General features: G+C 35.4%; 2 protein-coding genes across 51 annotated transcripts; both read left to right on the plus strand.

Annotated features, from left to right (window-relative positions):
- The first annotated feature begins 539 nt into the window (after nucleotides 1–539).
- LOC110817302 (centrosomal protein) lies at nucleotides 540–8,068 on the plus strand. The gene is made up of 2 exons (XM_022045775.2): nucleotides 540–859; nucleotides 7,692–8,068. The coding sequence occupies exons 1-2, from the start codon at nucleotides 659–661 to the stop codon at nucleotides 7,863–7,865; spliced, it is 375 nt and encodes a 124-aa protein (XP_021901467.1). The 5' UTR covers nucleotides 540–658; the 3' UTR covers nucleotides 7,866–8,068.
- A 1,592-nt stretch (nucleotides 8,069–9,660) lies between these two features.
- LOC110817296 (uncharacterized) lies at nucleotides 9,661–50,026 on the plus strand. 50 transcript variants are annotated; one of them, XR_002540166.2, is made up of 9 exons: nucleotides 9,668–10,551; nucleotides 10,880–10,926; nucleotides 13,539–13,601; nucleotides 13,695–13,760; nucleotides 15,944–16,006; nucleotides 17,673–17,735; nucleotides 18,080–18,237; nucleotides 19,896–19,954; nucleotides 49,771–50,026. XR_002540166.2 is itself a non-coding variant. In XM_088213534.1 (8 exons), exons 4-8 carry the CDS (start codon nucleotides 13,583–13,585, stop codon nucleotides 18,187–18,189), a joined length of 321 nt encoding a protein of 106 aa, XP_088069660.1. In that variant the 5' UTR covers nucleotides 9,662–10,551; nucleotides 10,657–10,926; nucleotides 12,861–12,921; nucleotides 13,539–13,582; the 3' UTR covers nucleotides 18,190–21,457. The 50 variants fall into 50 exon arrangements, 25 of the variants coding, with proteins under 25 accessions (XP_088069661.1, XP_088069660.1, XP_088069654.1 ...); XR_015817077.1 differs by lacking the exon at nucleotides 49,771–50,026 and adding an exon at nucleotides 20,049–21,457; XR_002540160.2 differs by lacking the exon at nucleotides 49,771–50,026 and adding an exon at nucleotides 20,411–21,457.
- Nucleotides 50,027–63,461: the final 13,435 nt, after the last annotated feature.

Consider the following 63,461-nt stretch of genomic DNA (forward strand, 5'->3'; position numbering starts at 1 on the left):
ATATACAAATTTTTTGTAATATAAAATGGTTTATTTTCTTGATTTTTTTATATCAACTCTACATTTTGATTTATTTTTTTTAATATTCTAATTTATTTTCTGTTTAATGTCTTAATTTATTTGCTCTTTAATGTTCATATTTACTTTTTATTTAATACCTTAATTTATTTTACTCTTTAATAATATAAAAAATAAAATTAATATGATTATATAGATAATAAATAATAATTATCTATTTAATATTTAAATAGAAAAATAAAATATGAATGTGATAATATTATTATGTGATTAATTCTTAATTGAGTATGAGCTCTCTGAACTTATAGTATATAAACTCTTAATTATATATTTCCTACACCTCATTTACATAAATTTTTTTTACTACAAGTTAAGATGTAATATTTTTTATATTGTTATTAAATTTTTTCCTTCATTTACGTAAAATAAAATTTATATTATTTATGTATAATTATAAAAATTTTATTGTTTACTTAGGTCAGATTATGAACCTACTTTTTCTTTAATTTAATGATCCAAGGCATAGACTTAGTTAAATGAGTTTGATCGATAATAACGCATAGAAGAAACCTGCAGAAGGCTTTATTTTTATTTTTGGAAAAGTGTTCGAAGAGTTGAGAGTGTAAAAGGGGCAGAAAAGATGTCAATACTGTGGGAGAAGAGCGAGACATGGAGGTGGATTGTGAGGAAGACTCGAGATTCCAAGCCCTTCTTTCTCACCTTTGCCACCCTATGTGGCGTCGTACCTGGAATCATTGGCTACGGCGTCATGCAGATCACCAATTCTCGAAACTCCGATCTCGAGTCCCAACTCCGCCAGACTACCAGACCAGAATCCCTTGTACGTTGTTCCTACTCTCGTCTCTATTTCTCTTTCTACTGCGTCTGTTTGTTCTTTTCTGTTTGATTTGCGCAAGTGCAGGAAACTAAGTGTTTACTCCCCTGTTTGATTCTCTAGAATATGTTTTAAAAAGTAAAGTAGAACGGAAGGTAATATGGAAATACCTTCTTTTCATTCTTAAAGGTACTTGCTGATCAATTTACCGAGGGTTTCATCTTTTTTTCCTATGAAATAAAAATTGAATTATATTTATGGTGTTGCATACATCTTGTTTTAAAGTTTCTTGTTTTGTGTTTGTCTCATATTTTCCAGCAATTAGCGTTTGTTCCTGAGCAAATCCAAATTATTGTCAGTTTGTAAGAAGACAGAAGATTGTGCGGAATTTATCACTTAATAGGAGTTGAATATGTGGTTAGTGTTAATCTCAAGTCTATCAAAACTGTGTGTTGGTTTATCAGTGAAAAAGAATTCATTACTTGGTACAGGCAGAGTTCAAACAAGAGTAATACCTATTCTCAATCCTGTTTTAACTATACCTATTCTCTACCCTGTTCTTGGATCTGGCTAGATTGAATAAAGTAGGGAATTGAAACCTGGGAATGGAGTCCCACCACCAAAAGCATCCTAAAACCAAATCTTGTTGCCTGTGCCAACTTTGAAGAAGACACGGTAATGTAGAACCAAGAAAGCAGAAGTTTAATGGGTAAGTTTATTAATCTATGACAAATAGAAAGATTTAATCAACTCAATTTCCTTTTATTACTATAGGTTCTTCCGTATCAGTATGTTTTCCTGTTTGGTTGATTTGTTAAGGCTATCTACAAACTCACCAACCCCACAAAACAAAGGAATCTAATACCTCCAACGATATAGTAGTGGGCTTGAGTTGGCATAATAACATTTGTTAAATTACAGCAGGTAAGCATTTTTTTTTTCTTTTTTTTTGAGTTTAAGTAGGTTTAGATTTAATGGTTGGATAAAACTTGTTAGTAATCGGATCAAAGGCTTTCAAGATAGCCTCTGAGGAAGGAGGTAGGTGTTATTGCTTGAGTATTGCTCAAAGAGGAAGACAATGTGACTTAGAACAAATTAGGGTCATTTGCCTGCATAAGAGTTTTGGGTCATGAAAATCTAGGCATTGCCCCTAAGTTTCTTAATATCACACCTAAGAATTTATTTTCTCTTTAAATAAAAAGATATCTTATTAAAAACGAAGAAAAAAGAATGGTAGATAGAAAGGAGGATTAGATATCCTCACTTAGAGAAAAAGAATAGAAAAATAGAGAAAAAGAAAAAAAAAGGCCAACTAGTGTTGGGAAAGAATAGCTAACAAATCTCTATGTAAAAGAAGACAAAGATAAATGTTTCAAGTGCCCATGTGCCTTAGTCTAAATGGAGGCAAAGAAAGACTATCCCCAAAGATCATAAATTGTGAAGAGTAAGCCCTAAAAATTATTGTGCTTCTCTGAATCCAAATCATCAATAACCCAACAAAGAATGAAAAAAAACAAAGAGCTTTTGCATCTTTCTTCAAATTCGAACACAAAAGAAAACCCTCAATTGTTTTTTTTTTCAACTAACAAGAATAAAAAGTATAAATAGCACCTTATTTAAAAAAAAAGTTATAAACAGCACCAAGGAGATGTAATCGATATACAAAATTATTTATTTTTCTGTTAATTTATCTATAATATACCCAAAATCCTCCTTGTGTTGCCCAAGATAAACGGAACCAAAATAGTGAAACCATTTATCTCTAATCTTTAACCAGTCACTAACCACCCCATCAAAACCCCTTTTATTTATTTTATTCCAAATAACCCAAAAAACAGTCAAAGGAATCATATTAGTAAGTCTTTTGTTTTACAAATACTCTCTCATGCCTCAATCTCATCTTTAACCGATCCCGACATCACCCAACTAACTCCCAAAAGGCCATAAACCATAGTCCAGATAGAATATGCTGCAGGGCACGGTAATAGAAGATGTTTGTAAGGCTCCACCTCCTGCATGCACATATAACACCCATTCACCATCACTCTGCCTCTTTTCATAAGGTTGTTAATCGTCAGAATGCGTTCTCTGCATGCCTCCCAAGCAAAAAAGACAACTTTTGGCGGAGCCTGGGCCTTCCAAATCCGTCTGGCAGGGAAACAACCGAATCTACTATCACCTTCTCCCATCAAAAGCTCATAATAGGAATTGACCGAGAACATCCTGTTCTTCCTATGTTTCCAAACAAGCTGATCCCTCTCTATAATCATATTCACCTCAGAAAGCAAGTGGAGAAGCTCAGCATACTTGGCAGCCTCCCAGTCGTTGAGATTCCTAATCACCTCAATACACCAACCCCGAACAGCACTTCCATCTTCATACGCCTTCTCTGCAGAAATACCTTTCTCCACAGAAATTGTAAAAACCCTCAGTTGTGCTAGGAAGCCCAAGAAAAACAATGTATTAAACAACCAACATTGAATTCTCCAGGTTATCACAATGTAGAAATAGATGGTTATGAATCTTTCAACTCTAAAAATGTCACACAAATCCCAGAGGCTAAAGCATGATTAGGTTGTCGAGCTTGGAGCAAATTATAACTATTCAGCCTATCGAAAACCATATTTCAGACAAAAACCTTAACTTTACTGGGAGAAGAACACTTTAAAACATATATTAAAAATGTCACTATGAGAAATTGGATTATGAGTCAAGAATTTACAGTAAGATTTTTAGGAATAAAGGCCTGAGGGTTGCAGAGAGCAGATTTCACGATAGGATTATTGGAATGGAACAACGTTATCAAGTAGCTGAGTTAGAGAAGTTTTATTATCAGCTTCCCAATCATTTAGATTTCTCAAAAGAAGACATATTTCAAGAGAGAGAACTGTTAAAATATTATTGAAACAAGAAATGTTGGCATGGTGAGTTTGGGACAAATCTAAAGTTGAGGGAAATGGGCTGCTAAAGGAATATTTTCAAACCAAGGATTGTCCTAGATAGGAACCAAGAGCCATCATCCACCTTCATTTTGAGCAAGGGTAAGATTTAAGAAAGAATCACTGTTTTAAGACAACTTAAGGAGCCATAATGGCTGGAAATAGCCATCATCCACCTTCACTTTCCTCGTTGCTGTTAAATGCCAAAAAATGTGAAATACTATCTTCAAGCAGAGTCTCTTACTTCTTAAAATCAACAAGAACAATGTCATTTTCAATCTCAATATCATCATTGCTTATAACTAAATTAAGAGATTCATCGCTAGAAAACTCAACTTGATCAGTAAGAATAATAACCTCGTTCCCATTCTCTTCTACTATCTCAAATACCTTATTTCTGTACGTACCTTCAGTACCATTAGTTAATTCTTGATCATTAAGTTGTAGTACTTCCATAAGATTTTGCTTATTTACCAATTCATTCACTTTTGCATCCTTTACTTGTTCTTCATGTTCTATGGACGTTTCAGATATGAGAGGTTCTTGTGCAATTGAAGATTCAAGATTCTCTACATTTTTCATTTTTATTTTTTACATATTAATCTTATCATTTAAATCTGGGATAACTATTTTTATATCTTTAAAACTTTATAAGAATAAAATGTGTCAAATTGCTCTTATTACTTATTATCTCTTATAGGGGGGACACTTGCTTTCACTATTTTAGATATCGAAAAATGATATTGAAGTTCTATTCTATAATATCTATCATATGAAAAATATTCTTGAAAAGAATCTCGAGTCCAACTAGCATCTTCACAAAATTCATGAGTTAGAAAAACTTGCAACCTTGAATTTCGAACTAATTTTAATTTTCTCCGCATATCCATATTAATCAAAAAGTTCATAAAGATCATCTTGAGTCGTCCTTTATAACTGAACTACATACGCGATAGAACGTAATTACAAATATATGATCAAATATATTCATGTTTTAAATCCATCTTGAATTTCTCTCTAACTCCAAGCAAATTTTTGTCTAAAGAACTTGCGGAAAGTGAATATAGGACAGGAATTCAACCAAACTAAGCTCAAAAATTAGAAGAGCACACCTAAGATCCTTTAGAGCTGGTATAAGAATATCAAGAACTAGGTTGGAGGTGACTAGACAAGGACAGACTGGGCAGAAGTGGGGTTGTATTTTGTGAAGTTAGAATGAGTAAACTAGGGGCAGCCTGATGAGTCGAGTTTAGGCTCTGATGCAAACTGATATAGGAAAAAAAGAGGTTAAAGATCAAATTTAGAGAAAATTTCTAAAGAATCAAACTTGGAGATCTCGAATCTCAATAATTAAATAAATATCTCAATATTTTTTTTTTAAAAAGAAATATCTCAATATTTGAATAGTTGTCATGAATAGCATAAATAGGAAAAAATTTGTCGAGAAGTATAGGCACCAAATATAAGAAATATCTCAATATTTAAGTACTGAGCTAAATACCTTATTATAAGCACCAAATACATAAAAATAAGAAATCTAGGAATCCTAGTAAATAGGAATATAAATTAAATATAAAGAATTAGAGAAATAGGAAATCTAGGAAACTTTAGCATAATGGATTGAGTTTGGGCTTTGAGACAAATTGATGTTAGGACAAAAGAGCTTGAAGAGAAAACTTGGAAAAAATTTATTAAGAATCAAATTTGGGAATTTCAAATCTCAATAGTTAAATCAATATCTCAATTTGAATAACTGGCATGAATAGTCTATTTTATAACTAAGCTATGAATCTTATTTATAGGAACTAAATACATCAAAATAAGGAAATTTAGAAAACCTAGTAAATAAAAAAATAAGGTAAATAGAAAGAATTAGGCAAATATGAAATCTAGAAAGTAGGAAAATGAATCTTTCTATTTTCTTTTATTATAGAATTCTCCAAAAATTGAAAAATGACTTTAAATCTTCATATTCCTTTTAGTTAACTTCGAAAAATATTTATGTTCCTTTATTGATTCTATCTCATATCTCCTGTTATTAAACTATGTCCACTTTAAGAGCTTCATATTTTGCATCAATGAGCTAAACCCAAAACGACTCTAAAAGAGTAATTTTCTGTTATTAAAAAGAGTTTCTTTTTAGAAATTTACATATCTCGGATCTCTATATTCTTTTCTAAAATGTCAAAATTTCCATTCCTCCCCCCCCCCCCCCCCCCAAAAAAAATCCTATACCATCATTATCTTCTACATCTGAAAGTGCTGCAAAACCAAGCAGAAAATGGCTAGCAATTCAAGCAGCAAGATGCTAGTTAAAGCAAGTCAGGAACAATTATGCATAAAAAGAATCCTAATCATAGAGAAATGAAGATCCTACAGTCTTTGTTTAATGTCCATGCCAGTCTTGATATGTACTTTACTGGAGCCGAATTGGGAAAAATATTGAATTTTAAATAATTATGTGGTAATATAGAATAGGGAATTAATTTTGAGAATAATAAAGATATGGGGGAGGAATCTGGAAATAAGAGAATAGCAAGGATGAAAATAGAATCTAGAGAAAGTTTGAGAGAGAGGGGAAAGAGAAACAGAAAAATTCTTATGGATCGAAGAGCATGAAAAATTCTTGGACCTAGCTATTTCTGTCCTCCATTAAGATTGGGAGATTATTACTTTTGGCCCATAATTTCTTAGATGTACCATATCTGTTTTAATTTTTTTGCTCCCTATAGATTGTAACATGTGGAGGGTATCTTTCTTTTGATTGTACTCCTCTCCTCTTATCTTACTAAATCATCTTTTATTCCAAAAAAAAAAAGGAAAGGCAGATTTTCAGAATTTTCAGAAGAAACAGAAATTTGGAGATTTGAGAATTTTTTATAATAATATTTAAAAAATGAATGTTTAATTTGTGAACAGTTCTTTTTGCAACATGTGTGAACTATATTATAGACATTGTCTTAAAAGTACAAGATGGTATTTGGTACAATTGCTAAATAGTGCGGTTATTGTAACTTTATTATTGTTATTATTATTATTATTATTATTACTGATACAGTGTAAAAATGTTTGGAATTTAAGTTAGAGTTTCATATTTAAGAACATAAAAGGATAGTTTGTTTTTCTTTTTGTTTTTGCTTTTTTTCTTTCTTTTAAGAACATTGCTGGCTTGAAGAATACTCTTTATGTCTGCATGGTAATTAAGAATCGTTTTAGTCACAACATAAGATATCTTTTCAAGTTTTCCTGAATAATCTTTTGTTATTTCTCACACTAATATTTTATGCTTTCTTTTCCATGGCAGGACTAATTTACATCTCAAGAACTTAAGAAATACTTGCATTTAGTTCAACTATAATTCGATTTCTAGTCAATTCTTCGTTCTAATTCTCTTATTAGTCTTAGTATGTATGATTAGAATAATTTGTTGAGTTTTTTACAACTGCCTTATGTTTAATTCCTTATGATGGACACTCAGTTCCTATATTTTCGGGTGGGTGTTGAATTCCCGTAACTAAGGAATTTAGGGTGGGATGACAGTACCTCAAATTTAGCATTGTTAAAACCAATATTAGAATCATAAGTAGAATTGCCTTATATTACAGCATGATTCTGTCAAATTAGCCATGATGAAAGAACCCAAGCATCATTATCCTAAGCAACATCATTTATATTCGTGTTTTGCATTGAGTAGCCCTCATGCACTGTTAGCACAGACACGGATACACATTTTTTTTTTCATGATTTTGCCATTAGTCTTGGCTTCCATGTTTTTAATATCTTGTCTGGGATTTCTGTGCCAAGTGCTTTTTTCCTAATTTAGTGGCTTCACGTATTGCTTTAGCAATTTTTTTTCCCTCCAATTTTAAGACATCTTAGTAGATGGTTTTATGAATCAGATGATGGGGAGAGTTAACCGAGAAAGATTGGGAGAGTATCTTGGGGAGCTGCAGAGAAAGGAGGACACAAATGATCGGTATGTTGCTGCACTGCGAGGAGAGACATTAACTAGGAAACCTTATCAAAGAATTCAACCAGTTTCGAGACCAAACAGCACTGAACCTGGCAACTGATTTATTGAGATGCCACGAAAGAGGTTCATTGAGTGTATTTCAAGGTGAGTGTATTTTCAGTTGTGCGATGTGTTTCCGATGCTGATAAGAATGTGCGAAACAAGATATGAAGTTGTCTTGAAAACAAATGTCTACAAATTGTTATTTTCAAGTTTTATATAAAGCAAGAAAAATATAGGGTGACGACATTGATTGCGCTATTATGTTTAATATGTTCAGAAGCTTAATATGTTTATTGTTGTTAGTTTAGAGTTGATAGTAAAAATCTCCTCTAAATACCTCAATCTTTTTTTAATATAATTAGTCTACAATTTTATCCAGATGTTAGATTATTCCCATTTTGACATAGTCGGTGAAAACTTTCAATTCGTAGTTGGCTAAGTGAGAATTGGAAAATGCAGCTCAAGTGCAAAAAATAATTGAAACATGAAAATTATGGTGCATTTTGAATTTATTGATTAAATAAAAATTGCACAAAAGTTTGATCAAATGGGATGTGAGGAATTATAGTGTAAACAATTTAGTTTTATGGTTCTATGAGATTTGTAGGCAGTAGAGAAATGTAAGCAAGAGCTTTGCTTTCGGTCATTGGTAGAGATAGTCCCAGACTCTTTGAGAAATCTAATCAGAGCCTCCTCACATGAAGATTTTATATGGTGAGCTTCCTGGATACTGTATCCTAGAACAAAAACAAACATAAATATAAATATGAAGGGATCAATTTTAGTTTTATGTCTCTTCTTAATTATTTAAAATTCTAAAAATTAACGGTTTAAATTTTTTTTATTTATTATTTAATTTAATCAAGTCTTTCTGATTCTTGAGAGTACAATAAATTTTAAAAAGAAGATACTTGCAACTCGTAAAGTGACTTTCACATAATCTAAAATTAAGGGCAGGGCCTAATTTCTTTATTAAAATTCATTGTCTACTTTTTAATCTAAACTCTGGTAAGAACTAAATATTTTTCTAAATTTTTGTTGTTGAAAAAATTAATTAATTAATTCAGTAATGCATTCTGTGTTACCTCCGAATCAAGCAATACCATAAATGCCAAAATATAAATAACTATTCTAAATCTCTTCAATACATTCCAAGTTCTTAAGAACAGATATTGAACTTTAATGTATTTTAAAGTTCAGTCAAAACAATTATTAAAAGTAAAGATTAAGTTATTGGTAATAATTATATAATATATTAACTCATCTTTAATTTGGAGATCCTAATTATATTTTTTGAAAACATTTAGATCAACAATAAAATTAAAATATTAAATCAGATAAAAATATTCATGATAATATTCATAAGTCGCTACATACATATATATATATGTAGATAATAGCTATATTGCTACTTTTCATATTAGCAGAGTAAAAAAACAATATTATTTAAAATTTTATTTGAATTAGGCGGTAAATATATTAGTAAAGGAAGAAAAATTCTTATATACATATATATATATATATATTTTATTAATTGATAATTATGAACATTGCCGGTGATTGACTGAAATGAAATTTAATTTACAAGTTGAAGAGAGTAGAAAAAAACGAAAGTAGTATTTTATTACTATTTTTCAATCATTTTCAAATCATCCTAAAACACAAAAAAAAAACAAAAATCAAATTTCTAAAAATTCTTTTGATTAATTGTAAATTTTCATAATATTTAAAGAATACAAAATTAGTATTATAATATATGTGTTCATCAGTAAGTTGATCGTGTTAACTATTATTTAAAGTTTTACTACTAAATATAATTACTGGAAATGTCTAGAAAAACATCCACCAAGACCATTTTCATTTCTTTGAATTCGGTACCGAATTTAAAATCAAGCCCGAGTTCAAAACCTTTCTTTTAAAGCCGATAAAATCTGTTACCTTACAACCCATACAAAAACACAACTCCAAACAGAAGGTCAAGGTTTCAAATTTCTTAAGGGCGCCTTTCTATGGTTTTCCGATGATCACCATAAAACCCATACCAAACACAACCCCAGACAGAAGGTCATGGTTTCAAATTTCTTAAGGGTGCCTAGCAAGTGGGGACTTCTTTAGAATTCCTTTGCGAGCAGACAAATGGAGACACTCTCGTCTGTTTTTGGCGTTGCACGGAAAGAGAAATAACTCAAGGGGAGAGCAGACGACAGGAAGGTACGCCCGAAGAGGCGAGCACGAGAGAAGCAGCAAGGGAACACGTTCACAATATGGAGTCAGAGAAAGGACCTGAGAACAGGGGAGCAGGTGTTGGAGTGCGCTGTGTACGGCGGGGTCAGAAGTCTTACGCGTGACGGCGAGGAGGCAGTGGCTATAAAGGTGAAAGCTGGGGCCGATAAGGGAAGGGGTTTCGGGGCAGATGATTAGAGGAAAATCGAGATTTACTTGGGGGGCGGGGGAGGGTGGGGGGGGGAGCTTTCATTTCATTCGATGTTGGACTTGTCGGACTTTACGATTTCTGGGTAAGGGATTCAGAGAGAACGAAGGCCGAGGATTGAGGTGGATTTCGTCCTCTCTGGTCGGAGCCAAAAACAAGAAAGGGGTTCTTTGAGGGTTTCTGTGTAAGAAGACCGCTGAAAAGAGGGCTCGTCTTCTTCTGGGTCTTCTCTGTTCTGGAGATTTAAGGTTTTGGGCTTCTTTTGGATTCTAATCCTTGAAGGGAGATTGAGCAAACGATTAGAAGAAGCTAGGTAAAAGGAAGAGACTGTAATTTATAACCAGTCTTTTAGTTCTTTATTTTATCTTCGCCGTCTTAATCGTTTGTTTGACCTTCTTTGGTTCATTTTTCCCAATAGGAATATGATAAAACATCTAAGATTTTTCTTGAGAATGGTTAGAATGCGGAAGGATGCTTGAACATAAATGTGTAGTGAACTTCTGCGCGTTGATTGCTTAAGGATGCTTGAACAGGCTTGATACTATGAGAACTTTTGCACGTCGATTGCTTGCTACTATGAGAACTTTTTCACTTATCTTATATTGCCGCTAGACCTAATTACTTTTGTTCTTCTTTTCTAGGGATTATAACCACCAAATGGTAAAGAAAGGCTACAGGAAATACGTTGGTATGTAGTGTTTGAAGCGATTTGCAGTTAGTTTGTTTTGTTGCTTTTCTATCTATCCCATTTACATTTCTTTTTTCTTTCTTTTTTTTTTCTAAGAAGAATGACATTTAAGACGTGTTTCACAACCCCCTCCTGCAGCTTCCTGTACCAGTGAGGTCTTTCATATGTTCTGGAATGCTATAAGGCTGTTGTTTTTCTATGGCTTGGCTTTTTTTTTCTTTTAAAGTTGAAATAAATAGTGAGTTGTGTGAATGTCTATTTAACGATTTCTTTTTGCACCATGAGATTCGTCTCAGATTAGTATTATATGTTTGATGAAATTATGAAATATTACTTTTCTGTATGCCAATCTATTGGGTTATGGCTCAAGACCTTTTCACATATTTAGTCTTTAAGACAGTTTGAAGAAACTTAGTTTTAGGTATTATGGCATTGCGTTCAGTTAGGGAAAGAAAATTAAGATTACTGTGTTTAATATAATTTGATCACTTCTGTTCTGCTGTCTTTGTTTCTCTCTCTCTCTCTCTCTCTCTCTACTATTTCTAGACTAGCAGCTGTTTTTTTTTTTTTTTGCATATATGTCTTATCATTAACTTAACCTTTTGTCCTCTGATTTTTTCTGGTACTTTTAATTTCAGTCGATATATATAATTCTTAATTAACTTTCTAAAATAAATTGGGTTATGGGGAAACTTTGTCTCCAGCCTTGTGCAAAAACTCTCCAGTTTTTAATTAACTTTCTATCATGACCCAAGATTACAGACTCAAACATGTATAACCATCTATCCTTAATCTTTGACATCTCCCCTTTACTCCCCTCAAAAGCCCTAGCATTCATCTCCTTTAATACCACTCAAAAGATAGTAAAATGAATAATTTTAAGATAATTTTTCTTTTTACAAATCCCCTCCCACGCCCAAAACCCCTCTCTCAATGACCACGCAATGACCCAATGGAGTCCTTGATTGTAGCCTTTTCCATATCGAGATTGTATAACACTTATTCCCTCTTTTTGTAAGTTAACTCATCAACCACTTCATTTGCTATAAAGGTCGCATTCAGGATCTGTCTACCATTGAAAAAAGCATGTTGAGTGTCCCCAATCACTTTATTAATTACTTTTGCCGTTCTTTTCACAAGGCCCTTGGTAATTAGCTTATATATGCTACCACAAGACTAATGGGTCTAGAGTCCTAGATGTCTCGAATCCCACTAAGCTTTGCAATAACTGCAAGGAAAGAAGCATTAAGAGATTGAACAAAGGATCCAATTTTATGCAACTATTGAAAGAGATCCCTTATGTCTTCCTTCATAACCGTTCAGAACTCCTGAACAAAGCCTATATTAAAGCCATTTGGACCATGAGCTTTGTCTCTCTTACACGACATAAGATTGTCATGAATTTTCTGTTCTGAGAAATTCTCTCCAACTCAAGCTTGCTAGACTCATCAAGAACTCTAAAGTCAATGCCATCTAGTCTGGGCCTCCAATTCGTCCCTTCTCAATATGACCTGCTAAAATAACCTCTTCCCTCCGTTCTCAACTCCTCATTATCCGAAATAACTTTATGATTTATCACCATCGCCGCCACAGTTATTTTTTCGACGAGGAATTGCCATACTATGGAAGAACCTGATATTTCGATCCCATATCCTTATTCATCTGTCTCTTGATTTCTGTCTCCATGAAATCTCTTCCATCTGTAGTTTAGACGCCACTTCAGCTTTTAAGGACTCTCTCTTGGCAAAGTTATTGGTTGTCAATGGTCCCTCCTTTCCCTGCCATCAATTCCCTCATTCTTGTCCATCATCATCTTCACCTTCTTTTATATCTAATTGCTTCTTCTTTGCTTAACTTCTTGATTTCAGCTCTAACAAACTTTTGTTCGATGTGCTTATATCGTGACAATAAATCAGTCTAACCTTTGCTCATAGCTTGGTGCGAGAGGACGAAACCAAACAAATCAAGGTTGGCAGACATTTCACCAAAGAGAAGGTAGACAATGATTTAGTACGTACCCAATATATGTCGACTAGTTCACAACTTCTAACTATGTTGACCAAAGGCCTAAGTAACTAGCATTCTAAAACATTATTAGCAAGATGAGTATTGATAATCTCTATTCTCCAGCATGAGGAGTATTAGGGAGAGTGTAGTATATGTAATTAGATTAAAGGGTATTAGGTTAAAATTCAGTATATGTAATTACTTGTCTATTTACTTTTTATGCTAGAAAATTCATATATATAAGACTGTGATATTTAATAAAGTGCATATTCAACTATTCTTAGCAAATAGTTCATGCATCTAAGCATGGACATCCATATATTGCAAGCAAATCATATCCTGCTGAATTATCACTTTTCTATGTGTACTGTCCTAATATTAGTTAGACAGTAAAATATTTTTAATTAATTTTAAAAGATGTTATTTCAGTGTTCTTTTTATTAACAAATGATTGATTATTGATTATGTTCTTGAAACTTTTGTCAACATAACTTGATATTGTTTCTTTGCGCTTTGATTTTCAGGGATATATCCTAGTTATGCCATATTCTTCATTCAGCAAGTGAACATAACTTGATAATTTTTCTTCTCTCTCTGATTTACAGAGCTATATTCTGGTTGTTCCATATTCTTCCTTCAGCAAGTGCCGATGATTGCTGGTTCAAGAGGTATGCAATATCTACTATGTTTTATACATTTAGGTGGTTGATTCAGATTATATAATATTCTTATTTGTCCCGTGATTTTTGCTGCCTTTTGAGTTGTCACGTACGGATGGCGCGAAGACACGACTCTAAATATGGTCCTCAATAAAATTGCCTTACACAGTTATGGTTCTAAAGTGTTCATTTCTTGGCTTTACAGTAATTTTCTTTTTATTCATTACCTCTTGCTTATTAACTTGTAAGTATTCATAATGCAAGTCCTCCTACAAATTATTTGTTCAATTTCTTTTTATTATTTATCCAAAGCAGAAGTTCAACATTTTTAGAGGTTTTAATACTTTTAATATTGTATGAAACATGTCTTAGTATGCATCAAAACTTTGCCTCTTATATGCGCGTGTTTTATATAGGAACCATTATTCCCATTTTGTTGATTCTACTTTCCTATACAGACCACAGAAAATCTTTTCTGTTTGAACTGTATTGGGAATAGTGAGAGCTTTCAAGTAGTAGAGGCTGCATTTTGATCGTTTCTTTTATGGTGACTCATTGCCAAACAAGATATGCCTTTACACTTTTGTTCCAACAGTTACATTCTCTAGTCTCTTAGTCTTGGGCGTAAAGAAAAAATGTCTTTATCTCTTAAAATAAACGTGTCTTGAAGCCTCATTTAATTACGAACTTTCTTCTCTTGGTGCAAAAATAAAAATGAGAAGGTTTCTCTTAATTTAAAGTATAAGAACCTTTGGTCATTGCACATAGAGAGTACATTGTACCTAAGTTTTTTAGTCAAAATTATAAGAGATTCGTCAAATATTAAAAATGTCTCAATCCCAAATTGGGCTTTCTCATTTTACTGGTTTGGAAACTAAAGTTTTTTGATCTTTCGGTGCAAAAACTAAAGTCTGGGAGGTTGAATGCTTAATTCATTGTTTTGATAATTAAAGTGTTTTAGTTTATTATTTTATAATAAATGTGTCTCACTATCTAAGCAAACAGTTCATAATACCAAATGGAACCCATATTAAAACCATTTTGATAAGGAGTCTTGTCTGTCTTGCACGACATAAGATTATCATGAATCTTCTCTTCTGAGAAATCTCTCTCCAACTCAAGCCTGGTAGAGTTCTTCAAGAACTATGAAATCAGTGCCATTCAGTCTGGGCCTCCAATCTGCTTCTTCCTAATATGACCTGCTAAAATATTCTCTCACTTTCGTTCTGAACCCCTCATTATCCAAAATCTCTATGATCTATTACCATTGCCTCCACACAGTTTTTTCTTCAATGATGACGTGCAATGCTATGGAAGAATTTGGTATTTCGATTCCCTTCCCTGATCCATCTATCTCTTTACTTCTGTCTCTAGAAGATCTCTTCCATCTGTAGTTCAAAAGCCACTTCAATTTTTAAGGACTCTTGCTTGGCTATGTCATTCGTCATTAGTGGTCCCTCCCTTTCCCTACCGTCAATTCCCTCAATCTTGTCCATCATCATCTTCACCTCTCGTTCATATCTAATCCCCGCTTTGGTCAACTTCTTGATTTTTGCTTTGACAAACTTTTATCCTATGCGCTTACATTGTAACAATAAATTGGTTTAAGCATTGCTCATACGTAATGCAAAAGGACAAAACTAAACAAATGGAGGTTAACAGACATATCATCATGTAGAAGCTACACAATGATTTAGTAGTTATTCCATATATGCTGAATAATTCACAACTTGTAGATATGCTGATCAAAGGCTTGAATTATCTAGCATTTTAAAACATTATTAACAAGATAAAGATTGACAGTATTTGTTCTCTAGCATGAGGAGTATTAGGGAGAGTGTATTATATGTAATTAGGTTAAAGGGTATTAGGGTAATGTACACAATATGTAATTAATTGTCTATTTACTTTTTATGATAGAAAACCTATATATATATATATATATATAAGGTGGTGGTATTTAGTTAAGTGCACATTCAACCATTCGTAATAAATAGTTTATGCATCTATATATATATATATATATATATATATATATAAGGTGGTGGTATTTAGTTAAGTGCACATTCAACCATTCGTAATAAATAGTTTACGCATCTAAACATGGACATCCATATATTGCAAGCAGATCATAACCTGTTGAATAATCATTTTTCTATATGTACTGTCTTTCTAATATTAGTAAGACAGTAAAATATTTTATATTTTTAATTAAAAAAAATATTATTTCATTAATTTTAAAAGATGTTATTTTAGTGTTCTTCTTATTAACAAATGATTGGTTATTGATTATGTTCTTGGAATTTTTGTCAACATAACTTGATTATGTTTCTTCTCTCTTTGATTTACAGGGCTATATCCTGGTTGTGCTATATTCCTTATTCAACAAGTGCTGATGATTGTTGGTTCAAGAGGTATGCAATATCTACTATGTTTTATACATTTTAGTGGTTTATTCAGATTATATTATATTCTTATTTTGTCCCATTTTTTTTTACTACCTTTTGAGTTGTCACGAAAACGCGAATCCAAATATGATCCTCAATAAAATTTCCGAACACATTTATGGTTCTAAAGTGTTCATTTGTTAGCTTTACGACAATTTTCTTTTTATTCATTATCTCTTTATCAGTAACTTCTACGCACTTATAATGTAAGTCCTCTTAAGTATTTGTTTGGTTTCCTCTTATTATTTATCTAAAGTTGAAGTTCAAGATTTTTAAAGGGTTTAATGCTTTTATTATTGTTCGAACCACATGTTAGTATGCATCAAAACTTTGCTTCGTACATGCATGTGTATTATATAGGAAGCATTATTGCCATTATGTTGATTCTACTTTCGTATATAATCCCCCAGAAAGTCTTTCCTTTCTTTAGGGCGTTGGGAAGAGCATTCAAGTAGTAGAAGCTGGATTTTGATAGTCTCTTTTTTGGTGACTCATTCCCAAACAAGATATGCCTTTACGCTTTTGTTCCAACAGTTACATTCTTTAATCTTTTAGTCTTTGGTCTACAGAAAAAATGTTTTTATCTCTAATATCCTCTTGTTTTCAGTATGAACTCGTCATTATCCGAAATCTCTATGATCTATTACCATCGCCTCCACACAGTTATTTCTTCGATGATGACTTGCCATGCTATGGAAGAACTTGGTATTTTGATCCCCTTCCCTTATCCATCTATCTCTTGACGGGTCTTCAGAAGATCTCTTCCATCTGTAGTTGAGAAGCCACTTCAACTTTCAAGGACTCTCTCTTGGCTATGTCATTGGTTGTTAGTGGTCCCTCTATTTCCCTACCAACAATTCCCTCAATCTGGTCTATCATCATCTTTACCTATCTTTCATAACTAATCCCTTCTTCTTTGCTAAACTTCTTAGATTTCAGCTTTAACAAACTTTTGTCCTATGCGGTTATATTGTGGCAATAAATCAGTCTAAGCATTGCTCATACCTAATGCAAAAGGACAGAACCAAACAAATGGAGGTTAACAGACATTTCTTCAAAGAAAAGCTAGACAACGGTTTAATAGGTATTCCATAGATGCTGACGAATTCAGAACTTATATTGACCAAAGTCCAGAATAATCTAACATTTTAAAACGTTATTAGCAACATGGGGATTGACAATATCTATTCTCCAGTATGAAGAGTATTAGGGAGTGTATTATATGTAATTAGGTTAAAGGGTATTCGGATAAAGTACACTATATGTAATTAATTGTTTACTTACTTTTTATGATAGAAAACCTATATATATATATATATATATATAAGGCAGTGGTACTTAATAAAGTGTGCATTCAACCATTCTTGACAAATAGCTCACCCATCTAAGCATGGACATCCATATATTGCATGGAGATCATATCCTGTTGCATTATTATTTTTTTATGTACTGTCTTTCTAATATTAGTTAGACAATCAAATATTTTATATTTTTATTTTAAAAAAATATTTGATTAATTTTTAAAGATGTTATTTAAGTATCCTTCTTATTAACAAATGATTGGTTATTAATTATATTTTTGGAATTTTTGTCAACATGACTTGATAATGTTTCTTCTCTTTTTGATTTACAGGGCTATATCCTGGTTATATCATATTCTTCATTCAGCAAGTGCTGATGATTGCTGGTTCAAGAGGTATTCAATATCTACTATGTTTTATACATTTTGATGATTGATTCAAATTATATCATATTCTTATTTTGTCCCATGATTTTTGCTACCTTTTGAGTTGTCACCTACAAATGACACGAAGACATGACTCCAGTTAATTTTCTTTTTATTCATAACCTCTTGCTTACCAATTTCTAAGCACTCATAATGTAAGTCCTCCTAGCTTTCTATTTGTTCGATTTCCTTTTATTTTTTTATCTAATGCTGAAATTCAACATTTTTAGAAGTTTTAATGCTTTTATTATTGTACGAAACATGTGTTAGTATGCATAAAAAATTTGCCTCTTACATGCGTGTGTATTATATAGGAATCATTATTCCCATTATGTTGATTCTACTGCAGTCCCCAGAAAGTCTTTCCTATTGGAAGTGCGTTGGAAATAGTGAGAGGTTTCAAGTAGTAGAAGCTGCATTTTGATCGTTTCTTTTGTGGTGACTCATTCCCAAACAAGATATGCCTTTACACGTTCGTTCCAACAATTACATTCTCTAGTCTCTTGGTCTTGGGCCTGAAGAAAAAATGTTTTTATCTCTTAAAATAAATGTGTCTTGAAGCCTCATTTAATTACGAGTTATCTTCTCTTGTTGCAAAAATAAAAAAGGGTAAGGTTTCTCTTAATTTAAAGTATAAGAACCTTTGATTATTGCACATAAAGAGTACATTGTACCTAAGTTTCTTAGTCCAAATTATAAGAGTTTCATCAAATATTAAAAATTTCTCAATCCAAGATAGGTCTTCCTCCGTTTATCGTTTGGAAACTAAATGTTTTTGATCTTTTGGTGCAAAAACAAATGTTGTTTGGTGCCAAAAGTGTTTTATTCTGAAAGGTTGAATGCTTAATTCATTGTTTTAATAATTAAAGTGTCTCGATTTATTATTTCATAATAAATATGTCTCACTATCTAAGCAAATTGTTCATAATCGCAAATGGAACCCATATTAAAACCATCCAGATCAGGAGTCTTGTCTCTCTTTCACGACATAAGATTGTCATGAATCTCCTATTCCAAAAAATCTCTCTCCAACTCAAGCCTGGTGGGGATCATCATGAACTATGAAATTAATGCCATTCAATCTGGGCCTCCAAATTGACTCTTCCTGATATGACCTACTAAAATATTCTCTCGTTTTCCTTCTGAACTCCTCATTATCCGAAATCTCTTTGATCTATTATGATCGCCTCCACATAGTTATTTCTTCGATGATGACGTGCCATGCTCTGAAAGAACTAGGTATTTCGATCCCCTTCCCTTATCCATCTATCTTCTCCATCTGTAGTTCAGAAGCCACTTCAACTTTCAAGGACTCTCTCCTGGCTATGTCATTGGTCTTTAGTGGTCCCTCCCTTTCCCTACCATCAATTCTCTCAATCTTGTCCATCATCATCGTCACCTCTCTTTCATATATAATCCCTCCTTTGTTCCTCCTCTTTATTTTAGCTTTAACAAACTTTTGTCCTATGTGCTTACATTGGGGCAATAATTCGGTCTAAGCATTGCTCATACGTACTGCAAAAGGACAGAGCCAAACAAATAGAGGTTAGCAGATATTTCATCAAGGAAAAGCTAGACAATGATTTAGTAGGTATTCTATATATGCTGACTAATTCACAACTTGTAGATATGTTGACTAAAAGCTTGAATAATCTAGCATTTTAAAACATTATTAGCAAGTTGACAATGTCTATTCTCTAGTGTGAGGAGTATTAGGGAGAGTATATTATATGTAATTAGGTTAAATGGTATTAGGATAAAGTAAACTATATGTAATTACTTGTCTATTTACTTTTTGTGATAGAAAACCTATACATATATAAGGCGGTGGTATTTAGTAAAGTGCACATTCAACCATTCTTAATAAATAGTTCACTCATCTAAGCATGGACATCGATTATTGCAAGCAGATCATATCATATTAAATTATCATTTTTCTCTATGTATTATCTCTCTAGTATTAGTTAGACAGTCATATATTTTATATTTCTATTCAAAAAAAATATTTAGTTAGTTTTAAAAGATATTATTTCAGTTTTATTTTTATTAACAAATGATTGGTTATTGATTATGTTGTTGAAACTTTTGTGAACATAACTTGATAATTTTTCTTCTCTCCTTGATTTACAGGGCTCCTAGTTATGTCATATTCTTCATTTAACAAGTGCTGATGATTGCTGGTTCAAGAGGTATGCAATATCTTCTATATTTTATACATTTTGGTGGTTGATTCAGATTATATCATATTCTTATTTTGTCCCATGATTTTTGCTGCTTTTTGAGTTGTCACCTATGAATGGTGCGAAGACACGACTCCAAATTTGGTCCTCAATAAAATTGTCCTACACAGTTATGGTTCTAAAGTGTTCATTTGTTGGCTTTACGGTATTTTTTTTAATTGATTACCTCTTGCTCGCTGACTTCTAAGCACTCATAATGTAAGTCCTCCTAGCTTTTTATTTGTTTGATTTCTTTTTATTATTTATCCAAAGCTGAAGTTCAACATTTTTAAAGGTTTTAATACTTTTACTATTGTATGAAACATGTGTTAGTGTGAATCAAAACTTTGCCTCTTACATGCGTGTGTTTTATATAGGAACCATTTTTCCCATTATGTTAATTCTACTTTCCTATATAATCCCCAGAAAATCTTTCTTATTTGAAGTGCGTTGGGAAGAGTAAGAGCTTTCAAGTAGTAGAGGCTGCGTTTTGATAGTTTCTTTTATGGTGACTCATTGCCAAACAAGATATGCCTTTACACTTTCGTTCCAACAGGTAGATTCTCTAGTCTCATAGTTTTGGACCTAAAGAAAAAATATTTTTATCTCTTAAAATAAAAGTGTCTTGAAGCCTCATTTAATTACGAACTTTCTTCTCTTGGTGCAAAAATAAAAATTGTAAGGTTTCTCTTAATTTGAAGTATAAGAACCTTTGGTCATTGCACACAGAGAGTACATTGTACCTAAGTTTCTAATCCAAATTATAAGAGTTTTATCAAACATTAAGAATGTCTCAATCCCAAATAAGGCTGCCTCATTTTATTATTTTGAAAAACTAAAGTTTTTTCATCTTTTGGTGCAAAAACATGAGCTGTTTGGTGTTAAAAGTGTCTTAATCTGAAAGTTTGAATGCTTAATTCATTGTTTTGTTAATTGAAGTGTCTTGATTTATTATTTCATAATAAATGTGTATCACCTCTCTTAGCAAACTCCTTCATAATTCTGATTGAAACCCATATTAAAACCATTGGATCATGAGTCTTATTTCTCTTGCACGATGGAAGACTATCATGAATCTCCTCTTCCGATGATTGCTATATCCTGATTATGCCATATTCTTCATTCAGCAAGTGCGGTTGATTGCTGGTTCAAGATGTATGCAATATCTACTATGTTTAATACATTTTGGTGGTTGATTAAAATTATATCATATTCTTTTTTTGTCCCATAATTTTTGCTGCCTTTTGAGTTGTCACCTACGGATGACACAAAAACACAATTCCAAATATGTCCTCAATAAAATTGGCGGACATAGTTATGGTTTTAAAGTATTCATTTGTTGGCTTTACGATAATTTTCTTTTTATTCATTGCCTGTTACTCACTGACTTCTAAGCACCCATAATGTAAGTCCTCCTAACTTTCTATTTGTTGTATTTCTTTTTTATTGTTTATCTAAAGCTGAAGTTCAACATTTTTAGAGATTTTAATGCTTTTATTATTGTTTGAACCATATGTTAGTATGCATCAAAATTTTGCCTCTTACATGCCTATGTATTATATAAGAACTATTATTCCCTTTATATTGATTCTACTTTCTTATACAGTCCCCCAGAAAGTCTTTCCTTTTTGAAGTGTGTTGGGAATAGTGAGAGCATTCAAGTAGTAGAAGCTTTATTTCGAATCGTTTCGTTTTTGGAACTTATTCCGAAACAAGATATGTCTTTACATTTTCGTTCCAACAATTAATTCTCTAGTCTCTTAGTCTTGGGCCTAGAGAGAAAATGTTTTTCTCTTAAAATAAATGTGTTTTGAAACCTCATTTAGTTACGACCTTTCTTCTCTTGGTGCAAAAATAAAAATGGCAAGATTTTTCTTAATTTAAAATATAAGAACCTCTGGTCACTGCACACATAGAGTACATTGTACCTAAGTTTTTTAATCCAAATTATAAGAGCACTACCAAAAATTAAAAATGTCTAAATCCCAAATAGGGCTGCCTCATTTCATCGTTTTGAAAACTAAAGTTTCTTGATCTTTTGGTGCAAAAACAAGAGTTGATGCTAACAGTTTCTGCTGTAAATTGATTTCTATAACTTGCTCAGTTCTTACTTTTTTTGGGCAACCTTGTGCTTTGCGCATTCATCAAGCGAGCAACTATCACATGGTTTTTATTTGGCTTCATCTGAGTCAATTTGGCTCACTTATGGCCCAAAAAAGCCCAAAAGGTCAAAACTGTCTTCCATGTACTTACCTCTTGGGTTTGGCCTCATTTCTCCCAAATTAGCTTCTAGGGACATTTTCCCTTTACCACACTCTTCTTCCTTAATGTATTGGCTAGTTCGTAGCCAAATTTAAGCCTTAAATTCTAAGTATTTTAGTCTCAAGACATAAATCAAGCTAAAAGGGTCAACGTAGAGTTTTTTTCGGAAACTATTACACTAAGGGTTTGGTTCCTTATATTTTTCTCTCACTTTTTCTTCTCCACAAGTCTTTCTTTTCTCATAACATTCTTTCTCCATATGTTATCTAATGTCTCTTCAAATTTCATCTCCAAATTCCATTGATCTTGGGCTTAAGAAGTGTTTCAAGCATTAAAGATCACTTCTGTTACTCAAGGGATTTTTCTTCCTCTCCTAGGGGATTTTCTCCCTCTCTTGGGGGATTTCAATCTTGATTCTTAATCTAATTACTCCTTCATGCTCATGAAGCGTCTTCTTATCTCTTACAATGTCGTTATAGTCTTGAGAAGCATTCTTGGGCCTAGAAACTCAATTACTCCTTGTGAGAAAGTTATCTTTCTAAAGGGTTTATTTTTAGCATAAAAACATCGTTTTTGCTCTGTTTGACTCAAAAATTAGTTCTTAACCTCATTACATCTTCCTTCATACATATACATGCTTAATCAACCATACCAAACATAAGCGTTCAAACTGGAAAAAATTCGGGCTATTACATGCTTTCACTATAAGGAATTTGGTCCTCCAAATTCGACTAACCATGAGGGTACTTTGCACTTCATGACGCGAGAGAGTATGAGGAGGATCGAATCTACTCCTGAAACCCACTCAACGTATGCATATTAAAATAATGACCACTTATAATAAAACCCTTCACTTTAATTGAATCTACAATCTTAAAAGAAAAGTAAAAATAAAGAATAGAGAAATAAAACATGAAAATGAAAAACGTCATAGACTTACTGATAAGTTGATGCTCGTTCTTTATGTCAACAAGACTTCTAAAAACGTCTACTTTTCGAAGAACTTTAAAAAGCTATTTTTAGCAAAAATGCTAAAAGAAAAAAAAATTCGAAACTCTCAAGAATTTTCTCAAATTTATTTTTAAAGGTGTGTTTTATATTTTAAGGGCAAATGTTTATTTATAGTTTTTCCCGGACAATGTAGATGAGTACAAAAATATTGATATAATTAATAAAATAATACTCCAAATAAAATTATATCTTAATATAAAATAATTACAAAATAAAATATTTATTTTATTTTAAATAAATTAATTTAATCATAAGGGATAGATTTATATTAAAATAAGGATAGATTTACATTAAAATAATAATTAAAATAAGTCCATCTTTATCTTATATGAAATCTATATACTCACATGTGAAAATCACATTAAAATAATAGGATAAATAATAATGATTAAAAATTATAATAAAATAATAGTCTAGGATAATTTTAAGATTAAAATATTATATAATTAATCATTAATTTGAAAATAATAATTAAATATTAATAGGATAATTACCATGTGAATTTTTTTCTAAAAATTTTGTGCTGAAAAAAAAATACATGGACCATTTAGAAAAAATCCAAAACTCATCACACCTCAACCTCATTTGTATTGGCTAAGGGAGCTTGCACTTGCGTGCGACTTGGGCTGGGCTCACGCGCGCGCAGTCTTTGGCCCTCATGGGACAGCTGCCGCGTGGGTGCCTCCTTGGCTGGGCCGACTTGATGGGTTGAATGTTCGGCTCGATTCCGTCTCTCTCGGGTGCAGGTCTGTTGGATCAGTCCCTTAGGGTGAGGATCGATCTTCAGGTCTTCCCGATGAGCCTCGGTTGGACCGCCTGCAGGGACGTGCAGCATGGGCCACCCGTTCTTCTCGGATGCGCAACTTGCTAGGTTGCGAGTTGGGCTTAGCAGGTCGGGTGGCGAGCTAGGTGGCGGGCCGGGTGACTCGGGTCGCCTGCTCGCGGGTATCTCCTATTTATGCGATGTCTCGGACATGCCACCGTCATATTTTAAGATCAATCTGAAAGCTCACAACTCATCGTCGTTGCTACTTCCTTGGGCCGATTGTCTCGGCGGCCCATAAGACTTCCCGTCTTGATGGCGTCGATGATCCATCTTACTCGATCTATGCTTGCACGAACTGGATCCTTGGACTTCATGGAATTGGGCCTTGTCGTCAAATCTTGACTCCATTTTGTTGGTCCAGGCTTCTCTTGGGCCTTGTTTCTATATTGACGTGAAATCTGATGGTTGCCTCTCGGATAAGTGGAACGCTCTCCTGGGGTCACATCACTTCCAATTGTATGACAATGAAGATATCACATCCTTTTCTTTTTTTCAAATAACTTGTTTATCTTCATAAATTAAAATCATGACTTTAATTTCTCTAAGGGTCATAAGTACTCCAAGGTTAGTTATTTTTTTCTAACTTATAAAGATAAAGTGCATTCATTAGGAATTTGTCTCCAAATCTCACCAAATTATTTCACCTTACTTAACTTCTCATAAGGGTCTATATTGTTATCCTCAAACTTAACAATGTCTAGGTGGTCTCTGAATAATACCTCAAAAATTGATCAAGTGTTCTTGGGTCCTTAACATTTAAATAATCAAGTACAAAACTCCTCATAAGGATATAGTAGACTTTATGGCTCTTAATTGCTTCTATATGACCCCAACATCCTTTTTATATTTATATTAAGCGCCAAAAATCAAATGTATATGTTTCTTGACTCTTGAGAATCAATTTTGTGGAAAATGGATCAATATCCTCTCGAATCAAGACATTTTCTCCTCACTTAGCAAACTTACTCTTTTTAGTTAAGTCGTATTGATCCTTAACTTATCAAGGTCTATTATCTCCATCCAAGTCTGTTTAAGATTTCATCATGACTCATTGATTTCTAGTGGAACCTCATTCTTAGACTTACAGTTCTTTAAAGCTCACGCATATTTCCAAAATGGGTCATCTCTTTTCTGACTTTCAAAAGTAATTGTGGATTTATTAGGAATTCGTCAGAACTTGTTATCACAGTGTACTATTAACCTAAAGTTATCAAGTTTAGGTGGCTCCTAAAAATAAGTATGGAGCTCCTTATCATATTCATAATTAATGAAACCTCCCAAAATAAATATAGAACTCCCTATCAACATATCCTGCTAGGATCCTTGGTTAAGGGGTCCATCAATGGTCTTGCCAAGATCGGTTATACTCTATTATTGTTTCCATCTCTCCAAGATTAGGTACTTTAATCTCCAAAAAAATTCTAACAATCTCCCTTAAATGGATAGTCTTAGATGATTCGAAAGTCATGACTAGTAAATCAATTTAGGTAGAGTCTACTTTATCTAAGATTCCTTTATTATTAGCATCTTCTATGATTAATTACGATTGAGATTTATTCAGAGTCTCTGGTTGGCTTTGGAGTGAAACCATAACGTTTCTTTGTTCTAATTTGTCAAATTTGTTAATCAAATGTTCTATTCTCATGACTTTCGGATGCTTGGATTCTTTCCTCTCATTATTTTCCTTTCCTCTTATCATATCCTTTATTTCCATAGATGTTTTAGAGGAAGTTCCAAAAGGTCTCCTAAGTTCCATATATTCCCATGATAGGATAATAACACTTAAAAGTTATCTTTATCTTTCTACCATCCGAACATATTTATAAGGGTTTATCTTTTTAAGGGTATTACACTTAAAGATGTTATTTTATTCAACTCAACTCTCAATTGGCGTATACTTCCTTATGTTGGGTCAACGCTTGACAGGTTTGGTCATGATCTCCAATAATACTTATCTATTTGTATCTTGAAGGTTCAAAGATATCATTTTACTTTGTTCGAGAAATCATTTTAGGAATATAGTTTGCTTATAGTCCTCAAATGGGTGATAACATACCTCTTCTTTGGTTCTTGACTTATTCTTTATTTGAATATGAAGGCAACCTTTACTGTGGTGTTTTACCCTTTCATAGTTTGAACTAGTTCTTAGTAATGGGGTGACAACATTATTTCTTAATGGCTAGTCAATAGACCTTTTTCTTCAATCAACAATATATATATATATCCTCCGAAACACATGTTTTATTCACTTGATCTCAGAATCCTTAGTATTCATCCTTCTAAGTCATAACAATATATGACTTTAATGTTATTAATAGGATGTTTGCTCTCAAACTTTATCTCCCAACATATTAGGTTTTATTCCAACTCTCACCACAAAGGCATATACGTTTGTCTAATAGTAATTTCTTTGGTGAGGGCAACTACTTAACTTAAGTGTTTGATAGAACTCTTCTTCACTTCCACACATAACACTTTTTTTAGCCTTGTTGTTCCTAGATCCTTAAAATATCTAGTATATGCATATGAGTCTTTCAACATTCTATTTCCTTCATTTGAACTCCCTAGGTTAAGAGAGAGTTCCTACTATGTTTTATTGCATTCATTCTAAGTTTTACTACACTATTTTAGGTTCCATATAATTCTAAGTCTCGTATTCAAGGGATGTATTTTAGAACCATGCTTTGATATCACCTGTCACGGATTGCACCCTCCTCTTCTACGATGTGTCCAGAGCACTTATACTTTACACGTAATTAAGTAACAAAAACTAAGTTTCATTAATATATAGAGTGCGTAGAAATATCACATCCTTTGAATATTGTACCTAAGATATAGTTTAATACGAAACTCTAAATTTTTTCTTTTTTTTATAATACAAAAGTACAAATTGTAACCTGATCTCTAACTTCTCAACTTTTTTTTTTTTTCGTATCACATACTATTTTGGCAGCGAAATCCTCACTATCTCAAAATGATAGGAAAGTGAGATACACTATTCCGATAAGCAGATATCATGACAACACAGCTAATACATGCAATATATATAGTTTTTACACCCATCAAAATATATATTTCTTATATACTTTCTCGAAAACATACTCACTTTCATTGAAACAGATGCACAAAATTGGAATTAGAATCATGATTTAGAAAATACATTGCTACATTATACAATGAGTTATACTCTCACTTGTACCAAATCACTTAGCAAGTACAATGCGCCACATTGTCTAACCTTAGAAATACTCCTCATATCACTTAAAAATCATCCACAAAGTTTCAAGAGAACTAAAATTAAAATAAAAGAGAAAACTCACTTTAAGCCCAAGTTTCTCCCTTGGTTGGCCATGAATTTTTCGTTATCTTCTCTTTTTGCTTTGGTTTTCTCCTTTCCTTCTTCCTTGCTCTCTCTTTTTCTCAATATTTGGGCAAAGTTTTCGCAAGGAAAATTCACAAATTCCTTTAATTTGCCTCACTTTTTTGGGTATGCGCCCTTTTTCTCTCATTTTTCTCTTTTCTCTCTCTTCTTGTCTCTCTAACTTTGATCTCCTTCACTCCAAATTGTTTCTACCTTTTTACCCTAAGTCCTATTTATAGTGGTGGAGGGCTAAAATAGGTAGCAATAATGAGATGAGGTGGCTGCAAGGAGATTAACACCTTACATAACCATGACACCTCATGCTTTCATCCTTATTTTCGTATTTTCCTTTCTTTAGCCTTTAAGTAATTCTAGAGTCTTCCATCCTTATCTAGACACCATACTCCGCCCTATCTTCATTCTAAGAGTTCCCATACTAAATTTGGGCTCTATTAGTGATGTTTTGTACCTTCTTAAGCCCACCTAAACCCATAAGGCCACTTCATACAGATATAACTGACGCGAGAGGGACTTGAAAGGATTGTTATGCTCCCAGAATTCATAACACATAAAATCAGAAAGTTTTTCCACTTAATTCATTGTCCCTACTTGATTCTACACCCACAATATGTTCTGTAAAAACAAGATAATCAGGAAAATAAAAAGAAAAATGAAGGACATCGTAGCTTACGTGATAAGTTGATCATTGCTTTCCCGGCTCAACAAGACTTCAAAAGCTCTCTAATTTGAAGAACTCTCACAAATTAGAAAAGCTAATTTCAAAGAAAAGACAAATCTTTAATTTTATTAAATGCTTGAATTTGTGATTACAACCTAAGGATTAAGATCCTTATATAAACCTTTATTTTCTAATCCAAATTGAAATAGGATTACATAATTCTTCTTGAATTCGTAAACATTATTTGAATAGGAATCATAAATCAAAATATTAAAATATTCTAATCTTAATCTAAACTTAATAAAATAATCAAAATAATTAAGATAATTACTTGAAGAAAAATTTTCTTTTCATATCCAAATCTCCATGTGATCTTATCCATTTGGATTCCAATATTGAGTAGAATTCTTTCTTTAATTCAACATATCAATCAGACGTGAAAATTGTAGGTCTTTCTAATTGCAGCAGGGGAATCGATTGGAAATAAGGAAAGGAAGGGGATTCCTTTTCGGAAACTAGCTTGCTGCCCAAACACATGGGAGGAAGCTTTTCCTCGCAGTTTCTTGCTTTCCCATAACTCCTTCATGTGGTAGGAGTCCTCCTTCAGTTATCTTTCTTCCTTTGAGTCTTTTAGAAGCTAGTTTTTGGATTTTAAGGAGGATTTGCAGTCGGTTTAGAAGATGGAGTTATTGAGTTGGTTTCCTCACCCGTGGTGGGACATATGCAAGTTGTCATTCCCACACATATGGCAGCCCGCACATGTGAAATAGGAGAAGCAAATGTGCGGCACATGCTGTCCATGGATCTCTTTTAGGTCATAGCCCACTTTGATTGTGAGGTTTTTGGGCCACCTCGAGTTGGACCAAAAGTTGGCTTTTCTTTTTGTTTTGTAACTTCTCCAAGCCTATGAAGCATTACTTTGGCGCTAAGCTACCTTTAAATAAATTATGCTCATTCTCTTAAATAATCTCATTTAGGAAAGTAGTTATGGATGAAATTACTTTCTTGTTCAGGGTGTTCCTGTTTAGGAAACTGAGATTTACTCTTTCCTTTGAGTCGATCATGTTTAGAAAACAAAAGAATGTTCGATTGCTTGGCTATTGTGCTGCGTGGGCGCAACTTTGTGCTCCAGCAGACTCGCATGTAATTATACTGGAGGAGGCCGGACTTCCATGGAGTTCCTCCTTAATGTGAGATTACATTTTTGGAACTAACTTTGGGTTGTTTAGGATCACATCATCCCTCATTAAAAAAATTGACCCTCGAATCTTGTCTTTCATCAAGAGGGAAAAGATTAGTGATAATAATAGAAAATACATTATACTTACCTGACTTGATTCCATGATTGATGTGGTTCATGACTGGAATCATACTTCGTCTTGGATCATGCAAGATATCATCATTGGAATAAACAAAATTAGCAACTAAACCCAATTCATCTTGGTGGTCGGCTTTCTTTCTCTCTTTTGTATCTTCTGTGATAGGGTGCTCGACCTTTGCGGGAGCTTTAATCTCTTCTTGAAGAGGAAGGTTCTCTGTCACGTCATTATATGATCAGACCATATCTTTCCTTAATACTTCTTGAACTAAGTCCTTCTATTTGTCAAATAGATATTGGAGTTTTTGCATGTCGTGCCGTAGTTCGATGAACTCTTCACAAAAACTCATTGTGAAAGATTCCTGCAAGAAAATGTTAGTGAAAGCAAACAAATTCTCTCCATCAACTTCACTCATGTTTACCTAATAATCTTTCACACTACAACTTCTTCTGTCAAGTTGAGCGTTAGAAGTTAAACTGATGTGATTCTGGATAGCTCAAGATTAGTTCCAAAGATACAATCCTATATCAAAGAGGAACCCTATAGAAATCTAAACTCCTATGGAATAATTATTTGCGAGTTCACTACAGCACAAAGTAACACCTAGGCAGCACAAAAGATGTGTGAACAAAGTAGCACCCAGGCAGCACAAAAGACGTGTGAATAAAGGTCCTGCAAGTCCTGTCCCAAACAAGCAAAGAATTCCAACATCTCTTTGTTTCCTAAATGGGATCAAATCAAACGAAAAAGTAAATTACAGTTTCCTAAATTGGAATGCTTTGAACAAGAAAGAAAAAACTAGTTTCATAAACGGGGACACCCTAAACAAAAATGTAAATTTTAGTTTCCTAAACGAGAAACACCTAAACAGGACATAATTTTATACCTCACTACTTTTCTAAATGGAATTATTCCAAGAAGTAGGCCAAGTCTGTCCGAAGGAAGCTTAAAATGCAAGTAATGCTTCATGAGCTTGGAGAAGTTACAAGGCAAGAAGAAAAACCCATTTATGGCTCAATCGAAGGTGACCCAAAGACCTCATGGCCAAAGTGGTCCAAAGCCGAAAAAGAGATCCATGGAAAGCATGTGTCGCGCATGTGCTCCTCTTATTTCACATGTGCAGGCTGCCACATGTGTGGGAAAGACCAGCCACACACACAGGTCCACCACCCGTGTGAGATAGCACACAAGGTGTGCGGACAAACAGTCTCACACGCCTGGTGTGCACACGAAAGTATGTAGGAGGTGCCCCGCATGTGCGCAATAGCCCGCATGCGCACAAACAGCAAGGCCCAAGCCCAACAGGGCGCACGTGTGTGGCCGAAGCCCACGCCTCGCAGCTGCCTCATGCGACCCACCAACCTGTTCGAGCGAATTGGGACCAACATGAGCGGTCTAATCAAGCCCGTGCCGCATGACCCTCTTTTAAATCGTTTAAGATTTAGTTTCTTCCTTTTCTTGCTCCTACAAGGTTCCTAAAGCAGCAACAACTCTACCTAACTTATCCTATGTGATAAATACGATTAATTTGAAGAAAGAAGTCTCTTTAAAGTGGGAGTTCAAGAGAGATCCACCTCTTGAAGACTTGGGTAAGGAAGACCATTATGTTAATATGATTCTATTAATATTTTAATGTAAACCTTATCTATAAAAATATTTAATTAATTAAATTAGGATAAGGAGAAGGAATTTATTATTTATTTAACTATGTATTTCATTTCGAATTAAATTAGGAATAAGAATATGGATGGGAATCCTAAGTTTTATTCCATGTAGAAGTAGTAATTAATAGTCTATATCCCCTAGCTTAAGTATTGTAATCACACTTTTGAGAATTAATAAAAATCAAAGCTTTGAGCTTTTGGCTAAATTAGCTTAATGCTAATTTTCTTCCTCTTCAAGTTCTTCCAAGCTAGGTGAGCTTGCTAAAGTTTTGATTGAGTCAAGAAGTTGGGATCAACTTTTCGAGTAAGCTGTGATATTTTTCCTGTCCTTTTTTTTTGTTTCCTAGTTGTTATTATTACTTTCTTAATTTTAAGATTGTAATTTCAATTTGAGGGTGAGGTTTAAATTAGGTTATTTGAGATTTGATATTGCATGCGATTGGGTTGAGATTCCAGGAATCAAAACGATCATTCCCATACCCTCCCACGCTATGTGGTATTAGAGGTTAGACTCATAGTGAACCTATTTATGTTAATTGCTTTAGCATTTTTGTGAATTAATTAACAATTCAAATTAAATTTGTTTTGTTAATCCCTATTGCATCCTGTTTGAATTCATATATATTCGTTTAATTCAAGTGGTTAGTATTTATTACAAAAAAATTATTAAATTAAAAATACTAAAATATACCAATTGTACACTATAAGCCAATTGACACGCTGTTTGCATCTTGCATTCAAAAGAAGAGTAACCACCCAGTAAGTGAGATAGAAAAATCTTTGTGGTTTCAAATACAGTGTACCTCATCCAATAGGTGCTCGTGAAAACTTTTGGTTTTCATTCCTCTTGCATCATTCATTTTTATAAAGCAAAAAGGAAGATTAACTCACCCACTGTAAGTGAAAACCTTTTTTGCTTCACTATTAATTGATCATTTTGTAGCTTGGATTTTTGGCTTAAATGTTGCATAAAGAAACTTTTCTATTCGTAGAGCATAGCCGGTATCAGGTAGTATAATTAAGATATGCGTACCGGTTATATCAGTTGAGATTAATCGGGTCCCTACGCGGTAGAGTCAATCTAGTTTTATTTGTTATCTATGTTTTCATGGTTTCATTGTGCTTTTGTTCCATTATATAACTAAGTAACTAATTGTTCCTAGTTACCTAACGTATAAATAAAAGCACACCAATTCATATTCTGTGTGCTTGTTTGAGCTTACATAAAGTTAGATTCCTTTAGGATTCTTCATGTGTCAAGAAAGAGTAACATGCATATCGAAACTAAAGCGAGTCCTATTTCGAATACTCAACTCCACAAAGAAAGCTATATTTGAGAGATTGTGAGGTAAACATGAGTGAAAGTGATGGGGAGTCTATTTGCTTTCACTAATCTTTTCTTGTAGGAAACTTTCACAATGAGTTTTTGTGAAGAGTTTGCCAAATTTCGGCACGACATTTAAAAAAACTCCAACACCTTTTTGATGAAAGAAAGGACTTAGTGTAAGAAGCATTAAGGGAAGAGAAGATTTGGTCGTGAAATGATGTGATAGGGAACCTTACTAGTCAAGAAGAGATTTATGCTCTTGCAAAGGTCGAACACCTTATCGCGAAAGATACAAAAGAAAGAGAGGAAGCGGACCCCCAAAATGAGCCCTGTTTATTTAATAACTCTTTTGTTTTCCGTGACGATACCACACATAATCTAGGAGGAAGTGTGATTCCAGTCCTGAACTACATCGATGATGAAGTCAATAAACCAGGCAAGTATGACGTGATTTTTATTGTTATCACTTATGTTTTTTCTTATAGTGAAGGTCAAAATTCAAGGGCGAATTTTTTTGAAGAAGAGGGTTTGATGTGATAAAAAATAGCCCAAAATTAGTTCCAAAGATGCAATCCCACATTAAAAAGGAAACCTATAGAAATCCAAACTCCTATGGAATAATTACCTGCGAGTCCACTGTAATACGAGGTCATACCCAGGTAACACAACAAATGTGCGCACACAGGTCCCCCAAGTCTCGTCCCAAACAGGCAAATAGTTCTAATATCCCTTTGTTTCCTAAACATGATCGGCTCAAACAGAAAAGTAAATTTAGGTTTCCTAAATTGGGATGCTTTAAACAGGAAAGTAAATCCCAGTTTTCTAAATGGGGACACCTTAAATAGAAAAGTAAATTCCAGTTTTCTAAACGGGAAACCTCTGAACAGGAAAGTAACTTTATCCCTGACTACTTTCTTAAATTAGATTATTCCAAGGAGTAGGTCAAGTTTGTCAAAAGAAAGCTTGAAACGCAAGTAATGCTTCATGGGCTCGGAGAAGTTACAAAGCAATAAGAATAGCTCATTTACGACCTAATCCAAGGTGACCCAATGATCTCATAGCCAAAGTGGTCCAAGGCCCAAAAAGAGATCCATGGACAACATTTGTCGTGCATGTGCTCCTCTTATTTCAAATGTGCGACCTGCCACGTGTGCTCCTCTTCTTCACCGTTTTTCTTTCTTTCTCTTCTTCTCTCACTAATCTACTATATCTTTCTCTCTCTCTTTAAACCTTTAAAAATAGAAGAAATGTAAGTGTGGAGAGAAAGGGAAAAGGGAGCAATTTATAAAATTTTAAAACCGTTAGACTTGCGACAAGTGGTTAAATTCGGTGAAGATAGAGGAGAAAAAGATACTCGATACGAAAAATGGAGTTGACGCACGGACGACCCGCATATACGCGACGCCGTGCGCGCGGAGGGGACGTGCATGCGTGCCGAGGGGATGTGCGTGCTGGTGTAATTTTTTCCATTGGCAGTTTTTTTCTGTTTCGTCGTTTTCTGATTTTTTATTTAAAAATAAAATAAAATAAAATAATTTAAAATATGTAAAATAGTTTAAAATAGAATAAAATAAAAATTAATAAAAATAAAGTAAATCAAAATCACGAATCATGGGTAATGTTAAACAACATAAATTAATTAAGTTTAAGGCAGTCAAAAATCCGAATAAAAAGAGTTTTCAAATTATTTTAGTATAGTGAGGAGCGGGGTGTTACAGATGCCATCAAGACCGAAAAACTTTTTGGGCTGCTAAGACAATCAGCCCAAGGAAGCATCAACAACAATGAGTTGTGGGTTTTTGGGTTGATCCTAGAAGACAAAGATGACGTGTCCGAGACCGTTCACGGAGGGGAGGTACCCGTAGGCGGGCGACCCGAGTCACCTAACCCGCCACCCCGCCTGCTAGGCCCAACCCACGGCCTAGCAAGCTGCACGACCGAGAAGAACGTGCAACCCATGGCCCATATCTCTGTAGGTGGGCCGACCGAGGCCCACCGGGAAGATTTAAGGGTTGGCCCTCATCATGAGGCCCGATCTAGTGGATCTGCACATGAGGGAGAGGAAACTAGGCCAAATGCTCGACCCAGCAAGTTGGCCCAACAGCAGCCACAGGCCCAATCGAGGAGAAACCAAGGTAGGCCGTGGAGCCGTGAGGCCCAAAGACTGTGCGCGCGTGGGCCTGACCTAATGTTGCGCATGTACGTGTGTGATTTGTGTGGGAGAGGGAAAGAAGTGGCAAGCTTTTGGAGTTCTTTTTCACCACATGCTCCATGTGATTTTTCATCCCAGATCCACAAAATTCACATGGTAATTCTCACCTTATTATTTAATTATTATTATTTAAATTAAGCTTATCCAATGATTAATTATATAATATTTTAATCTTAGAATTATCTTAAGCTATGATTTTATTATATTTTTTAATCCTATTATTTATTCTATTATTTTAATTTAATTTTTTCATGTATTTTACATAAAAATCACATGGGATAAGTATTAGGGTATTTTAATAATATTTTATTATATAAGTCCATCCCATACGATTAATTAATTAATTTTTTTTAGGATAGAATAATTATTTTATTATGTAATTATCATAAATTTTTTATTTAGGGTATTATTTTATTAATTTATTTTAAGAGTTTGTACTCATGTAGATTGTCCGGGAAAGACTATTAATAAGCTTTTACCCATAGGTTGTAAACCACCAATTTCAATCAAATTATCGGTAAGTTCGTGATATTTTTTCATTTCTTATTAACTTCTTAGCATTTTTTCTAAATTAACTTCTTAAAGTTTTTCAAAAAATAAGAGTTTTCAGAAATCTTGTTGAGTGAAGGAGTGGGGATTAAATTATCGGTAAGTTCGTGATATTTTTTTATTTCTTATTTTATTTTTTCTAATATTTGTTTTTACATTTCTTTTAGGAGTATAGATTCAATTAGAGAGAGATGTTTATCTAGGTGGTTAAAGTTTTGTTATTGTTTTTGTTGAGTGGGTTATAGGAGTTAATTCGATCATCCCCATACGCTCCCGCATCACCAGTAGCCCAGGAGGGCAGTCCACCCAAGCGGAGACGCGCATTGGGTAGGTTGTAGGCCCAGGCCCTCTCGCGTGCGGAATATCCAACCCACATGTCCAGTCTTGTAACAACAATGGCTCCTGGCCAAATCTAAACAAGCAGGCAGAGGGCTTTGCGCCCGTGAGGGCAATAGCAAACCTAGCTGACGAAGCCAGTAGCCCAAAGGAGGAAGCCGATCCAACAGGCTCGCAAACGGGATAGAGCAAACGCCCTGATCTGTGAAGCGTGCATGGCCATTCATGCGTCAAACTCGTGCAAACGGTGCAGTGCTTGTGGGTTCCCAACCCGCATGATGGCCCACTCGAACTCATGAGAATTCTGCTTGTGCGAGTAGGGCGTGCAGAAGCTCTTCCCACACGCCTCAAACATACGTCGGATGAAGTCTTCTTCAACATGTGATTTTAGTGGGGTTTATCTTCAAGAATTCTACGGCAATTCAACCTTAAAAAAATTAGCACATGAAAAAGAAGAAAATTATATATCCAGCTATTTCGGTATTATTTAATTATAATATTTTATCCATATGATGAAATTTTTAGTAATTTTTAGCATAAAAATTAGATTGAGTAATTATTTATTATGTATTTTATCATACACTAGGATAACATTTTATTTTTCAATTATTTTATTGATTTCTTAAGCGTTTGTAATTGTTTAAAATTATCACAAAAAAAAGCCTTTATAAAGGCCTTTGCCCATAGATTATAAACAGACATTTTGAGAAGATTAAAATTGAAGCTTCTGCTTTATTCAAGAATTAGCTTTGGTAATTTCTTTAGCATTTTCAAGTTCTTCGTAAGTTATGGAAATTTTAGAAGCCTTGTTGAGCCAAGGAGCAGAAATCGACTTATCGGGTAAGTTTGTGACATTTTTCTTTTTCTGTTTTTAATTTCCTAGATCTTATTTTTGCATACCTTTAGGTGTTGTAGATTCAAGTAAAGAGAAGGGTAATTTTAGGCGATTAAGTTTTTATATTGTATGTATTGGTGAATGTTATAGGAGTTGATTTGTTCCTCCCCATATCCTCCTGCGTCAGTAATCCTACTCCGAGTCGAATTCGTAGAATTAAGCCTATAAAAAAAGACTGCAATCCTTATGTTGCAATCACAACTTGAGTTTAATAAAATTTTAAAGGTTTTGTTTTGTTTCTAATTAGTTTTTACTAATTTTTGAGAGTGTTCTTCAAGGTAGGGAGCTTCAGAAGACTTGTTGAGTTAAGGAATTGGGAGCAACTTATTGAGTAAGTCGTGGTGTCTTTTCTTATTCTTTTTATTTCTCAATTATCTTGAATTTGTATTCATATTGTTGGGTATAGTTCAAGTAGGGAAGGTAAATTAAGTGGTTAAGTTTTTTGCTGTCATGTTGAGTGAGGTTCCGGGGGTCAAAATGATCCATCTCCATTCCCTGGCTTTGGTGGGAGAAACGGAATCCGTACATGTAGCAACCTTGATGTGATAATAAGTGAAGGAAAACTTAAAGACAAGTTAGAAATCTGCTCGACAATAAAATGGAAGGAACGACTACGCAGTAGTGTACTTCCCAAGTACATCAGGAAGTTTTTATGAACAAGAAGTGACAACGAAGAGTCTATCTAGAGCCAAGCCCCAAAGAAAGTAAAACAAGACCTTTGAAGGATTTATGCCAATAAAAGTTAAGAGCTAAGAAATGGAGAAACTAAAGGAGGATTGAAACCCGAAAGGTAATAGGCCTCATAGCAAAAGAAAAACTTGGACCCAAAATTCTGACCTAGGAAAGGGCTCAACAGGTCATTTGGGCTTAGGTGCCTATTGGGTCCACACATGTGGACTTCCACATGTGCTAGTAAGGGAACCCGCACATGCAGAAAGATCACCCTCGCATGCAGACACGTGAAGCACGCACAGGAGGAGCACACCAGCACATGCGTGTATCACATAGATGCGCACAAGCGAGGGCACATATGCAGGTCGGGAAGCCACGCACCCCAAGCGCGTGCATGTGCGGCCATGGCTAGCAAGCCATCTGTTGGGTCGCACATGCGCGGGAGGCCCTTGCTGCATGCTCACTGACACCACGCACGCGTAAGAAGCTTTCGTGTGCGCACCGCGCATGCCAGCAGCAGGCGTACACGCCTGGCATGCCTGGGCAGCCTACCTGCATGTTTATGAGTCCTATTTGGACTCCTCAATTTGTTTCCTTTTTCCAACCTGCTTCCTACTTCAATTACCACTCAAATTCTAAGAGATTTCAAACATGAAAGAGGCTGAAGGGCTACAAATAAGAGAATTATACTCTAAATAAATAATTAATATTTTAATTAATTATCCTTAATTTTATTTAAGTTTTAACTTAGGATTCTTTTATTTAATTAATTTTAAACAAGAGTTCTAATATAATAATGATTTAAGATTTCTATAAGACTTAGGTAATCCTATTTCCATTCGGATTGAAAAATAAAGGCCTATATAAAGGCCTTAGATCCTTAGGTTATAATCACAATTCAAGTATTCAGTAAAATTAAAGCTTTGACATTTCTTTGAAATTACCTTACTAATTTGTGAGAGTTCTTCAAGTTCTTCAAACTAGGGAGCTTTCAAAGTCTTGTTGAGTTGGGGAATCAAGAATCGCCTAAGCAGGCAAGCCGTGATGTCCCTTCTTTTCTTTTTTATTTTCCTGATTATCTTATTTTTGCATTACCTATTGGTGGTTATAAAATCAAGTAGGGAGGGTGAATTAGGCGATAAGCTTTTTAATTTTATGTGGTGTAAGGTTTCGAGAGTATTACAATCCTTCTAAGTCCCTCCCATATCAAACCTTCTACCCATGAGGAAGAGTCCTAATGCTAGAGGGATTTGCAGGATTGTTTTGACTCTCTTAAACCTCACATAATCATGCATTCAAAAACTTAATTTCTAATTAACCCGCTATACTTGAACCATACTCAACGAATTGAAAGCAAACCAAGGTAACTCGAAATAAAAATAGGAAAGAAAAAGATACCATGGTTTACCCGATAAGTCGATTCAACTTCCAAGCTCAACAAGTGAGTTGAAGCAACCAACTTGGTTGAACACTCACTTAAGCAAAAGCTTAAAGCAAGAGTTGAAAAAAATATGCAACTAAGTAATTTTGAAATTTATTAATCTATGATTTCTTAAAGTTGAGATTTACAACCAAATAATGAGGCTTTTATATAGGCTTCACTTGACTAATAACACTAGAAGTAATATTACATATTCTGTTATTAGAAGTAATATTACATATTCTTACTTAAACTCTTAGACTTATTTTAATTAAAAAACAATAATTAAATATTAAAAGAATTTATTCTAATCTGGAACTTGAATAAAATAATTAAAATAAATGTTTGGATAAGGCTCGTCTCTCTATTGGCTGAATTGTATCCTTACTTTGACTTTTATCTCCTTAATGCAATCGAACTTGATCTATTTGATAACTCCTCCTTGACATTGAACTCTAATTAACAAAACATGAAACCCATGTTGAAATTAAGAAGACTCTTAGGGTAGAGTCTTGGTGCGAGTGGCTTCTTCCTTTGTGCTTTAGTCTTTCTCGTTGGTCCTAGTTGCCTTAGGACTCATATTCACTTGATCATTTTCCACTTTATTCTTCTCCAGATTGCTTGCCATGAGTTCAATGTCCAAAGGACTCATATTATGACTTTGATAAAGAGAGGGAGTTGGTGAGAAAGGTTCCTCACGCATGGAAGGTTTTCGCGTGTGTAGGTTCCCTCTCTTGCACATGTGCTTGGCCACATATATGAGCAAGGGTGCCCACATGCATGATACCTCTTGGTTGCGGGCTTATTTGGTCGAGAGGCCTTAAGCTTCCCTCCTTTTGGGCTAAAAGTTGGTCTTCCTCCTTGGCCTGCAAACCCTCAAGCCCATAGGTTCTTCGATGATCCTCAATGCCATTCTTGTGATTTATTTTGGGCTTTTCTTAGGGAGAATCCCCTTTAGGAAAGTGTTTAGGGGTGAGGTTACTTTTCTTTTTATGATGATCCAAATTAGGAAACTAAGGATATCCAAATTTACATGCCTTTTTGGATTTGGGACTACAAGATTCTAAAGAGAGGGAGGATTTTCTTTTCCAGTAGGATTATAATCCTTGTGGGCGTAGGACTCCCCTTCCGCGTACCTTGCAACTGCGCACATGGGGGACATGTACAAACTATCTTGTCCTTTTACTGTCGTGCGTGTGGCATGCCTTCCTTGAGCAACGAATGCACGCGCGACATGTTACCCTGTGTGGATGTATGCCGGCAGGTTGTGTTCCCGCGGGGGTCTAAAGTTTCACATGACTCTTTTAAATTGGCTTACCATGATCATATCAAGTCCTCATGACCTTCTTCTCCTTTTTTGGATTAGGTTTAAAGAGTCCAAAATTTGTATTTCAGTAGCTTGAAGAAGGTAAGGGAGAAGAATCCAAAAGTTTGAGGAAGAATTACTCTGATGCGTGAAGGAGTATACGGAAAGGTGCAAGCCCGCAACTTAAGGATTCCACCCCACAAAGACTCCTACCCAAAGGGAGTTTCCTCTTGATTTTTTCACGTTTCAAGTTTTTCCTTCTTTTATTTTAGGTGGGGTTCATCGCCAAAGAGTTCTACTTAATTAAAAGTTTAAATGAAAACAAAGACAAAGGAAAATTCTTCTAATCGAAAAGTCCACTTCAAGTGTTCTTCCTCAAACATCAAACTCTACAATTAATTAATTAAATACAACAAAGAAGATCAAGCTGAAATAAAGTGAAGCACTTCAAGTCAATTAGGATGCAAGGATCGACCATGAGAGGGGAAGATTATCCTATCTAGAGTTAAGTACTTTTAATTATTATTTTAATGAATTTGGATTAAGATAGACTTTTATTTAGATAGAATTTTAGTTTTTCAATTCGAGTTAAAATAGTTATGTGAAAAGTCTATATAAAACCCTCACCCATAGGTTGTAAAAAATAACTTTTAGAGATCATTTTCTCTTAGCTTTTGTTAATTGAATTATGAGTGTCCATTTAAGAGAGTTTCTTCAATTGTCTTGTTGATTCAAGAAATTGAATTGACTTAAGAGGTAAGTTATTTATTTAAGAAATCACCTTCATAGACTTTAGCTGTGTAATTTAAATACTGTTTTTCTTACTGAGTTATATGGAACTCACCCCAATTCATGCTCCTCTCCAGATAATGAAAGTGATGATTTATTTGCTGAGTTACCCCTTGAAGCTTGTTTGGGTCCCTTCATGGATCCTTAAAATGATTATGAGTGCAATATTTTATTTGCACTTTGATGGAGCCTTTTGTAATAATTAAAATGACTCTCATAACATTTATGTGTTCATATTTTCGTGGCCAATGTCTTGACCTCAGTTCTAAACATTAAATCTTTGTTTTGTTGTAAGGGATTCTATTTTCGCTGCATCATTTGCACTCGTATCTGTTTCTGTTATCAGACTCTCTTTTACCCCACCAGGTATTTGAAATAATATTACAATTGGTATTAGAGTATGATTCTCAGAAAATTTCTTACACTGAGGTCTATTGTTTAGACTTAGAGAGATCTTAGGGAGTTCTTAGAAATAGAAATAACCTTCTCTTTAGTCATCAAAGTTGTTGTCTCCCTTTTGTAGGATTAATGACTCGAGGGAAACCTTCCGTAGAATGACCTGAGGCCCAAGATGCTTGCCCTTGAGTTGAGTTTACAGAGTTATTCTGAGCCATTCAGGGTCTTACCGCTACTATAGGTCATAACCAATACCAGCCATCCCCTGTTAATGACTTTTGTCCCGTAAACCAAATATTTCCCAAAATATTTATGTGTTTAAGAGACTAAAACTCTCCTCACTTAAATGGCGGACCCGATCCCTTGGCTACAAAAGTCTGGATTCTACAAATAGAAAAGCTTTTCTATGTTTTGGATGTTACTGAGGAGTAGAAAGTCCCACTAACAGCTTTTATATTCACTAGTGAAGCCGAGCATTGGTGGCGGTTTAAGAAGGATATTTTGCCAACACCAACTACCTGAGATATCTTCATGGATGCTTTTCTCGAGAACTTCTTCCAAGTTTATGTACGGGCGAAAAATGAGGAGGAATTCTGAGACAAGGAAACATGACCGTTAGCCAGTATGCCACTCAGTTTGTTCAGTTGTCCCAGCTTGCTCTTATGATGGTAGCCATTGAGACAAAAGGGCCGAAAGTTTTTGAAGGATCTTAAGGCATACATCTTTGACCACATAGCTATATTGAAGCCCAACTGATGCTGAAGTTTTTGAGCACGCCCAATTGGTCAAGGAACTTGTTGCAGCCTGATGTTAGCATATCATCCACATTCGTGTTCAACAGCAGCAGCAAAAGAGGAAGATGATTGACCCTGACCCCGATTGTGTGGATAAGAGACACCGTGTAGTACCTGTTACTGCTTTGCTCCCACTTCGTAGAAACCCCTTTCAGCCTGCTTAGTTGTGTCGAAATTACGGATGAAATCATGGTGACCGACCCTACCGTTGTTTGGACAACTCTTACTATAAGTACGGGAGCACACAACACTTTGTGAGGGATTGCCCCCAGAAGCCCTGAGACATTGTGAGCCCAATTGCACAAGGAAAAGTCTTTCATCTCGAAGAGCTTAATGCCATAACTACACTGACTATCATTCATGGTGCGTTTTCTATTTATAACTCTACCACCTGTGCCTTGAAAGATAGTGGGGCTATATATTCTTTTGTGTCATGTAGATTTTCTTGAAATTTAGGAATCAAAGTAGAACCTTTAGGGCAAGTTTAAGTGGTAGAAATACTGTCTAAAAAATATTTAGAAGCCCATGTTTATAAAAATTATAAAGTGAATGCTTTAGGCAAAAAGTTAACTATAGATCTAATACTTCTAGACTTTTTTGAATTTGATATTATACTAGCAGGAGATTGTTTAGAAAACTATTGAACTATCATCGATTGTGATAACAAAATTGTAACCGCTTGCTTAAAAGAAAGCAATCTTAAAACTAAAATGGTGTTTTGTTTTGTTAATGAATGTTTTGAACGTATTTACAAAATTTCATATAAATAGTAATTATATGAGAAAGGCTATTTCGAAACTTTTGCTTGTCTTTTTCTAACCTTTATGATGCATAGGTGAATGAATCATGAGCCATTAGTTCAAATAATCTTCATTGTCTGTAACTTTCTAGATGCTTTTCTGGTAGAGCTACTATACTAGATGGGTCCAACAGAGCTCTTAGAGTTAGGACATCAGATTGCAACATTGAGAGCGAAGAAATTATTCAGACCAAGACATTCTCCTTGAGGTGCTCCAGTATTGTTTGCGAAAAAGAAGGATGGGACCTTCAAGCTATGTGTCGACTATTCTAAGTTAAATCAAGTGACCATAAAGAGCAAGTATCCTCTGCCCTGTATTGACAACCTGTTTGACCAGTTGTAGGAAGGATCTATTTTTTCTAAGATTGATCTTAGATTGGGCTACCACTGATATTCCTAAAATGGCATTTTGCTATAGATACGACAAATTTGAATTTAGTGTGATTCTTTTTAGATTGACCAATGCCCTGTTGCTTTTATGGATCTTATGAACAAAGTTTTCAATGCTGCTTTGGATTAATACATAATCGTTTTCATAAATGATATCCTAATATATTCTAAAAGCTTTCATGAGCATGCAGTTCACTTTGTTCAAGTGTTGGAGACCCTTTGTTAGCATTGACTCTATGCCAAGTTAAGTAAATGCTCCTTTTGGCTGGACCAAATTTCTTTCCTTGGTCATACGGTTTCTGGTGAGAGAATCTCTGTTGACCAAGGTCGAGGCTGTCATTAATTGGAGACAACTGACCAATACCACAAAAGCTTGCAGCTTTTTGGGACTAGAGGGTATTATTAGTGTTTCATCGATGACTTTTTTTGTATTGCTGCTCCCTTAACCTGCCTCATAAGAAAGAGATTTTCCTTCAATTAGGATTCCGAATGTGAAGAAAATTTTGTCGAACTTATGCATTGACTCACCATGATCCGATGATGATCCTCCTTGATAATATCAGACAATTTCAAGTTTATTGTGATGCCTCTTATGTTGGTCTGGGATGTGTACTCATACAATATGGTCGGGTAGTGGCATATGGTGTTAAGCAACTGAAACCACATGACCGTAACTACTCCATACACGACTTCAAGCTTAAAGGTAAAGACGTCCATCACTTTAGAATAACTGATGATGGATTGTACAAATTTTAAGATCGAATTTGGGTATCTAGTGACCCCGATCTTAGATCAGATGTTCTAAAGGAGGCCTATGCATTTAAGTTGTCTATCCATCCTGGAAGTACCAAAATGTGTAAAGATTTGAGATGCCACCTCTGGTGGCCTAGCATGAATAAGGATATTATTGAATATGTCTCTCGGTGTTTCACTTGTCAAAGGATCAAGGCATGTGGTCTTTTGCCTTGGTCTCCCCATCTCTGAGTGGAAATGAGAGCACGTGACCATAGACTTCATCACTGGCTTCCAAAGGACGAGTTTGAATTGCAACGCTATTTGGGTCATTATGGATAGACTTACCAAGTCTGCCTATTTTATTGCAATCAAGACCATAGACTTAACTGGTAGGTTAGCCCGATTGTTGACGCGGGAGAGTATGGAGAGGATTGAATCTACTCCTAAAACTCACTTAATGTATATAATACCGAAACAATAACCACTTAGAATTAAACATCTTCTCTAATTGAATCTACAATCATAAAGGAAAGTAAAAACAAAGACTAGAGAAATAAAATAAGAAAAGAAAAAATTACAACAGACTTACCGATAAGTTGATCTCTGCTCTTTAGCTCAACAAGACTTCTGCTTCCCGAAGAACTTGAAGAAGTTAATTTTAACAAAAATACTAAAAGAAGAAAAGCCGAAACTCTCAAGAATTCTCTTAAATTTATTCTCAAAGGTGTGTTTCACATCATAGAGGTAAATGTTTATTTATAGTATTTTTCGGGCAATCTAGATGAGTATAAAAATTTTAAGATAATTAATAAAATAATACTCTAAATAAAATTCTCTCTTAATCTAGAATAATTACAAAATAAAATGATTATTCTATCCCAAATAAATTAATTAAATAATTCTATGGAATAAAGTTATAATTAATTTAAAATCATATTTATCCCATGTGAAATTCATTATAAAAATATGTAAAAATTAATTTTAACACATGAGTATTTAGAAGTGGGTTTCAAACCTTTCTAAAAGGTTTTAAGATAAAATAAATAATTTAAATAATTTTAAAAGGAAAAAAAGGGGCCGGCTGGTCCACGTAGGCTAGTGGCTTGGGTCGTTTTGCTAAAACATTCGCGAGCCCGTTCCCGCAGGATCTGTGCGTTCGGCCCTTAGGTCTACGCGTGCGTGGTTGCCTCCAAGTGCTCGTGCACGCAGTCCATTCATGTTCAGGGGCCGTGTGGGCTGGGCCGTATGTTCGGCGCACGTGTGGGTCTCCTTGCTTGTATGTGGGCTTCCAGATCTCTTATTCGAGAAGGTTGCTTGTCTCCAATTTTCCTGCGGAGTATAAGGTCGCCTTGACTGCCTTACCACGGGCTGGGGAACACCGGTGGATGTGCAGGCGAAGTATCCTGTAACCCACGGGTACCTAAACCCATACTACATTTGGGCTTTTATCTTGGGTCAGAATTTTTGGGCTGAGTTGTTCCATAGCAGTAAGGCTTGTTACCCTTCGAGTTTGTGGGACTTTTTGGTGTCATTCTTCATAAGCAGGGAATTGTGTCTGATGGATTCGGCTTCGCTGTTTGATACTTTGTCGGAAACAGAGTAAATTGGAGTATCATTACCTCGCAATTGCTTTCTCTCATTTCTAGAAGCTCATCGGTACTTGCTCGCTTCTTGCACTCCTCTAGTTTAGGTGTATTGTTAGTGGGTATCGTGTCATCGCCCCTTTCTTCGAGAGGATTCGTCCTCGAATTTGCAGAGACTATAAGTTTTTCATCTAAGGTCAATGAGGGCAAAGGATTTATCAAACATCTGGCCGGGTGTTCGGGCCGTTCTTGAATGAAAAAGCAACTTTGGTCTAGATTTAGATTATGGTTCTGCTTCGCCAGTCTCTTAGCGAACTCTTTATATGACTTTTTAATTTTCAGATGATCTTTATAAGCGTCCTTTCTTGGCAAAGGGTTAAAACATGGGTGCAATTGCCCATTTGGATTATTTTGATTTTTTTTACTGGCATGACTAACATCACGGTCATATTGCCATGGCTTCCCTAGTAACATGTGTTCTTCTTGTATGGGAACTACATCGCACAATATTTCATCTATGTAGTCACCAATGGAGAATGGGACAAATACTTGCTGGGTGATCCACTTACTATCATCCAACTAATGCATTTTGTAGGGAGTAGGGTGTTGTCTACACATCAACCCTGCCCGATCCACGAGCAAGGTGCTGGCAACGTTAGCACAATTGCCTCCATCAACTATCACACTACAAACTTTTCCATTGACTGACACTTGGAATGAAAAATAGTTTCTTGCTGACTGTTGCCTTCAGGCTTAACCTGTATGTTTAATGTTTGTTTAGCCATAAATACATCTTCCTGTACTGGTCGAACTATATTCTCTGCGTCCACTAGTGATAGATCTTCTTGCTCATCACTGCTTTCATGGTCACTGACAATATCTCCATCATCTCGGAGAATCATGGCACGCTGATTAGGACATTGGGATGCAATATGCCCCACTCCTAAGCACTTGAAATATTTAATGTGCTCTGGTGGGTGGCTGGTGCCTTAGGATTAGCTATTGGATTGCCAGTGGGTGGTTTTTCCTTACTGTCGTCCACTTTCTTACTTTCATCCCTTCGAGTCCATCTTTGGTTTCCATGGGGAGTATTATTAACATACCCCAGATTAGTCCATCTACTCTTTAATTGACTTTCAATCTTGGTGGCCTTATGCACCATCTCGCCCAAGTCGACATAGTTTTGGAGTTCAAAGATGTTGGTGATATCCTTGTTTAGACCTCCAAAAATTGAGCCATGATGGCTTATGGAGATTCGTCAACTCGGGCCCTAATAATAGATCTCCATTTTCTTATAATACTCTTCCACTGACTTAGAACCCTGGGTCAAGCGTTGCAATATCAGGTTCATGTCCCTGTCGAAATGAGCTGGCACAAACTGCTTCCTCATGATGGATCTCAATTCTCGCCATGTGGTCATAGGCAAGTCTTCATCTCTTTCCCGGAGAAGAGCTAATTGATCGCACTATACTGAAGCATAGTCGGTAAACTCAAGGGTGGCCAACTTGAGCTTTTTCTCTTCACTATAGTTGCGGTAACTGAAAATGTGATTGGCCTTCTGTTCCCACTCGAGGTAGGCTTTTTCTCTCGCGTTTCTGAAAGCTCATCCGTACTTGTTTGATTTAGGTATGTTATCAGCGGGTATCACGTCAGTTGTATGTTGAGGAGATTGTCCGATTCCATGGTGTTCCTGCTTCCGTGGTTTCAGACAGGGATCCTCGTTTCCAAGAATCTCTTGGCTCCAGCTTGTACTTTAGCACTACTTATCATCCGTAGATGGATGGGCAGTCAAAACGGACCTTTCAGACGCTAGAGAATATATTGCGCGCTTGTGTATTGGACTTTGGTGGCAATTGGGACCAACACCTTCCCCATTGTGAATTTACTTATAACAACAAGTACTACTCTAGTATCAGTATGATTCTATTTGAGGCTCTCTGTGATAGGTCTATCCAATCTCTAGTATGTTGGAATGAAGTTGGGAATAAGTGTCTCCCTATAATGGATTATGTCCAGAAAATTGTTGACAAGATTGTCGTCATTCGAAAGTACCTCATCACTGAACCGAATGAGACCTTTGGAGTTTGTTATTGGTGACCATATTTTCCTTAAGGTCTTTTCATACAAGGGAAGGATGTGGTTTGGAAAGAAAGGTAAGTTGAGTCCTCACTTTGTTGGACCTTTTAAGATCTTGGAACGTGTAGGTCCCTTGGCGTACTACCTTGCGTTGCCCCCAAAATATGCCGCCTTAGGTAAAGTTTTTCATGTCTCCATGCTCAAGAAGTATCATCATGATCCCTTTCACATCATCCTGCATTCGAAAACTCTTGTCCGTTCGAACATGGCCTATGTAGAGTACCCTCCCGATTATCAATCGAACGAAGAAAGTTCTATACAACAAGAGGATTCCTATGGTCAAGGTGCTGTGGCAGTATCACACTATGAAGGAGGCCACGTGGGAAATAGAAAAAGAAATGCAGGACAAGTTTCTCGAGATATTTTAAAAACTTTTCAATTTAGAGAACTAAATTTTTAAAAAATGGAGAGAATATAACATCCCGAAATCTTTGCGCTTAAACATGGTGTTAACATTCTATTATTTTGGGCCTCATGGCCATTTAATTTATGTATGTATTTAGATTTATTGGTATTTTTTCTTACATTGATTTTTATTATTTTGAAGTATCCTTATTTTATTTACTTTATTTTTCAATTTTTTTTGTTTAAAAATAGTTTCAGGAAAAAAAAATGGAAGGCGAGAAATTTGAAAAAAATTGAAAAACGGGAAACAGGGAAAAAATTCTTGTAAACTCGCAGGAAAACGGCTCGCGAGCCTATGTGGGCATATGCGAGGGCATCGTGAGTGATTGCATGCATGCAGCCTGCGCACGGTCACATCGCGCAGGGCTTGTGTGTATCAATGTCTGTGTGTGGCACTATGCGCGCATGCCAGGGCACCATGCCCTGCGCGTGGCACTGTGGGCACACGCTCGATATTGTGCACATTAACATGCCTCCCATGCCCGATAGCACGCCGTGCGCACATATCCCGCGCGCTGACAGTGCGAAGAGGCACCCTATTGTGCGGACATGTCCCATCTGTTGGCAGCTGGCCTCACTTAGCTGCTACGTGTCCTTAAAAATTGTTGCCATATGGCAAGTATCGGGAACACCTTTTAAGCCTATTTAATGAGCCCGTCTTCCTCATTTCTCGCACTCTCATTTCTTCGCCTTTCTTCCACTTTTAAGAAAAATTAGAGAAAGAAAGAGAAGCTTAGAGAGAGAAACTGAAGGCTAGAGAGATAAAAAAATAAGAAAGAAGAAAAAGAAGTAGAAGTTCTCAAACTTCATTTAGGGATCACTAGAAGCCGTTTTCTTCTCCTAATAGACAAATCAAACTAAGGTTAAGGTGATGGATTCTTTTGGTATTTTCTCTTATATTTCTAAATGAGTTTTCTAGATAAGCTTTATTGAAGAATTGAATCGTCTTGATACATGAACTTTTATTATGATTGATTGTTTGTTTATTTAAATATGAAAATGTGGAATGTTATGCATGATGGATATGAAACATGATGATCTCAAGTACATGCAGATATGGTCCTTTGCCTTATCTTTGGTAATGGTGAAGAGGATCATTCTAAAGGGCCTTGGCTCAAGAGAATGACCCGATGGTCAAGTTCAGGTAAAATGGGTTTAGGGCCGGATCTGTTATTAGATCTCCACTGGGTTCCAAATGTGTGAATGTGATGAATGAAAAGAAAATAAGAAAGAAAAATAATGAAAAATCTGTTTAACTATTATCTCTTAGGAGTTTCTATTTTTTCCTACTCTATATATGAAAATGTTGGTAAATTACTCATTGTGAATGAGGTTGGTGTTCCCTCTTATGAGAGTGGATTCAGGATGTGATATGTAGGGTCACAGTGACATAGTACGGCCGTGGTCATTAGATTATACCCAAAATAGAAATAGAACTTATCGGCATTAACAGTGGTAGTCGGGTATCTCCATTGCCCTCAGTAGATATATGTTGGAACGACTTCATGCGAAGGTCCATAGAAGACGTAAATATAACATTGACTAGGATATTTGTTGATACTCTATGCTAATTTTGTATGATGGTTCTTTTATTTTATCATAATCTTATTGTCTTTTTAGTTGGTTAAACTAATTTCAATTTTAATGCTTGATTATGACTTGACTATCTTTCTTCTCCGCCTTTACTATTTAATATGTTAATTATGTTCAATAGTTTTCTTAAAGAAAGATAAAGGTCTTTGTTACACATTTGAAATAAGTTCATCCTGCGACAAACTTCTGAGGTAAGCTATTTTTTTGTTGAGAAATGACATTTTAATTCGAAAGTTAATCACCTTTATAAACCTTAATTGTGTAGTTTAAATATTGTTTTTCATACTGAGTTATATGAAACTCACCCCAATCCATGCCCCCCTCCAGATAATGGAAGTGACGATTCGCTCCCTGACTAACCCTTGAAGCTTGTTTGGATCCCTTCATGGACCCTTAGGATGGTACGAGTGCAATATTTTCTCCGCACACTGATGTAGCCTTTTGTAATGATTAAAGTGACTTTTGTAACATTTGTATATTCATATTTTGATAGCCAATGTCTTGGTCTCAGTTATAAACATCAAAGCTTTGTTTTGTTGTTAGGGATTCTATTTTCGCAATATATTTATATCATTTGCACTCGTATCTGTTTATGTTATAGGGGTCCCTTTTACCCCAGCAAATATTTGAGATATTATACTGCACATGCAGAAACCTTCTACTTGTGAGGAAAAGTCCTCACGCCATTCTCATTCTCTTTTGGATCAAGTTCAAAGAGTCCTAAATTTGTAATTTAATGGCTTGAAAAAGATAAGGGAGAAGAGTCCAAAAGTTAGCGGAAAAAGGACTCTCATGCGTGAAGGAGTCCATAGGAAGGTGTAAGCCTGCAGCTTGAGGATTCCAGCACATAAAGAGTCCTACCCGAAGGGAGTTTCCTTTTGATTTTGTCACATTTTTCATGGTTTTCCTTCTTTTATTTTAGGTGGTGTTCATCGCCAATAGAGTTCTACTTAATTAAAAGTTCAAAGAAAAACAAAGATAAGGATCAACCTTGCTAAAAAGGTTTTGCCAAGGGAAAATCCTTCTAATCGAAAAGTCTATTTCAAGTGATCTTCCTCAAACATCAAACTCTACAATTAATTAATTAAATGTAAGGAAGATCAAGCTAAAATAAAGTGAAGCACTTCAAGTTAATTAGGATGCAAGGATTGACCACGAGAGGAGAAGATTATCCTAGTTAGACTTAAGTACTTTTAATTATTATTTTAATGAATTTGGATTAGGATATTTATATAGAATTTTAGTCTTTCAATACGAGTTAAATTAGTCAAGTGAAAGCCTATATCAAGACCTCACTCATAGATCGTAAAAAAATAACTTTTAGAAATTGTAATTATTTAGTAAATGTTTCTATTTTTTTTTGCCAATTGAATTATGAGTGGTCATTCTCGTGAGATTTTTTAACCGTCTTGTTGAGCCAAGGAATTAAATTAACTTACTGGGTAAGTTATGGTATCTTTTCTAATCTTTTTATGTGATGTCCTAATGTCCAGAGATCAATAACGTCCATAAAAAAAAGATAATTGTTTTTTTAAATAACTGCAGAAAATTTATGCCTTACAATATACAATTTATATCTAAGGCAGCATAGTCAACTGTATATATATTTACAAAAGGTTCTAGTTAACTAAACAAAATACAAGTTCTGTGCCTCTATACAAAAAGGAATACATCATTTTATATCTTAACTGTCACGAAAAAGATCCAAACAAGGCTCAAAAGGCAGATCTTCTAAGTCATATAGAGAATTCGATTATAGTTGAATTCTAAAAACTCAATAGGACCAGCAGTAATAAACAACACAAATAACGTTTTGAAAGTCATGTAATGCAAACAACAAAAAAAAATACAGTTAAGCAGTTCAAAAATTAAAATATCAATCAATCAGTTATTCATCGTGCAATTCATTACAGTTAGTTATAGTGATGTGCTCAATATCCTATTCAATCACCCAACACATGCATGCATGACTGGACTCCTATTTAAAGTTTTATTATAATTTATTATCTTATTTTTTAGTTTCAGTTAGTATAAACCTATTACATGCAGGCGCCCAATCTAGTACCAAGGAGGGTAGTAAGGACACCATTACCTCTAAGAAAAGGGATTGTCGGTAATAACAGTAGTAAGTAAAACAATTTAAATATACAGTTATAATTTCACTCTTCCACTCCAGGTGCTGTCACACAATTTCACTCGGGTCGTTGTCGTTCAAACTCTTTTCAAAGTAGAACAGTTGTCTCATAACTTGTTAGAGAGGAATACTGTATAGTCCAACTTCCTCATGAAGTTGACACCAATATCTACCCAATCAAAGAGTAGGGTTCCTATCAGTAACAGTAATCAGTAACAACAATAATACCTCTCCAAGGTACGTGATAGACGAATTTACTAGACATTTTTGTTATTTAAGTTTTTTTTTACTCTTATTTTATTTTTGTTCATTATTTAATACCTAAGACCTAATTTTTTCCTCTAAATACCCTTAAATTTTTGGTTTTCTTTTTAAATTAAGTGTATAGGTTAATTTGTGTAAATGTTTAGTTGAATTAATTTCTTTCATTTGTTTCTATTTATTATTTTATTTTATTTATTCACATTTCTCCCAAATGCCATATTTGTCCTGCATCAATTTTCATTTATTATTTATTTTTATGTATTTATATTTTCCAAATGCCAAATTTGTCCCTTTTTCCATTCCTCGATTATTATTTATTTTTATTTACTTATCTCCCTTTTTATTTTCTCACACAATACAGTAAACTAGCCTGCGAGAAGGAAATTTTCCCCACACCCGCATCCACGGCACGAAGTGCCATTGCCCTTAAGACCCTTTTGGAACACAGGTTCTTGGTAGAGCGTCATGACTCATTGGCAGGCTGCGCACAACAATGTGCCAAGGGGGCGTGTGCCTTGGCGCATACGGGCGCCTAGACACACGTCCTATGCGCACAACTCATGTTGCACACAGTGCTATTTGCGGACCCTCTTGGCATAACAGGGCACCTAGTATAAAAACCTCACCTTAGGTTAGGTAAAGTTTAACTTAAATTTATTTGTTTGTAATTATTTAGAACTATTTTGGTGATAGCCTATATAAAGGCCTCAACGCAGGTTTTAATTTACAACTTTCAAGAATTTTGAATAAAATTTCAGTTTTGCCCTTTTCAACTTTTTTTAACTAATTTGAGAGTAATTGTTCTTCAAGGGAGGTTGATTCAAACTTTTTGTTGAGTTAGAGAATCTGAGTTGACTTATCAGGAAAGTTATGGTGTCTTTTTTATTCTTTTTTAATTTTTAAGTACTTTGGTTTACATTCAAATTATTGAGTGTGATTCAAGTAGGGAGGGTTTAATTTAGGGAGTTAAGTCTTCCGCATGATATTGTAGATGTGGATTCATGATAAAGGTTTATTTAATCTTGGAGTCCCCCGCATCACAACCCAAGATGAGGACAAATTTGCCCATGTGAGAGGAAGCTTCTTTAATTTAGTATTTTAAGTATTTTAAATTATCATTTCAATTCAAGTTTAGATTAGAATAATATTTAAGTATTTAATTATTATTTTCTATTCTAAATAAGCCTAAAAGTTTAAGTAGGATTATATAACTTTAGTCTTATTAGTCGAGTGAAGCCTATATAAAGGTCTCACCATTATCTTATAATCCATAACTTTTAGAAATCAAAGATTAATAAATTTTAGAAATATCTTAAAATCTTGCTTTAAGCTTTTGCTTAAGTGAGTATTCAACCAAAGAGGTTGCTTCAACTGACTTGTTGAGCTTGAGAATGAAATCGACTTATCAAATAAGTTGTGATGTCTTTTCTTTTTCTATCTCTATTCCTAGTTACCTTGGTTTGCATTCTATTCGTTGAGTATGGTTCAAGTAGGGGGGATTAATTAGGAATTAAGTTTCTGATGCTTATGTTTTTGTGAGGTTTACAGGAGTCAAAATGATCTTGCAAATCCCTCTCATATTAGGTTGTGTTAGATTTACAAGAGTTAAAACGGTTTTGCAAATCTTTCTCGTATCATTTTGTATTAGAGGTTAGACTCCTAGTAAACCTATTATCATAAATTACATTGCATATTTGTGTTGTATAATTAGCAATTTAATTTTTTAATTGTTAATTCGTTATGTTGCATCTCACTTGAATTCATTATATCCGTCCAATTCAAGTGATTGTGTGTTTATCTAAATAAAAAAATCAAAAAATTCCAAAAAGAAAACCAGTTGCACATCATAATGCAATTCGACGTTCTGTTTTGCATTCACCTAAACAAGGATAGATTAACCACCTATCGATGTGACCAAAATCTTTGTTTTTAAAGGAAGATTAGTTCACCTACTAGGTGTGCGTGAAAACCTTTATTTTACATTGCATCCAACAATGAAAGATTACCTCACAAAGTGAACGAAAGTCATTTACTACGGCCCACCAAAAAGGGCCTAGAGAAGCTAACCCCAAAAACTAGGGCCCAAGATTCGAAAGCCTTTTGGACTTGATCCAAGGGATCAACCCAAAAGAGTTACTCATGGTCCAAACGAATTGGGTCCAAGAAGATTGACCCAACATCGATTTTAGGAGATCAAGAACCAACAAAGTCAAGCCCAAAAAAAGAGGACAAGTTGCAACCAAATAAGTCCTTAGCACTTGGCCCACATGGTCGAGGCATAGAAGGAAGAGGAAGGCCCGCCTGAGTGCCGAAGCCTCTTTTCCTTTAGATATCCAATCGTTAGGAAGATCAAACCTTCGTTACCAACAAGACGAAGAAATAAGAAGATTAAATGAAGATATAATCGGTAAGAAGAGGGAAACATTGATCGATTGGTGAGAGGCCTTGATTTCTAAAGAATGAAGAATAAAAAATGAAGACAATAATCAATCCTAGTTCTTAAGTTCCTCTCATGAAAATAATAATGAATGAAGAGTTTGAAGTCGAATGAACTATGGAGATCCAACCTGAGAAGGAGACAAATTTGGCCATGTGAGAGGAAGCTTCTTTAATTTAGTTTTTTAGGTATTTTAAATTATTATTTTTTATTCAAGTCTAGTTTAGGATGAGATTATTTAAATATTTAATTATTGTTTCCTAGCTTGAATAACTCTAAGAGTTTAAGTTGGAATATATAATCTTACTTCTAGTTCTATTATTCAAGTTAAGCCTATATAAAAGGTTCCAACATTAAGAAATCAATGATTAATAAATTTCAGAAATATTCAGTTGAATATTTTCTTCAAATCTTCTTTTAAGCTTTTGATTAAGTGAGTGTTTAACAAAGGAGGTTTTTTTAACCCACTTGTTGAGCTTGGAAACTTATTCGACTTATCGGGTAAGTCGTGATATTTTTTGTGATATCCAGATGCCAATAGGGGCTCCAACATCCAACCAAGACGTTAAACTATTATAAAAATATATAATGCAGAATATCACATCCCTTATAGTTAATATAAACAGTATCACTAAAGCAAATGGCTAAGGTAAACTATATACAAAGTGATTAACAAAATAACAAAATTAATTAACATAAATGCCTATCTGAAATAACTACAACAATCTTCTCTTCCCCAAGTCCTTTTAGAAGGAGTCTAGACACGGCTTATTAAGAACTTGTTTTGGCTCATATGTGGGAAATATATTAGGAGTGAGTTCTATAAAACTCAGTTAGAGGGAAAGTACTAAAATTACACAACGCAGTTGAAAAACGTTAAGTAATGCAGTTTTTATTAAAACAGGGTTTAAAACATAAAACATGCAATTTCTTCTTATTATTTTACTCAGATGACGCCAATCTTCTCTTCTCATAAAATAGTCAAGTGTTGCTCAAAACATTAATCATAAATAAAAAAATAAGAAGTCCTCTACACTCATACATACGACACTTTGTTGATTAGACTCTAATTTAACAGTTTTAGAATTACAAACTTATTATCTTACTATTAGTTTCCCTAACTAGGAACTTATCTGCATAGCTGCTAACCTTATTTCCAAGGAGGGCACTAAGGGATACCAACTATTTATGAATGGGTAAAAGTGCCAACTATCCCGAGCAGTAATGACATTGACTGTCCGAGACTGTAACGTTCCACCCTATGGAACAAAACCCTAAAACATAACATAATGGTAATACCCTTCCGAGAAACTATGGAACGAGCTTTAGAATCGACTATGTTATTACGTTTTAAAGCTTTTATTTTCTTCCTTAAACTAGATGATTCCTAGTTTATCCATTTAATCCTAATTCTTCTTTATTTTTCTTTTATTTATTTTTATTTCTTTTGTGCTAAATTTTGCATTTCTTTTTAATTTATTTTACAAATTTAATTTCCCATTTATTTTTTTTAATTTATTTTACAAATATTAAATCCTTCTTTTAATTTTCACAAATTTCCTTGTATTAATTCTTCACAAATTACCTTATTTTATCTTACCATTCTCATTCTTTTAATTTTTACCAACTTTTTTTCTTTTACTTTTTAAATTCTCCTCCTTTTAGATGCTATCTAATTTATTTTAATTAATTAAATTTCTCTTTTCCAAAAAATGCCATGTATGGGGATTTTCCCCTCGATCCTGTAAGTAGGGGGAATTTTTCTCCCAATTCGCACCCGTGGTCTAGAAGGCTTATCTGCTTGTGTAGACCCTGCGGGTTGGGAAGTTTTTCTCCCAGTCCCGTGACCAAAAAGGCTAAGGGAGTGCAGTGGGGTCTGCAGGTTGGGGGATTTTCTCCCATCCGAGGGCACAATCCCACCAAATTCGCTTTTCCTTTTGTTTTCCTAATTCTTGAAACTTAAAAATGCAGTTTGAAATCATATTAAATACAGATATTGAAAATACCAATATTTATACTGAAATACCTTAATTTTTATTATTACAAAGGTTACAAAAATTCAAAGGTTACATTTCACGCATGTGCGTGGCATGCGGGGCCCGTGAGGGAGGGAAATTTTCCTGTGGTTTTCATGGGATTTTTCCATTGTTTTCTCTATTTTTTCTGAAATTTTAGAGGTTAGTTATAAAAATTACATAAATAAATAAATAAAAATAATTAAGTAAAATCTAAAATTATACAGAAATTTAAAATTATACGAAAATTTAAAAAATTAAATTTAAATAGTTAATGGCCTTAAGGCTCGAATAAAAAAGTTTTATATGATTGTAATTAAGCATGAAGGTGTCTGAGTGTTACATTCTCTCAACCTTTAAAAAAATTGTCCTCTAAATTTATAACAAATAAGTGTGAAAATTTTTCTCGTATTTCTTCCCACGTTGCTTACTTTGAAGTGTGGTGCTACCACTGTACTTTGACTATCGAAATCCTCTTGTTGCGCAGGACCTTCGTCCAATCGAGAATTTCGGTTGGGAACTCCTTATAAGCCATATATGCTTGAACCTGAGCTTTTTGGTGTGGAATAATATGAGAAGGGTCATGATAGTACCTCTTGAGCATAGAGACAAGAAAAACATTATGCAAATCTACGAGTTCCGGTGGCAAAGCTACGCAGTATATCACGGGTCCAATACGCTCCAAAATCTCAAAAGGTCTCACAAATCGAGGATACAATTTACCTTTCTTTCAAAACTGCACTTTACCTTTATATGGAAAACCTTGAGGAATACACGATCACTAACTACACACTTTAGCAGTCTCCTATGATTGTCAACATAGCTCTTTTGGCGACTTTGGCAGTAATAAGATTCTTGTAGATAATGGCGACCTTTTCAATGGTCTCCTAGATGTAGTTTGGTCCCAAATGACACTTGTTTCCAACATTATTCCAGCAAGTAGGTGAACGACAAGGCCTACTATACAAAGCTTCATATGGAGTCAAGCAGATGTTGGAATGATAACTATTGTATTAAACAAACTCGTAAAAGGGAAGATACTCACTCCAATTGTCACCAAAGTCAAGAACACAGATGTGCAACCTCCAATGTTTAGATAGTATGCTTGGACTGCCCATCGGTTTGGGGGTGATAAACAATGTTGAAATATAGACCGGAGTTAAGAGCTTCTTGTAAGCTATCCCAGAAATGGGAGGTAAACCGGAGGTCTTTGTTAGAAACAATGGAAAAAGGAATGTTGTGGAGTTGACAATCTCTTCGACATATAGGTGAGCTAACTTACTGGTTGTGTAACACCCAAAATTTTTATTTTATTTTATTTTTATTTTATTTTAATTTTTATTGAAATTTTGTTTAATTTTATTCTATTTTAATATTTAATTTATAAGGTTTTATTTGAAATTTAAATTAATTTAATAGAAATAAAAATAATAATAATAATAAAATAGGGTAAAGCTATTTTTGAGATTTAATTGAAATTGATTCTGGGGAAAAGGGGTGAAAATTTGGGTTTTGGAGTTGTTTTTGAAAAAAAAATCGAAAACTGGGGGTCAAAACGTAATTTAGAAAAATAGTACCACGTCAGCAGCCACGGCAACAGTCCCGGCCAACCAGGACACGCCGCGTGGCAGGGATGCTGACGTGGGAAGCCACACGGGAAGGAGACACGTGGGAGATCTGCGTGCGAGCGATTAGACGGCCCAGATCAGTTCCCGCGTGCATGGACGACCCAGATCAAAGGCGCGCGTGGACGGCCCATATCTCACACGTGCGGACGGTCCAGATTTGATCACGCACGGACGGCCCAGATCGCACCGCGATGGACGACCCCGATTTATTTTTAATTTAATTGCGATTGAACGGTCCAGATTAAATCATGATGGACGGCTCAGATTAAAAGGGGAGAGTTATAAATAATCGCATCCACACCCAACCCCAAACCCTAGCCGCCAGAACCCTCGCCGGAGAAGACGACCTAGCCATCGGAGGAACCGACCATCGGCACTCGCCGCCGCACTGGAGGACTTTTTGGCCGCCAAACGAGGTAAAATTTCTCCCCTTGGCTCGTTTTTCGATGACGAACCTCTATGTGGCCAAATCGTAGCCAAACCACCACATAATTGGCAGGAAAACACCGCTGAAGTCCAGCAACGCCGCCGCGGGTTTCCTCAGTTTTTGCCTCCGATGAGGCCCTTCCCAGTTCTCGTTCGATATAATTTTTATACCATCGTGACCACCGTCCTTTTCTTTACAGGTTGACCAAAGTAAAACACCAAACCGCAACTCGCGCCGGAGGAGCCACCGCACCCAAGAGCCTCGCTGCCTGTAAACCTCAGTTTTCTGTAATATTTTTGGCCCACCGAGGGCCCTAGGAGTGTTTTATCACAGGAACCAATGCAAGTTTGACCGAATTCGGCCGAAAACGGCCAACCCGAGACGGATCGCCGTCGTGGGCGATGGCACCATCGCCGGAGCACGGCGAAGCCGCCGTGCCGGAATTCTGAAATTGGCCGAAAGGGCCCTGGGTCTAATTTGGGATTTTTTTGGGACATGTGCAAGTACCGGAAATGTGTTTCAGTTTCCGAAAAAAAATTCAAGAAATTTAGGGACTGCCCGTAGGTGCAGTGAGAACCCAATTTCAGACTCCGAAATAAGTAAGGATCCCTCTTCTTATTTCCTATCACGACATTAAAACTTAATAAATGATAAAACGGTATTTTATGAATAAATAGATATGTATACTTTATTAAGATTGCTAGTGGAGCCCGAAACTGATGTATTTTTTGGTCAGGTGTTGTTTGATTTATTTTACAGTTTTGAATACAGTATAGTATCTGATTGTTTATTCTGTGGTTCTGTATGCATGAATAACTGTCTGATCTATTATAGTTTGAGTTATTGTGAAGCCGATGTTGTGTTACCTTGTTTGGTGTGCGTTGCTGGTTTACGTATTTATGTTGATTAAGTAATTGAGACTAAGAAAAATAAGGATGGTATGTGATATATAAGTGGATAAGTCGGCAGCCTCACTAGATATCCTGAGAGATGGTGGACGGACCGGGTCCATAGAGAACCCTACCGAGAATGTGGTCTCTCATATCGGACGGGGTATGGAGACTTTATGTGTTTTTACGCCCATACCGGACGGGGTATGGGAACGGTCCGTTTCACCCTCATACTAGACGGGGTATTGAGGTTTATGATTTTGGCGCCCATACCGGACGGGGTATGGGGACGGCCCTGGAATTAAGTTATTAATGTGAATGGTTCACGTATAGCGGAGACCCCCTATGGATCCCCATGGATACTAGTAGGTTGATAAAAGAGGAAAATTATTGCCTGATGATTGAAATACAAAAGCATGATATGTGTTATGTTGCAGAGTGTGCGTGATCTTATGATATTTATGATGTAATTGTTTTCATAAATTATTTTCATGAATCTGACCGAGGTAAGTGGGTAAAGGGTTTTATTATTGATAAATGAGTTTGTTATAAATTATGCTCTATTGGTCGTTTTTGTTTTCTACCAACCTTTACTTATGTGATAGTGAGATAATGTGATGTCTTTATTGGGCTAGTGTAGCTCATTCCTTACTTAACTATTTCAGATAAGGAGGACTTGGTTCCCGAGCCTGTTCTGCAGGAAGACGGCGAGTAGAAGCCAAAGAATTTATTAGTTTTCCTTACAGCATTCATTCATAGTATTTCCTTTAAGTTAGTTTATTCCTTTATACTTTAATTCGTTTTGGTTATTGTGTAAAGGATGTTAATCATAATCTATTTTATTTCGCTTCCGCACTTAGAATAAATATATATACATTTTCTTTTAATTTTCGGGGCCGTTACAGTTGGTATCAGAGCCGTGTTCCTCGGACCCGTCCCTTACACAATAATACTTAGAGGAATACCAAACTGAGAATTATCACTCAACCATTCCTTGTGAAATGCAGGTGCAGAGAGAATTATCACTCAACCACTAAACCGAGCAGCCCGGGATGATTCGCTTCGGGAGGATGTTGACAGAATATTTGAGATGCTCGAAAGGATCATGGCTGCTCAACAAGGTCGAGAGGAGAGAAGGGAATTACCCGACGCTCCCCCACTACCACAGTTTGAGCCACCGCTACAGCGGGCAGCTCCCGAGCCACCCCGGCAAGAGCGTGCTCCTCCACAGTACCACCCGGCACCACCGTCGCAGTATAATCCGGTGCCTCAGCCACAGTACTGCCCTGCACCGCCATAGTATGATCTGATGCCCCCACTATATCAGTAGGTGTCACCATAGGGCCCCCCTGTCTATCCTCAGCCCGACCGAGTCCCTCTTCCACGGGACCCAGCTCCTTCCCTGATTGACCTGAGCTACGTAGAGAGGTACAGGGGACTAAACCCTTCCACTTTTGCAGGGTAGTCCTCTTTTGAAGATGCCCAGTACTGGTTGGCGGAGACAGAGAAGGCTTTTAAGACCTTATGAGTGGTTCCTGAGCAGAGGGTTACTCTTGCTTCCTACATGCTGGTGGGGGAAGCAGATCGTTGGTGGGAGCTCAAGCAGACTACCCTGCCCACGCTTGTTACTTGGGAGCAGTTCCTAGCAGCCTTTCATGCTGAGTACCTCCCCGAGCACATTCGACATTTAAAGGAGACGGAGTTTGTTCAGCTGGTCCAGGAAAACATGACACTGTCAGAATACGCTCGTAAGTTCCTAGAGCTGGGCCGATACTCCCCTGAAACATTGATGAATGAGGGCAGAAAGGCCAGGAGGTTCCAGTGGAGCCTCCGCCCAGAGATCAAGCGGCACTTGTTGGTACTAGAGCTCAAGACATATTCAGCTATTCTGGCAAAGGCGCAGATCATGGAGAGGAGTTTCAACACCCTTTCCCAGTCATCAGGGAGTCACAGACCCTTAGTTCCACCCCGCAGACCAGCACTTACTGCGCCTGTCCAACAAAATAAGAGGCCCAGACCGGCGATCCAGGCTCCCCCTCAAGCTCCAGGGGCAGCACGTGGCAAGATCTGTCAGCACTGCGGTAGAGATCACAGGGACCGACCATGCTATCGTCTCAACAACACCTGTCGCATATGTGGTAGTGCTCAGCACTATGCGAGAGAGTGCCCGAGGAACCAGAACCAAGGAAGAAATCCTTTTCAGGGCAGGGTTTACAAGCTCACCCAGCAGGATGCCGACGCTGATCCAGACATGGTACAGGGTATGTACACTATCTGTGATCATATTGCTCATGTTTTATTTGACACTGGTGCATCGCATTCATTTGTTTCATATGTTTTTGCATCCAAACTTAATGTATCACCTGATAAACTTGATTCAATGTTGTTTGTGTCTACTGCTGCGGGTGAAACACTATTAGGGAAAGTTGTCTACAGGGCTTGTGCTGTGGAGATAGCAAATAAGAAACTAAGTGTAGACCTAATAGGGTTAGACATGGTAGATTTTGATGTAATTTTAGGGATGGATTATCTAGCGGCGTATCACACCACCATAGATTGCTTTAGTAAGAAGGTTGTATTTATTCCTACTAATGATGAGCCATTTACAAATTAATAAAATTATTTGATACTTATTCATTGATGGCAAGTTTCCTTAATTTTCAAGTACTTTAACCTTGCTATTTTCTCTAACTAGGCAAGCCTAAGAAGGAAATTTGTATCTAAGAGATTCCGGTAGTTCGAGACTTTCCAGATGTGTTTATAGACGAACTGCCCGGACTGCCAGTGGACAGGGAAGTTGAGTTCACTATAGACCTACAACCTGGCACCCAGCCCTTTTCGGTTACTCCTTACTGCATGAGCCGCGTTGAGATGGAAGAGTTGATGAAACAAATCACTGAAATGCAAGACAGTGATTTTATTAGACACAGTGTGTCTCTTTGGAGTGCCGGAGTCACATTTTCCAGAAAGGGAGATGGAACGTTGAGTCTGTGTATTGATTACAGAAGATTAAACAAAGTCACAATCAAGAACAAATACCCCATTCCCAGAATTGACGACCTCTTTGATCAGCTGCAGGGTGCGCAAGTCTTCTCCAAAATAGACCTGTGATCAGGTTACCATCAGGTGAAAATAAGAACAGAAGACATTCCCAAAACGGCCTTTCGAACCAGGTACGGGCACTATGAGTTCCTGGTCATGCCATTTGGGCTAACCAACGCCCCGACCATCTTTATGGATCTGATGAACAGGGTCTTCAGAGAATTATTGGATCAATTTGTTATTGTGTTCATTGATGACATCTTGGTCTACTCAAAAAGCAGAGAAGAGCATGCTCACCATTTAGCCCAAGTTTTGCAGGTCCTCAGAAAAAAGAAGCTATATGCAAAGTTGAGTAAGTGTGGATCCAGATCACTCCTTTCAAAGGAATTAGTAGGTTCGGCAGGAGAGAAAAAGTGAACACTCGATTTATTGGACCATATGAAGTCTTAGACAGGATTGGTACTGCCGTCTATAGACTAGCACTACCTCCAGAGCTCTCCAAGGTCCACAATGTGTTCCATGTATCCATGCTACGTAAGTACAACCCGGACCCCTCTCATGTCTTGGCTCATGAACTGCTTCCACTCCAAGAGGACTTATCTTATGAGGAAGTACGAGTCGATATCACGGACTGAAAGAGCAGAATACTCTGCAATCGGGAAATATCATTTGTAAAGGTAGTGTGGCAGAATCACTCGCAAAGGGAGACTACATGGGAGCTAGAATCAGATTTTAGAGTCCAGTATCCCCATTTGTTCGACCAAGAGTAAGAGGCAAATTTGGGGGACCAAATTTCTTTAAGGGGGGAAGAGTTGTAACACCCAAAAGTTTTATTTTATTTTATTTTATTTTTATTTTTATTTTATTTTAATTTTTATTGGAATTTTGTTTAATTTTATTCTATTTTAATATTTAATTTATAAAGTTTTATTTTAAATTTAAATTAATTTAATAGAAATAAAAAAAATAATAATAATAAAATAGGGTAAAATTATTTTTGGAATTTAATTGAAATTGATTTTGGGAAAAATGAGTGAAAATTTGGATTATGGGGGTGTTTTTGAAAAGAAAATAAAAAATCAGAGGTCAAAACGCAATTTAAAAAAATAGTGCCACGTCAGCAGACAGGTCAGCAGCCCCGGCCAACCAGGACACACCGCGTGGCAGGGACGCTGACGCGG

This window comes from Carica papaya, chromosome 2, assembly GCF_054855325.1.
Source record: "Carica papaya isolate Zhongbai chromosome 2, ASM5485532v1, whole genome shotgun sequence".
Taxonomy (NCBI): Eukaryota; Viridiplantae; Streptophyta; class Magnoliopsida; order Brassicales; family Caricaceae; genus Carica; species Carica papaya.

What these genes read in the sequence shown, in the direction of transcription:
- LOC110817302 (XM_022045775.2), top strand. Translation starts at nt 659, where the DNA reads ATGTCAATACTGTGGGAGAAGAGCGAGACATGGAGGTGGATTGTGAGG. An exon ending in CTACCAGACCAGAATCCCTT is followed by an intron (nt 860 to 7,691) that starts GTACGTTGTTCC and finishes TTTATGAATCAG; the next exon opens with ATGATGGGGAGAGTTAACCG.
- LOC110817296 (XM_088213524.1), top strand. Translation starts at nt 10,896, where the DNA reads ATGGTAAAGAAAGGCTACAGGAAATACGTTG. An exon ending in GATGATTGCTGGTTCAAGAG is followed by an intron (nt 13,602 to 13,694) that starts GTATGCAATATC and finishes CTGCCTTTTGAG; the next exon opens with TTGTCACGTACGGATGGCGC. An exon ending in GATGATTGCTGGTTCAAGAG is followed by an intron (nt 17,736 to 18,079) that starts GTATTCAATATC and finishes TGTATTATATAG; the next exon opens with GAATCATTATTCCCATTATG.